Below are 72,089 nucleotides of genomic sequence, written 5' to 3'. Positions count from 1 at the left end.
GGATCAGGCATGCAGAGGCGTGCAGAGGCGATCTGGAGGCGTTGGAGCCTTTTCAGGAGTTTGGCTGAGGCTCCTGCGTAGAGGGCATTTCCGTAGTCCAGTCTGCTGCTGACGAGGGCCTGGGTGACCGTCCTTCTAGTTTCAGTGGGGATCCACTTGTAGATCCTGCGGAGGGTGTTGAGGCAGGAGGAGGAGACGGCGTTGACCTGCTTTGTCATGGAGAGGGTGGAGTCGAGGATGACCCCTAGGTTGCGTGCGTTGTCGTTGGGCATTGGAGCTGTTCCTAGTGCGGTCGGCCACCAGGAGTCATCCCAGGCTGAGGGGGTGGATCCGAGGATGAGGACCTCCGTCTTGTCCGAGTTCAGCTTCAGTCAGCCGTTTCTCATCCAGTCGACAACGGCCTTCATTCCCTCATGGAGGTTGGTTTTGGCGGTGTGGGGGTCTTTGGTGAGGGAGAGGATTAGCTGGGTGTCATCGGCGTCAGAGATGATGTTGAGGTCGTGCAGTCGGGCGACATGGGCGAGCGGTGCCATGTAGATGTTGAACAGCGTTGGGCTGAGGGATGAGCTCTGGGGTACGCCGCAAATGATCTTGGTGGCTTCAGAGCAGAAGGGAGGGAGGCGGACGCTCTGTGTTCTGCCGGAGAGGAAGGAGGTGGTCCAGTCCAGGGCCTTCTCTTGGATCCCGGCGTTGTGGAGGCGTGTTCGTATTGTGTGGTGGCACACCGTATCGAAGGCGGCTGACAGGTCCAGGAGGATGAGGGCCGCGGTTTCTCCGTTGTTCGGTGCTGTGGTTGCTGAGGAACCCGGAATGGGAAGGGTCCAGGATGCTGTTCTCCTTGAGGAATCTGGTCAGTTGTTTGTTGACGGACTTCTTGATGACCTTCGCCGGGAATGGGAGCAGGGAGATGGGTCGGAAGTTCTTGAGGTCCTTGGGGTCCGCCTTGGGTTTCTTGAGTAAGGCGTTGATCTCGGCGAGCTTCCAGCTCCCCCTGAAGGTAGCTGTCTCGAAGGAGATGTTGATGGCTTTACGGAGATTCAGTGCGATGGTGGTGCTGGCTTTGTTGAAGATGTGGTGAGGGCATGGGTCTGACGGGGATCCAGAGTGGATGGAGTTCATGATCTTGATGGTGTCCTCGTCATTGGTGTGGGTCCAGGAGATCAGGCGGTTGGTGCGGGTGGTGGTCGTGGGGGTGGAGGTCTCGGTGGTTGCCGGGGTGGTTGCGGTGTTGAAGCTGTCGTGGATGTCTGCGATCTTGCGGTGGAAGAAGGTGGCCAGCGAGTCGCACAGGTCTTGTGAGGGTGGAATGTCGTTGGTATTGGAGCTGGAATTGGAGAGTTCCTTCACGATGTTGAAGAGCTCTTTGGTATTGTGTGCATTGTTGTCTAGGCAGTCTTTGAAGGAGGTCCTTTTGGCGGATCTGATGAGGTGGTGGTGTCTGCGGGTAGCGGTCTTGTGGGCTGCGTAACTTTCCGGTGTTCGTTCACAGATCCAGTTCATCTCTAGCTATCTGCAGGAGTTGCTTGGAAGCCTGGAGGTCTTCGGAGAACCAGCTAGCTTTCTGTCTGGTGTGGCTGTTGTAGGCTTTCTAGAGCGGGGCAAGGGTGTTGGCGCAGTTATCAATCCACTGTCTTAGGTTGCAGGCTGAGGCGTCAGGGTCGGTCGGGTCTGTGGGAGGGCTTCGGGCGAGGGTGGTGGTTAGCTGTTCTTCAGTGACTTTGCTCCAGCGGCGGTGAGGCATCTGCTGGGTGCGGTGTTGTGTGGTGGGTTTCCGGAAGGTGAAGTGGATGAAACGGTGGTCGGTCCAGTGGAGTTCAGTGGTGTGGTTGAAGAAGACGTGGGAGCTTGCTGAGAAAATGGGGTCCGGCATGTGGCTGGCGGAGTGGGTGGGTGTTGTGATGAGTTGTCTGAGTCCAAGGTTGGTGAGGTTGTCGATCAGGGCGGAAGAGTTGGAGTCGTTGTTCTCGAGGTGGAAGTTCAGGTCCCCGAGAAGGATGTAGTCCGTGGAGGCGAGGGCGTGTGTGCTGACAAAGTCGGCGATGGAATCACTGAACTGTGGTTGGGGTCCGGGGGTTCTGTAGATGAGGGTTCCTCTGAGGGTGGTGTTGAGGTCGGTGTGGATCTGGAAGTGCAGGTGTTCGGCGGTGCTGAGGGTGTCATCGGTGTATGTCGAGATTTTGAGAGTGTTCCTGTGGACGATGGCGAGTCCTCCTCCTACTCCGTTGGTGCGGTCCTTGCGGGTGATCTTGTAGCCTTCTGGGATGGCTATTGCGGTGTGCGGTGCCGAGCAGGGGTTCAGCCAGGTCTCTGTCAGGAAGGCAACGTCTGGGGTGTTGGAGTCCAGTAGGTCCCAAAGTTCAATGGCGTGTTTGCGTGCGGAGCGGGTGTTGAGAAGGATGCATCTTAGGTAGTTGGGTTCTTTGGTAGGTAGGTTGGCGGGCTGGACACTGGTGAAGCTGCAGCTCCTTCAGGAGAAGGTTCCTTGGGTGCGCTTTGGGGCGGCCAGGCAGCAGGTGCGTGAACACCCGGCGTTGAGTGCGTGGAGGGTGCTGGAGTCTTAGCGGATGCAGGTGTCGTGGCGCTTGCGAGGGCCTTGGGTCCTGGCGCTGAGCACGGTCCAGGCGTGGACGGGCGCAGACAGGCTTGCCTCCCACTTCACGCGGCCTCCATATGCGGGGATGTGGGAGGAAGGAGCAGCTGGGAGGTAGGAGCGGGGCGGCGAATGGGAGTGCAGGGGGCGGGGCCGCAGGAATGTAGCGGTGGGAAAACAGGCGAGGAACAGCAATTAGGCACAAAAAAGAAAACAATTTAAGCACAAAAAAGAAAACAATTTAGGCACAGAAAGAAAACAAGTTAGGCACAGAAAGAAAACAAGTTAGGCACAGAAACAACAAGGTTTAAGCACAACAATGCGGGTACGGGCGGCGAGGCAGGCAAGGACAGGCAGAGCCGTGCAGCAGCGTGGGGAGCGACCTGCCTGCCTGCCTCCAGGAGTTTCATATAGCGTTTCATAGGGGTCGCAAATTGACTACCTAATATTAATGAGGTATGTCGCAATTTGCGAGCCTCTAGAAATTGCTAAAATCACCGGGATCGTGGCCTGCTGGAGTCAGCAGACCACCATGTCCGTGATTGCTTTTCAATAAAGTAATCTTTTTTTTTTTAAATGCAGCCCGTTTTCATTAAAGGAAAACGGGTTGCATTTAGAAAAAAACAATTAGTTCAGTTTTCAATTTTTAAGAGCAGGCAGTAGTCCATGAGACCACTGCCTGCTCTAAAAAAAAGTTTTGCATACAGTCACAAAGGAATGGGGTTCTTTGGGGACCCCTTCCCATTTGCAAATGGGTTACCACCAACTTCAAGTTGGTGGTAAAATGAGAATGTTTTTCGACCGCATTCATGATCACAAAACATTCATACATACCGTTATGACTTGATACAATGTATAAAATGTTTAAGGTGTCTCCCACCAGGTCACTGTGGACACTGTTTCAAGTTCTGTACCTCTGTGTCATAGCTGAATACATTCTGATGTCATAGCCTTGTTTTTCTTTCATTGAACTAAGTAGACTAACACGCCTGGAATCAATGATTTGTCGTTGAAAACTTCAAGACTGGAGACAGTGTCTGTAATGGCCTGGAGTGACGGGGCCACCCCAAAAATATTTTTCACCAGTGGAAATTTGAGATTTTTGAAAATGATGGGATACAATATTTTCTTGGGAGGGGTATTTGGATTTTGGGGATTATTCACTATGGGCCATATGTATCAAACCCCCAATTTGCGAATCTCAATTTGCGATTTTTAGCAAATCGCAAGTTGAGAATCGCAAACCGCGATGTATATAAAAAATCGCAATTAAATAGCGATTCCCTAAAAATCGCTATTTATTTGCGAGATGTGAAATAGCGATTCCTTATCTTAAAAAATCGCAAAATTGCGAAATTCGCAAATTAGACAATCAGAAACTCAGGTGCAGCATGATGACATCACAACCAGGAAGTGTGACTACCCATGCTGCACCAGAGTTTCTGAAGCACTGTGTGAGAGAAGGAGTGGAGGTGAGGGAACTCTGCAGTGCAAGAACCAATGGCAGACACTGGAGACATGGCCAGCCAAGAGAAACAGCAGCAGGGGGAAACAGGCAGGAAGAGAAAACATAAGTTTTCAGAAACTGAATTGGAGGTCCTGATACAGGAAATGGTGGTAAGCCACGAAATGCTCTTTGGGAAGAAGTCCCTGCGGGTGCTGGAGACACGCAAGCGGCGGATCTAGTCAGACATCCAGCGCAAAGTCAATGTAGTAGGTGTCACCCACAGGAGCGTGGAAGATCTAAGAAAGCGCTGGTATGACATGTGCCAGCGCTTCAAGGAGAAGATGGCTGCCAGGTTGGAGCAAGCAAAGAAGACTGGTGCCGGGCCCTCCACCGCCACTGACTCCACACCACTTGAGGAACTGGTTGAGGGGACCCTGCTACCAGAGACTGTGATGGGCGTGTCCGACCTGGACAGCTCTGACCCCGTGGCACCAAGACAAGGTAAGAAGCATGCCATCACCCCCCTGATACTCCCCAACTAGCCCCACACACCCAGTAGTGACCTATGGGCAGAATCAGACAAAAACTCCAGTGCAGGTACCCAAGCACACACAGCAATGCATTATGGGAGATGTAGTCACATGCACATTACAGTGGTGCATTTACACCCAACCAGTCCCTAACAGCATATGCGCATCAGGAAAGGCAAAATACAGATTGACAGTACCCATGTAAATCCAAACAGTGAAATGTAATGCATGACAAGTGCAAGTCTGGACAGAAAATTAATGTATGCATTTATGTCCACAGCACCATCAGAAACACAGGAACTAGCCAAAGGAGGAGAAGACGAATCCCAAAACCCAGAGGCCAGGGCAAGAGGAGGAAACAGAGGAGGAGGACAGCCCAGTAATCCCTCCAAGACGCCGCAGGCGTATTGTAGTGCCACCACTGCCCCCATTGGAGGATGAAGGCCAGGACACAGATGGCGATGTAGTACCAGTCCCAGCACAGCCAGAGCCACAACACCGTGCTGATCCTATCCCGCCAGTTCCAACAAGGCACGGGGCACATCCATCCACCAGTGGAGCAGCCCCACGAGAGGACACAGTCGCGGGCTGGAGGGCCAAATGTTGGTGGTACAGCGCCTGCAGGCAAAAAACATACGCACATTACAGTGGGAGGTCAGGGCTGGCTTCATGGGCATGACGGGTGCCCTCGAGGCACCCGTCATGCCCCTCGAGGCACTCTGTGCGGAACTGAGGGAAGGTCGTGCAGCTAGGCACAGGGAGATGCAGCGCCTTGACCTGTACACACGGGCAGTTAACCGGCTGGCCACAGCAACAAATGTGCTGTCAAGGCGAAGCATATGCATGCAGCGTGAGGTGGCACACAACAGCCAGGACATTGCAAGGGCCCTGGTACAGATCACATCTGCTGTGGATGAGCTGCGGGCAGCTCGCACTACAGGACCAGGAGTCCTCACTCCGACCGATGAGGACGCACAATCAGCCAGGAGTAGCATCACCCCCCGCCCACTCCTGGAGAGGCGCTGTAGTGGGCGTCACAGCAGGGCAACTGGGACATGTGAGGAGGGCACTGTGCACCCCCTGCCAGGTGCTACAGCACGACAGCGCCGCACTTGAGGTGTACTAAGTTGGACCAGGAGTTGGGTGCCTCGACACAGTTCACATGGACACTTGCTCCGGATTGTGCTATCGCACTGTGATAATAACATGTGCTGTGCATTTGACTATACATTGTTGGGAACACAGGCTGTGTGCCATCATTTCTCCTGAATCAAGGAAATAAAACACTGCCTCCCAACTGATATTTAGCATTCTGTCATATATTCTTACCTAGAAATAGTTGCGTGTAATCTCATTCCGCCTCTGGCGCCCAGCAGCTGCACCAACAACACCGGCTGGCATGCGTCCTGGCGCTGGCCCCTCATCATCAGATGAATCTGATTCACTGAGCTCCACTGGGGTGCCTTTCCTGGTGGCGATGTTGTGCAGCATGGCACATGCTACCACTATCTTGCAACAGGTCTGGGGGCTGTATTGTGGTGCCCCTCCACTCTTATGTAGGCATCTGAATCTGCTCTTGAGTATCCCGAAGGTGCTCTCAATGGTACTTCTGGTTGCTGTGTGGGCACTGTTGTGCCTCCGCTCCCCAGCGTTGGCAGGATTCAGGTAGGGAGTCAGAATGAAGTCACGGACCGCATACGCACTGTCACCTGTGGGGTGGGAGGAATATGGTTAAACACTGTCCTGACAATGCTATCCTTTACTTGTGTGTCCTTTGTACAAATGCATTTACCTAGTAGGTATCCCTCACCAAACTCCCCACTTGCGAGTCGACGGTGTATCCCACTGTGGCGGAAGATGAATGCGTCGTGCGTGCTGCCTGGGTATTTTGCGACTATGTCGGTGATAATGTGCTTGGCATTACACAACACCTGTATGTTCAGGGAATGGTAGGATTTGCGATTCCTGAACACATACTCGTTCTGGGAAGGGGGGGATGTTGCGACATGTGTCCCATCTATGCATCCAATGACGTGGCGAAATTGTGCTATTTGATAGAACTCCTGCTTGGTCTGGTCTAGTGCCTGTGGTGTGCTGGGGAAGTGGATGTGGTGATGCAGCCTCTGGAGCATGGCATCATCAAGGAACGTGTGGAAAAAGTGCTACAGTGCACTCTGTGAGACCCCTCCTGCTGAGGCTAGCACCCCTTGGAAGCTACCTGATGCCAAGAGATGCAGTGAGCACAGGACCTGTATGGTGTGTGTCCTCTGTGTGCGGTGTTCAAGGATAGGTTTGAGCTCCTCAATTAAATCAAAGATGCTCTCTTCATCCAGCCTGTAGTTTGTATGGGTCTCCTCTGCAGTGCGCTGGAACAGGGTTATGCGTGCACAAAAGATCCTCTCCTGGTGTCTCCTCCTCTGTGCAGCAGCTCTGATTCGCAGCCTCCTGGCTATCACATACAGTCCAGCCATTGTGGAAACATCTGTTGCATTGTGGGCCTCCTTAAATAGTTTGCACCTGCTCAGACTTGGTAGTAATTGAGATTCTCTAAATTGCGAATATGATGAAGTCGCTATTTGCGATTTTTTCATACATTTCATTGCGATTACCAAAAATGCAAATTTTCAAACTGCGATTTTGGCATTCGCAACAATATTCGCAGATTATCTGTTTCGCAGTGTGATTAATCGCTATTATAGCGATTCCTTATATTTGCGATGCGAGAATTTCTCATACATCACGTTCAGCAAAAATTTAGTCGCAAACGCTGTTTTTTTGCAATTCGCAGTGTTTGCGACTAAAATTTTGCTTCATACATATGGCCCCAACTGTCTTGTATCTATTACAATTAATGAGGGCTGGGGTGGTTCCTTTCACTGTGCAGTTATATTGTGCCCATGTGTATTGTCAGTATGTAAAATATGTTTTAATGACAGGTTCATGTTTGAAAGTTAGAGTTACAGCATTTTTATAATTGACGTTTTAGATAAACTGGGGAGGTTTTTGCCAACAGGAAGTGGATCAGTGCAATTAATGAACATTGGCCAAACAGCAAATTGGGGCTAATGAGGCGTTCGAAGCAGTGCGTTATGGGATCTGAAGGAATGAGTGTTGTGGATGTTAAGGTAATTGGTTGATTCGGAGGGTGGTAGTGAGCAGATTACTGCTTTGTGCAAGGAGAGATCATGTCGGTAAGGAGATTACACTAACAGATGATGAAGGAATGGGAGAAGGTTGACGTTGTTTTGTTCACGGGTATTGGTTATCTTGGAGTAGTGTTCAGTACGAGTCGATGGGGAAGGTCACTTGGGGTTCTAAATGTGAATGTGGAGGCAAAACACGAGAGGGTAATGAAGTTTGGGAGAGGCTTGTTTTGCACATTTTGCATAGCGTGTGGTCACGCATATATAGGGAAAATGTTTATCATAGGGTCAGTTTTAAAACAAGGCAAGCATTTCTTGATGTATTGTTTAACATCCTGAATGCACTGAGGTCTGAAAACACAATCTAATGTTGAAGTTCTAAACTTGTAGTAAACCCCTGACGAAGGGCTATGGAAAGCCCGAAGTGCATTGGGTATATAGAACCAACGACTGAGGATGATTTATGTATGCTTCGTGCTCCAGAAAAAGGCCTGGATGGGCATATCTGCTGCATTAGAAACTCTTCAATACATAAGTGCCTATAATGTGACATGATAAAATGAAATGAACCTATTTGTGAATTTACATAGACTCAAGACTGTAAGGCAGGGTACAAACCATTTTGTTTGTTTATGAAGCCCTCACCCACCAACCTAGTTGGTGGCATGCTTCATCATTGGGCCCACCCAGTGACACCGAGTGTGTCCTGGGTGTGCTTCAACGCCTGGATACAGCGGAACAGGTATGTATCTGAGTGTGCAGTGTAGTGACGTAAAGATGACGATTTAAAAGCTATGCAGGGATCCCAAAACCCGAGGGTAAATTATATTTTAATAACTGGGTCACTGCTAGCATTTAAAAGGCTGTTGGATGTTATAGGAATGTTAATTAGGGTTTCCTACATCCAAGTGTGGTCTACATGTTTCAGCCAGGCCTTTATGATTAAAACTGGCTTTCCTCAGGACCAAAGTGTGGAGGTGCAAATTACTTAGATTTAAGTGATTGTGTAATTTTGAGAAAAGTGTAGCACTCGCTAAGGTGCTTTACATGTGAGAGGGGGATACCCTCTTAGAGTATTACTGGACATACAAGTATGACAGGACACACATACAGGGGAGAGTCTCAGTATGGTTACATATTTACAAGACAGATTGATTGCCGATATCTATTGTGCTGTGTTGACGATAAATAAGCGGCAAATGGTGTAGCCATATTGGTGGTATGTCTAAGGTGAGAGTTATCATATGTACACGAAGTTTTGTTGTGGGCTAAGCATCGGAAGCGCATCAACACACAAAAAAACAGTGGAAAGTGCATGAAAGGAAGATTATCCTTGTTGCCAAACATGCCCCATGGAGTAGTCCGGCAGAGGAATGGACCCTGGGAAGATAAAGGGTCCTTAGGGGGTTAGGGACCTGTGGAAAAAGAGCCTACCCGGCTTGTAGCTGAAGCGCTTGGTTTACTCACGATACTTTCGGTCAGTGTCTGCGTTGAGCCTCCAGTCGTCTCTGCGGCCTCCGTTGGGCTGTCCTCGACCGTGTTTGTGCTTTAAATGCAGGCTGCATCATTCTGAACACCTGTGCGGGGAAGGACAGAGAAGACAGACTGTGCGAGGACACGCTGAGTCATGGCTGTACTGCACATGGGCGGGAGAGCAGTGTATCCTGTTTTGAGCATGCCCAGAAGAGTATCCTGCTGCGAGCATGCCCATGTGCGGGGGAGTAGTGTGCCCTGCTGTGAGCATGTGCGGTGCCGAATGTCGGCGCCTGCGCATTGGGATGGCTGGGTGAGCTGTACCCAGTGTACACAGATTAGTGTACAGTTGTAAAACAAAAGAGCGCTAACTGGGGAAAGAGAGAATTTAAAGAGCGCTGTGGGGTGCCAGGTGTGTTACAACTGGCCAATACAACAGGGGGACATTTAACACGGAGAGGAATCAAGAGTAAGAACTTCATGTTTTTAGTGAGCTCCAGGGTATGGAGTCATTCAGGCCCAGGCCCGGTTGCTGCATGGAGAGGCGATAGAATCATCTCTGTTCTTTGGTATGAAGGATCCGGTTATTGTCTGTTTGGTGAATGTCAAATTGTTCAATGACAGTCCAGGACATGTCATGGGGGGTGTGGTGTGCACTGAGGTAGTGATCTGTCAGTGTGCTGATGTTTTTGTCACACCTGATCGTGCTTCTGTGTTCAACCACTCTGGTCCTGATTTTGCGGGTCATCATGCCCACGTAACGGAGCCCACAGGGGCATGTTATAAGGTACACAAGGTTACTGGAGTTGCAGTTGGTGTGTTGGTGTTGTGTCCAGATTTTGCCAGGTTCAAGGTTGAGAGTTTTCATTGGGTGAGATGGCACACACTGCAGTTGTTGCATGGATAATGTCCAGTGACTTTGGGAAGGCCCCAACAGTTAAGGAACCTCGATGGGCAGTGTTTTTGCTCCTAGTGTGGCAGGACTGTATGTTCACCATTTCGAGCAGGAACACGTCATGTCAATGACCAACCCATACTCAAAAAATGTAAACACTTGGCACAGGTATATAGATGACATCTTCCTGATTTGGGAAGGAACACAGGATGTACTAAACGTCTTTCTCACTTGGCTTAATGAGTGTGACCCTTACCTACGATTGACGTGCACCTCCAGTGCCACCGAGCTGGCCTTCATGGATCTTAACATTCGAGCAGAACAAGGGACTCTGTGCACCACCACCCACTGCAAACTAACAGCTAGAAACTCACTGTTGCGATTTGACAGCTTCCACCCCAGACCATTAAGGGAAAATCTACCATTTGGGCAATTCCTGCGGATCCGCAGAAACTGCAGCCACCTAGAGGACTACAAAAGACAATCCCGCACCTTATCACCTTATCACACAAACTAGAGGAACGTGGATATCCCAATGCCATTATTGCCAAGACCAGCAAAAGGGTTCGCAAAATAAACAGAGAATCACTATTGGAAACAGTAACAAAAGTAACCCTGGGCGTAGTTCGCGAAGTAGCACTTTGCGAAGCTACGCAAAGTGCACTTCGCACTATGCGAGCTACGCGTAGCACTTCGCGAACTGTGTAGTACCTTGTTCGCACTGTGCCAAATGTCGTTTTCAATGATTGCACAATGCGGACAAGCAACCGGCACTGTGCAATCATTGAAAATGGCATCTTGCACACTGCAAGCTGTAGTTTTCTGCTGCTCGAGTAGATTTTTACTCGAGCAGCAGCTTTCTCAACGCGAACTGGTAGTTTCTCATCGCGAGCGGTCGCGAGCATACGCGACCACTCGCAATGAGAAACCTGACCTCCTCGCGTTGGGAATCTCGCCGGGAGGTTTATTTTCTATGGTCGCGATCGCCAACTTGATGTTGCTGATCGCGAACAAGGAAAAAGTCTCGCCGGGATGTCATTTTGCTTGCTCGCGGTCGCCAACTTGACGTTGAGGACCGCGAGCAAGCAAAAAATGACCGCAGCACTACGCAACACTATGCTACGCGTGTTCGCACTGTTCTACGTGCAATTCGCGTAGTGCGAAGTAGCGCGAACTTCGCAAACTACGCGAGCATTGCGTAGTGCTTTGCCCAGGCTTAAACAAAAGACCAAGATCCACCACCCATGACCTGTGTGACCACCTATAATACAGCGTCAAATCAAGTTTCCAGCATCATACGCAAACACTGGAAGATAATCAATTCAGGCACCAGAAAATGGGAAATCCCGCGCTTTGCATTCAAACGTGCCAACAACCTTAAAGACAAACTAGTGTCAACAAGACCACGTGCCAGTCCCAAATCTATGGACAACACAGTCCTTAACTGTTGGGGCCTTCCCAAAGTCACTGGATATTATCCATGCAACAACTGCAGTGTGTGCCATCTCATCAAACCAACGAAAACTCTCAACCTTGAACCTGGCAAAATCTGGACACAACACCAACACACCAACTGCAACTCCAGTAACCCTGTGTACCTCATAACATGCCCCTGTGGGCTCCGTTACGTGGGCATGACAACCCGCAAAATCAGGACCAGAGTGGTTGAACACAAAAGCACGATCAGGTGTGACAAAAACATCAGCAGACTGACAGATTACTACCTCAGTGCACACCACACCCCCAATGACATGTCCTGGACTGTCATTGAACAATTTGACATTCACCAAACAGACAATGACCGTATCCTTCATACCAAAGAACAGAGATGGATCTATCGCCTCTCCATGCAGCAACCGGGCCTGGGCCTGAATGACTCCATACCCTGGAGCTCACTAAAAACATGAATTTCCTACTCTTGATTCCCCTCCGTGTTAAATGTCCCCCTGTTGTATTGGCCAGTTATAACACACCTGGCACCCCACAGCGCTCTTTAAATTCTCTCTTTCCCCAGTTAGCGCTCTTTTGTTTTACAACTGTACACTAATCTGTATACACTGGGTACAGCTCACCCAGCCATCCCAATGCGCAGGCGCCGACAATCGGCACCGCACATGCTCACAGCAGAGCACACTACTTCCCCGCACATGGGCATGCTCGCAGCAGGATACTCTTCTGGGCATGCTCAAAACAGGATACACTGTTCTCCCGCCCATGTGCAGTACAGTCATGACTCAGCGTGTCCTCGCACAGTCTGTCTTCTCTGTCCTTCCCCGCACAGGTGTTCAGAATGATGCAGCCTGCATTTAAAGCACAAACACGGCCGAGGACAGCCCAACGGAGGCCGCAGAGACGACTAGAGGCTCAACGCAGACACTGACCGGAAGTATCGTGAGTAAACCAAGCGCTTCAGCTACAAGCCGGGTAAGCTCTTTTTCCACAGGTCCCTAACCCCCTAAGGACCCTTTATCTTCCCAGGGTCCATTCCTCTGCCGGACTACTCCATGGGGCATGTTTGGCAACAAGCCAACGTGAGGATAATCTTCCTTTCATGCACTTTCCACCGTTTTTTTGTGTGTTGATGCGCTTCCGATGCTTAGCCCACCACAAAACTTTGTGTACATATGATAACTCTCACCTTAGCCATACCACCAATATGGCTGCACCATTTGCCGCTTATTTATCGTCTACACAGCACAATAGATATCGGCAATCAATCTGTCTTGTGAATATGTAACCATACTGAGACTCTCCCGTATATGTGTGTCCTGGTAAACAGACATAATATCGAATTAAAAATATCGACAGGACAGAATATCGAGTTTTTAATATAGAATGGACAGAATATCGAATTGCCAAAATATAGTGGTGAAGAATATCGAAAATCAGGTAAGAAATATCGATTTAAATAATATCGAAGTAAGTAATATCGACAGTAATAATATAGTTGTTAAAAATATCAAAAAAAATCTAGTGTTTTAAGTGTTAGTATATATGTTAAAAGTATGTATTAATTTTGAAATGTATGTTTGAATATGTTTAAAGTAATGAATTTTATGTTATTTAATTTCAGTCTAATTTAATTCCGTAGCGGGTTGTGGGTTTATAGGGGAATAGGGTGGGAAGTAATTTAATTATTATGGGGTAATTATTAATTGGTATTGAAAATTAATTGGTTGTTGATTAATTATTAATTGTTAAATAATTTGTATTAATTGGTAATTAATTTGTATTAATTGTTTAAATGATAATTATGTTAATTGTAATAATTTATTATTTGTAGTGGGTTGTGGGTTTATAGGGGAATATGGTGGGAAGTAATTTAATTGTAAATAATTAATTATAGAAATAATTTTTGTATATTGATAATTAATTTGTTATTAATTAATTATTAATTGGTATTAATTGTATTTATTAATTGTTGGTATCGAAAATTAATTGGTTGTTAGTTAATTATTAATAGGTAATTAATAAAAAAAGATTTGTATTTATAATAAATTAATTATTAAATAGTGTGTAATTGGTAATTAATTGTAATACTTTTTTGGTATTGATAATTAATTTATCATTAATAAAATATTAAATTAATATTTTTCCTATTGCACTCACTGGAGTGGGAATAGTAATTTTTACCCCTACGCTATCCAACGCTTTCCCTACTATTGCACTCACTGGAGTGGGAATAATAATTTTTACCCCTACGCTATCCAACGCTTTCCCTACTGTTGCACTCTTTGGAGTGGGAATAGTCATTTTTACCCCTATGCTATCCAACGCTTTCCCTACTGTTGCACTCTTTGGAGTGGGAATAGTCATTTTTACCCCTACGCTATCCAACGCTTTCCCTACTATTGCACTCACTGGAATGGGAATAGTCATTTTTACCCCTACGCTATCCAACGCTTTCCCTACTATTGCACTCACTGGAGTGGGAATAATAATTTTTACCCCTACGCTATCCAACGCTTTCCCTACTGTTGCGCTCTTTGGAGTGGGAATAGTAATTGTTACCCCTAAGCTATCCAACGCTTTCCCTACAATTGCACTCACTGGAGTGGGAATAGTAAATTTTACCCTCCCGCTATCCAACGCTTTCCCTACTGTTGCACTCTCTGGAGTGGGAATAGTAATTTTTACCCCTACGCTATCCAACGCGTTCCCTACTGTTGCACTCTTTGGAGCGGGAATAGTAATTTTTACCCCTACGCTATCCAACGCTTTCCCTACTGTTTCACTCACTGGAGTGGGAATAGTAAATTTTACCCTCCCGCTATCCAATGCTTTCCCTACTGTTGCACTCTCGGGAGTGGGAATAGTAATTTTTACCCCTACGCTATCCAATGCTTTCCCTATTATTGCACTCTCTGGAGTGGGAATAGTAATTTTTACCCTCCCGCTATCCAACGCTTTCTCTACTGTTGCACTCTCTGGAGTGGGAATAGTAATTTTTACCCTCCCACTATCCAACGCTTTCCCTACTATTGCACTTACTGGAGTGGTAATAGTAAATTTAACCCGCCCGCTATCCTACGCAAAAAATATTGAATATTTTTAATTAATATTACTTTAATATATGTATTAATATTTTTTTTGACTTACATTAGTTATTTATTAATGTTAAAGTTATTTAAGTATTTTTAAGCATGTTTCAGTTAATTATATGTATTATTTCATTAAATTTACATTACTTTTAAGACATTTTAAAAATTCGATATTTTGACTAACTATATTTTTTACAATGATATTTTGGATTCGATATTTTTGTACTTACCTGTTTGGAGATAGGCATTCGATATTTTGGCATTCTATATTTTTCCTTCTATATTTTGGTAGTTCGATATTCTCCTTCTCGATATTTTGTCAGTGATCCGTGTGTCCTGTCATACTTGTTGTATGTCCATTAATGCTCTAAGAGGGAATCCCCCTCTCACATATAAAGCACCTTAGCGAGTGCTACACATTTCTCAAAATTACACAATCACTTAAATCTAAGTAATTTGCACCTACACACTTTGGTCCTGAGGAAAGCCAGTTTTAATCATAAAGGCCTGGCTGAAACATGTAGACCACCCCTGGATGTAGGAAACCCTAATTAACATTCCTATAACATCCAACAGCCTTTTTTAATGCTAGCAGTGACCCAGTTATTAAAATATAATTTACCCTCGGGTACTGGGATCCCTGCATAGCTTTTAAATCGTCACCTTCACGTCACTACACTGCACACTCAGATACATACCTGCTCCGCTGTATCCAGGCGTCGAAGCACACCCGGAACACACTCGGTGTCACTGGGTGGGCCCGATGATGAAGCATGCCACCAACTAGGTTGGTGGGTGAGGGCTTCATGAATGGTTTGTACCCTGCCTTACAGTCTTGAGTCTATGTAAATTCACAAATAGGCTAGTCCTTTTTGATCTCACATATAAACCCCGGGGATACGGACTAGCTACCTAGTCCTCTCTCTCTCCTTTGATAGTGATATAAAAAGAAATGAGCAACATGAAATTTATAGATTACATGGAATAAAATTGATGAAATGTGGACAAATTTGTGGTATCTTTGTTACGAATCAAGGATCAAGCTGTGCATCCGGTGCAGGAGTATCACTTCGCTCCAGTTTTGATGTGTTTACAAGCACGTGGTGGCAGGGTAGACCACGCTTCCGGGCAGCACACAAAAGGTTTAAACAAGGAATAAACTTCACAGAGAAATATTTAGAAGAAACTGGTGTGCACTTGGTCGCTCCCTTGTGTTAAGGGTAGAGTACAGTACAGCCCCACTTGCAATGAATAAGGTGTGATTGACCTTCACACAAAGGATCTAACACCTCCACATTGTTACTGCAGCAAGCTTGGTGCCAGGGCAAGGGAGACGTGAATTCCATGCACTTCAAAGAACCTTTCTAGATGCTTTTTCCGCCTTCTAGAGAAAGGGCACTAGGATATAAAAATTCGACCTTCAGACCCACTCTTCAGTCCACTCATGGATCTGCGAAAGGACTCTCAGAGGACTACCTGCTGCTGTGACCTACTATGCACTATGCAAGGCTGCTTTGCTGTACCTGGGAGGACTGCTTTGCTGACTGGAGCCTGCCTTGAACCTCAGAGCCCAGCCCTGCATCCCCAGCAGAACCCAGGACTACCCGAGTGACTCCCAGAGCTAGTTTGCTGGCCTCCTGTTCAGAGTCACAGGGACACAAAAGGCTACCACCATCTTGAATCTGCACTTGTACCCAGCATGAGTCCTGAACCATCAAGAGGTATCCCACTATTCCTGGACCCTTAGTTGTAGTGCTAGAGGTGCCCAGATGGCCAAATCCGAACACTTTGGACTAAGATATATTTTGGCCAAAAACTGCTCTGAGAACCAGGAGGAGACTGGGACCAACCTGCTCGACTATCTGCCCGTGGTGCATCGTTGGACAGATTGACTTTTTGGCTTCTCCTGCTATGTTCTTCTCCACAGCAGCAAATCCTTTTCAGTGGTTCTTTGCCAAAGGGGTATCTAGCACGATGGAACTGTCTTCGGCTGCATTCCAGTGCCTCATCCCGCTGGAGATTTTCAACTTCCATTTCAGTATGTAGAATGTGAGCTATGATGTTTCACAGCTTTGCACCCACCAAGTCTTGGTGTGGTTGATGCACAAACAGTTTTAGACAATAACCCTCTGTGGCATACTTCTTTTATGGATGATGTCCTTCTTGTTGGATATAGCCCGAAACACAAATTGAGCAACAAGCCCTATTCACCTCCAAAGCTTCTATGGCTTTGCATTGGGACAAGATAATTCTCAGAATGTACCCAACAGTCATCCCAAAGGAAATGGTTATTCTCCTGATATTTTCCCTCAAACTTATGCTTTCTAAGCTACTGATCATTGTGCAAACTGGATACAGGAACACGTCAACGCAAATACATTCTTGACCATGGATATCATGTCAAAAACTGGGGAATGATGTTAGGATCCATTTTTCTCCATAATTTCCTTTTAGTGAGCTCACCCAAACTATGTCCCCATCTGTGTTACTTACACAAGACTTTCTGTTGTTAAAATTCAGCTCAGGCTCAAAATACATAAACCTACAGGGAAATTTCATTATTAGACAGCTGCAAAGCGGAATGCCATGTGTGCATGCGCATAGAGTGGCATAGCGACCACTCTCCTCTCCTCTGCAAAGCTCTAACCACAGTCGTAGGGCATCACATGAATTACACCATTGCAGAATATTCCCTTTCCATCCAATTGGTCTCTAGAACAATCATTAGAGTCACTATTGATTGGAGAAGACCATAGCTCAGGAGAGACAGAAACTTGCCCAAGGAAAATGGTGCAGAAAGGACACTCACATCAATTTTCCTGGTAGAATGTTGCTGGGTGGGAAGTCATAATTCTCATTATCCTGATCAGCAAAGCCTACCTTGAGAATAGACATCGAGCAGTGTTCCTTCCTCCTTACATGTCAGCCTATAAGCCAGTTCGGTAGGGTATCACTCAGGGTCCATATTAATCTGACCCTGTTTAACATCTACACACGTCCTCAGTCCTGGCTGATTAGGTCCTTTGGTTTCACCTGCATGAATTATGTTGTAGAGACACAGCTTATTATTACATTGGACACATCATATCCTGGCCCCTCCCCCTCACCCCAGGCAATATCCATTGTTGTATGTCTTCCTTCACTTCTTGGTTAAGTCTCAACTCCTTAATGCTTCATTCTAACACGACAAGGGTACTTTGGCTCTCCCATTCTTCCCCTGCTAGATCTTTACCCTCATCTTTCTGGCCCTCCTCTTGGCTTGAATTCCACTGTCTGCTATAGCTGTGCCGAATTCAGGTTGTTTATTGAATGATACATTTTCTTTGAAGACCTAGGCTAACCATCATACCTCTTCAAACTTTATCGTGCTAAAGGTGCTCAGAAAAAAGGTTCCTTGGCTCCCCGCTCTCGCTTGCCACATTGTGGTTCAGGCCACTACGACTACTGTAACTCCTTATTTCTAAGAGCTTTTCATAAAGTTTGGAAGAAACTTGGTGGCCAAAATTGCTTTGGTCCTACTTAGTTCTTCCTCTGTCTCCGCTGCCCTTGACTCTTTACATTGGTTGCCAGTGGCTAAAAGAGCTTCTATCAAATCTCTGTTTATTGTACACTAGGCCCTTCACCAAGTTGGTCCAATCTCCTCGAATAACAAATTTAATTTCGATGTTCCCACTCATTTTCTTCATTCCCAGGGCTCTTTCCTCCTTTTCATTTCAAAAATTGAAAGCTCACACAGGTGGCAGGGCCTTTTCTTTGTCTGCTGCTAAATTGTGTAATTCCATGCCTCTCTCACTGCATAGAATGCTGACCCTGGCTGAAATCAGGAGAGCCTTAAGGACCTGGTTGTCTGTTCTTTGACGAGGCTTCTTCCAGTTCATCATTGATTCTTTTCCTGCTTGGTATTTGGACTGCTTTGCTCAGTTTTGGTATTTGAGCACTTTATAAAATGGAGGAACATCACATAACATAACCACGTATCTAAGCATAAAATATATAGAACCCCAGTTATAATAGGAAGAAGTTTTAATTAATAAGATCTGAAAAACAGGCCATTGTCAACTGTGCTTCACATAATATCTAAATGCATTTCATCTTCTAAGAATATTAAAGCAACACAATTTTATTTACAAATGTTGAAAGGAAGATATACCATACCACTATTTGTCAATTATGGATCTATTTTTGCTCATTTAGCCTCTTTCAAGCAATAACTTACCAGGTGGATAATATCCTGGTGTTGGACTTCGCCCTTTCTTCAGGGTCATCCCTAGACATGTTGCCTTCACCCTCCTATTTTTTTGCTCATCTCGTTTTTGAAAGCCTTAGGACTCTCTTCACTTTACCACTACTGACCAGTGCTAAAGTGCATGTGCTCACTCCTTAAACCATGGTAATATTGGCTTATTCCCAATTGGCATATTTAATTTACTTGTAAGAACCTAGCAATGTGGCACTACATGTGCCCAGGGCCTGAAACTTAAATGCTACCAATGGGCCTGCTGCACTGATTGTGCCACCCACTTAAGTAGCCCTTTAAACATGCTGCAGGCCTGGCATTGCAGCCTATGTATGCAGTTGTTAACTACCATTTCGACTTGGTAAAATAAACATGTTGCCAGGCCCAAGCATTCCTTTTTAAAATGTATAACTCACCCCTAGGGTAGGACCTGGACAGCCCAAAGGGCACGGTGGAATGTATTTAAAAGGCTAGGCATGTACTTTCAAACTCTTAAATTCATTTTTCACAACTGCAAGGCCTACCCCTCCCATAGACTTAAATTGGAATTACCTTATCACATTTAGGGGCATATTTACAACGAGGCGATAAAAAATTATCGCCTCTTTAGCGGCCGTTTTCGGCCGAAAAGCGGCGATAATTTTATCGCTATATTAGCAAGGTCACGCTAACGCGTGAAACCTTGCTTTAGCGTGGGGATTTCTAACGCCCAGCTTTGCATCTCTAATGAGATGCAAAGTGGGCGTTCCTGACCTGACATGATAGGAGAAATGTCGCTAAGCGACATTTCTTCTATCATCAAGCCCCACGCTATGAAGCACAGCGTCAGGAAAAGTAGCGATAACACCTGTTATCACTACTTTCCTAACACCTGCTTCAGGACTGACTTAGGAAGGTGGATATCATGGCTAAGTTTGTGAGTCCTTATCAACTAGCTAACATGCGATTATCGCTGGGTTTCCAGCGATAATCTCACGTTAGCCAGTTAGCGCTAGGATTTTTATAGCCAATGAGATAATAGCACGCTATCTCAGCGATAAAAATCAGCGCTAGCCGGCGATAATTATCCGAGCGCTAAGTGCACTCAGCGATAATTATCGCCGGTTGTTGTTGATATGCCCCTTAATGCTCTGTAATTTTAAAATGGGAGCAAGTAGCCAGTTCATTTTTGGTATCTTTGGAATTGTAATGAACAATCATAACTTACGGCGAAGTTGGATTTTAAATAACAATTATGGAAATGCCACTTTTAGAAAGTAAATTTTCACATTCGGGGTGAATTAACACCCCAACCAAACACACAGCTGAACTCGCCTGTGTAGGCCGTTAGCCTGTTTTCCAATTAATCCATGTATTCCATTGTAATCGAATCTTTAACCACTTTTAACCAACATTTCAATCCAACTTTTTTTCAACGTTTTGTCTCCACACATGGCATGGATTTTGCCAATTTACAAGTTTACAACCAGATACCGACTTTACGCCTTTAGGTGCAATTTTTACAAAAATCTTCAAAATGTAATATTTCCGGTTCTACTAATTGGATTTTTGTTGTTTTGGTCTTGTTTTATTTATTAAAAAATATATATTTTCATAAGCCTGTTGTAGGCTCCTTTTGTAGTGAGTTTTTACTGTCATACTCTTTGTAGTGTTGCACAAATTCTTTACACATTGCCTCTGAGTTAAGCCTGACTGCTCTGTGCCAAACTAACCGAGGGTTGAGCACAAGTTAATGTAGGTTTGCGCGTGACTTCACCCTGAGAAGAATTGTGGTTGCTGCTGAGAAAGGTTTCATTCCCCTTAACCAGTATCCCCAATTTCCTACACCTAGAAACCCAAAATTGCATTGCATGAGAGGATGAGCTGCCACTGCAGCTCTTTTTAACAGTGGCGGCTCCTCCACTATGGCAGAGGAGCATTGCCCCACTGCTTTTGAGCAGTGCAAAGCAAAGGAAATATAAAATGACAATAGCTTTGAGTTAATATCATTTTATGTTTCCTTTGCAGGCTGGTGGGTGGGCAGGGCTGCTCTGCTCTCGGAGCAGGGCAGGGAAGGAGTGGTTTGCGCACTCTTAAGTGCGCAATGACTGTTTGGTCGGTCTTTCTTAAGCCACCAAAAATAGTCATGCGCAGTTTCCCTTTTCTCCATGCAAATGCATTGCATGGAGAACATGTATGACATTGTTCTGCATTCTGTCCATCAATTGCTCTTTTTGCATTTGTCACCCCTAGTGGGACGGGTATGCCCAGACGTGGGTCCCATGCTCTCCATGTCACTGAAGTCAGGCTATCCTGGCTGATAAGGGGTGAAACCCCGAAACCAGTCCTAGGATGTTTGTTTCCAGTTCAGGGAGGACCTGACCTGGCAGTTTAGGCTGGACTATTCCCATTGGGCGCAGGGTCAAGACTGATTGGCATATGGCTGGGTTCAAGCCGGAATGGCATGGTTATCAAAACAAAGGATGTATTTAGGCCCAGATCTCTGTACTGTGGTGAATGTATGACATTGTTCTGCATTCTGTCCATCAATTGTTGTTTTTGAACATGCCCAGGTTCCCATTCCCTGTTTGAGCGTCGAACATGGATGCTCAAAACCAATCACAACACTGCATTGCAGTGTTGTAATTGGTCAGGGGAGCCTGGCTGTTGTTCCGGGCCTCCTGTTCCTCGAGTCTCAGACACCCCATGTCCCCTCCTCAGCCCCTCCCTCCTGCCCACCACCAACCACTGTTTAACAATGTCCCCTTCCCTGAACGGTGTACAGTGGCAACCTCGAGGTCCAACATACAAATACTACTGTCTATAATCAGATTCTGAAGAAGACAGCCAGGCGGCTCAAGCCTAATTGCCTCACCTTAGTGGTTAAATTATCCTTTCTTTATATGTCATGTATCCTGCTGCCCTCTCCTTTGCCTTTAGCTGGGGTTGAGCTTGCTGTACTATTCACTGCTCTTAACCATTTTTAAGAATTGAATGGTGAGAACTAGGGGGCATATTTATTAGGATTTCACGCAATGAGGAGCTGCAAGGGAAATTGCTGCACTGTGTGAAAAGGAGAGAGCAGAAATTCTCCATATTTACAAATACATGGAGCATTACTTCTCGCTCTTTGCGTTGGTGTACTATGTGCTGCCTAGCAGGCTCCCTTGCACCATAAATCAAGGGTGTCTGCATTGCGGAAAGGAATGTTTTTGTGCAGTTGCGGTACATAAACACTCCTTAGAGTCATGTTCCTCTTTCTATGAATGCTGCAGAATCAAACACACATAGAAAGAAAAAGTACAGAGGAGGATAAATATATTTCTCATTGTTACCCCTCTCTCAGGTAGGTGCACTATTTTGGCATAAGCCCAAGTTTGCAAGTCTTTGTAAATGTGAGTTGCATCAAAATACATGGGTGGATGCTTGGGAACACCTATGCTCCACCCACGTAAAGCCTACCTGATGCAAAGTAACGCAAGACAGTGCTATGTGCTGCCTTGCATTACATTGTATTTACTTAACCAAATTGGCTTTGTGTGGCTTAGTTAATGCCAAAAAGTATTGTGCGTCAGGCTGAACTACAAAAGTGATGCAACCGCGATGCAAAATCATATTGAATCTGGACCCAAATATTTAGAGTTGTGTTGACATTTGACATGAGTATGTATTCACAGAGATAGTTCATCTTCATCCTTGTAATGGTACATCCTTTTTATCTTTTCAATAGATTGACTCTATTTAGAGTCTGTCAGGAACTTCACAATAAAGCCTTGCTGTATAGGGGAGTACTTCAAATGGTTGTATCGCTTTGAATCCTGGTATGTCTCTCTACCCTTTAGAAGGAGAATGCAACGGTAACTGTTGAATTTCCAAATCTTGCCTTTTCCCCCTTCTATCTCCATTTGGACTTTCTCACCTACCCATGATACCTGGTTAGTAATCCAACATTTGCATGGGAAGAGAGAATGCAGCCATCACTGTGCTTCTGGCAGTTCCCAAACGTTTTCCTGTAATCCCATCTGCTTTGCTTTACATCGAGATCCGCAATGTAAAAGACTGGGAAAGGACTTCCAAATTTGTTCTCCTCATATTGAGGTGCACCTGGTGGAGAAAATACTTTTTTGAGATTATTCCTTCGGATAACTAGGAGTATCGGGGTGCTGTTGCCTCTAAAAGCTGGTCCTGCTATATTCTTCCTACTATGATGCTTGTCTAGGTGGTCCCACTCTGCTTCTGTCTCTCTATGCCTGCTCAGACTCTGAAGTAATAGTGCCGGGGAGCGTCATACTCATGGGGACCCAGAAATATTTTCCTTTTCCTTCCTGTAACAGCCACCAACCACCAACCACCAACCACCAACCACTGTGTGTGTGGGTCCAAACATGTTCCACAGTGTTCCTGCACATTCCAGAGCGTGATTATGGTGTCGACCTAAAGCTACTATCAGCATCTGAATGAATGTTGCTGGGCTGCAGAAGGATTCAGATGAGAGGAAGCTTCTGGTGAGCTGATAAGAAACCAGGACTGATAGTAGTGTTTCATTTAGGAGCAGGATCACTTTGGAACGCAAAATGTGGTTACATACAGGAAGCATACTACTACAACAGTCAATGAAAAGCCCTTGATGGACACTAAAATGTAACGCGCAATTCTCCACAATGAGTATCTTCACTGCAGTCATTCACTTAATTGTATATTTATTAGATACTGTCAGAGTGTTTGGGGCACCTTTTTATCATGTCAGGGTGCTGTCGAATATATAAGAGTTTGTACATTGTGGGGAGTGGAAACTAGTCCAGTTAGGGAAGTGATGGTCCATATTCAATATTCTTTATCCTCGACCGCATCTTTGAGTGTCTGCAGAGAAGTCCTGAATAGAGCCAGTTAAAAGACAAAGACACCTCCTTGAGTAACTTCACTATTATAGGAGTAAAAAGGGCAGCTAAACAATCAATGGTGATTAGAAAGGATCTAGCACAAAGAAAGAAATATGTCTATCCCAAGAACAATATAAAGTTCTGCTAGTGAGTTTAAGGTGGTGTGGGGCAATTCTGAGGTGGTGTGGTACTATTCTGAGGTGGTGTGGTATAATTCTGAGGTGGTGTGGAATAATTCTGACGAGGTGTGGTATAGGTCTGGGGTAGTGTGGTATAATTTTGAGATATAACGATATAAATCTGAGGTGGTTTGGTATAACTTTGAGGTAGTGTGGTATAATCCTGAGGTGGTGTGGTATAATTCTGAGGTGGTGTGGTATAATTCTGAGGTGGTGTGGTATAATCCTGAGGTGGTGTGGTGTAATCCTGAGGTGGTGTGGTATAATTCTGAGGAGGAGTGGTATAATCGTGAGGTGGTGTGGTACAGTTCTGAGGTGGTGTGGTATAATCCTTAGGTGGTGTGGTAAAATCCTGAGGTGGTGTGGTGCAATCATGAGGTGGTGTGGTATAATTCTGAGGTGGTGTGGTATAATTCTGAGGAGGTATGGTATAATTATGAGGAGGTGTGGTATAATCGTGAGGTGGTGTGGTACAATTCTGAGGTGGTGTGGTATAATCCTGAGGTGGTGTGGTGTAATCATGAGGTGGTGTGGTATAGTTCTGAGGAGGTGTGGTATAATTCTGAGGTGGTGTGGTATAATTCTGAGGTGGTGTGGTATAATTCTGAGGTGGTGTGGTATATTTCTGTGATCTATAATAGCATTGACTGCTGATACGTCCTGCAGCATCATTTCAATCAATCAATCAATCATGTCATTTATAAAGCACGCTACTTACCCGTGACGGTCTCAAGGCGCTGGGGGTGCTGCTACTGCTCGAAAAGCCAGGTCTTGAGGAGTCTTCTGAAGGTCAGCAGGTCTTGGGTCTGCCGTAGGTGGATGAGGAGGGTATTCCAGGTCTTGGTGGTGAGGTGGGAGAACGATCTGCCGCCGGAGGTCGCTCTTCGGATGCGGGAGACTGTGGCGAGGGCGAGGTAGGCGGAGCCGAGCTGGCGGGTGGGGGTGTAGAAGCTGAGTCATCTGTTGAGGTACGCTGGTCCGGTGTTGTGGAGTGCCTTGTGTACGTGGGTGAGGAGCTTGAAGATTATCCACTTGTTGACGGGGAGCCAGGGCAGGTCCCTCAGGTGGGGTGTGATGTGGCTGCGGCAAGGGATGTCGAGGATCAGGCGTGCTGAGGCGTTCTGGATGCGTTGAAGCCGTCTCAGGAGTTTGTCCGAGGCTCCTGCGTAGAGGGTGTTTCCGTAGTCCAACCTGCTGCTGACGAGGGCCTGGGTGATCGTTCTTCTTGTTTCAGTGGGGATCCACGTGTAGATCCTGCGGAGGTTGCGTGCGTGATCGGTGGGTGTTGGAGCAGTTCCCAGTGCGGTCGGCCACTAGGAATCGTCCCAGGCCGAAGGGGTGGATTCGAGGATGAGGACCTCCGTCTTGTCCAGTTCAGCTTCAGTCGGCTGTTCCTCATCCATTCGGCGATGGCCTTCATTCCTTCGTGGAGGTTGGTTTGGGCAGTGTGGGGGTCTTTGGTGAGGGAGAGGATCAGCTGGGTGTCATTGGCGTAGGAGATGATGTTGAGGTCGTGCAGTCGGTAGACGTGGGCGAGCGGTGCCATGTAGATGTTAAACAGCGTAGGGCTGAGGGATGAACCCTGGGGTACGCCACAGATGATCTTGGTGGCTTCGGAGCGGAAGGGGGGAAGGCGGACGCTCTGTGTTCTGTCGGAGAGGAAGGAGGTGGTCCAGTCCAGGGCCTTCTCTTGGATCCTGGTGTCGTGGAGGCGTGTTCGTAGTGTGCGGTGGCAGACCGTGTCGAAGGCAGCTGACAGGTCCAGGAGGATGAGGGCTGCTATTTCTCCGTTGTCCAGCAGGCCCTGATGTCATCTGTGGCGGCAATGAGGACAGTTTCGGTGCTGTGGTTGCTGCGGAACCTGGATGCTGTTCTCCTCAAGGTAGTGGGTCAGTTGTTTGTTGACGGTCTTCTCGATGACCTTCGCCGGGAACGGGAGCAGGGAGATGGGCCGGAAGTTCTTGGGGTCCTTGGGGTCCACCTTGGGTTTCTTGAGTAAGGCGTTGATCTCGGCATGCTTCCTGCTCTCCGGGAAGGTTGCTGTCTCGAAGGAGATGTTGATGACTTTCATCATTTGAATGCAATCATGAGAATTTGCTTGATGGTGCTGATAGTGTATCAGCAAGATAAAGACGCTCTCTGAGCATTGCTTCTGTAAACACTAGACTCAAATATTTATAGATTAGAACTGTAGCCAAGAAAAACTCATTACTCATTGCCCTTGGATATAGTCCAAATAAACATGCAGCATTCTCACATGTGCTGCTTTAAAGAAACTTCGAATATTTTTTGTATGCATTTAATTTAAATGAAAGCAGTGCACATAAAAAGATCTATGTGAGAAAACGGTATATTTTAATGTTGTAGTGACGGTCTTGTGAGTTAAGTATTGAATTGTATTGTAATTGTATTATAATTGCATTTATGTAGCGCTTACTACCCCTGACAAGGCCCTTAAGCGCTTTCATGGTCAGTAAAATGCTAATCCAAGACCCATGGTTAGAGGTTAATGTAGTATCTTTAGATTAGTGGGTTTAGTCTGGTGTTAGCATGTCAACCCTTCCATGCATTGCCCCAGTATGTTTGTGGTGGGGTTTTAGAGGTTTACAAGTGATTGCCGTGGGAGCTCATTGCTAGTTCATGCAAAACATTGGTGCAATGAATGGAGAGGGCAGAAAATAATAAGGTTATAGGTAGGCAGCAGGTAAGTGATAACCAGTATTGAAAGAAGAGGGGTTGTGGACTATGGATCGAGGTGCTGAAAAGTCAAGCATGTGATACAGGAGGTGAACTAGAGACCATGCAGCTGTGTGTATGGGTCGAGGAAGATAATGCAATATAAAGAGAACCCGATAAGGTGGGGGCAGGGCATGCAGAGAACTGTGTTTATTTGCTCTTTGTTGGTGCATGTCCTGTTTTTTTCAAAGCCAGCACGCCATCGTGTTCATAATGGTTAAAAGATGTATAGCCAGTTGTTAGCCGTTCTTCTATGGTTGTTGGTGGCGCTTGTTTTTGCTGGGAGTGAATTCCATAATTTAGTAGCCACTATAGAGAAACTCGTGCTGCCAGCTGTTTCCTTTTTGTAAGACGGAATGAAAAGCATTGGTACTAGTCTTGAAAGCAAGTTCCTGAGTTGGGAGTATTTGCTGATTTTCACCACAATATGAAATGATTATATGATTTAATCACAAGGAAAGAACAGGAAGTGCAATTACCCCCACTTTGAGAATAAGATGTACAAATAAAAATAATAATGAAGTAGTCATGTACAACACAAAAAAAATGTGAAGCTAACTTTAAAATATATATTTTTTTATTTCTTGGCATTTTATTAATTTAGCATAGATGAACACTGTGGTGTGCTCCGACAGTCTTGTATATTTTACAGCAGTTCCTCACACACAGGGTCCAATGATGAAGCTTGCTGCTCTGCCTATGTGGGTGAGGGTCCATGCATCCTGCAAAAATATACTTCTGGTGAGCTCGGTAAAACAGAAACTATCAGAAATACCTGATGATTGGCACTCTTCCCTCAATTTAGGTTATGAATCTAATCAGAACTTCATATCTTTAAATGTGTGTGGTTTAGAGCACACACTGGACCCCTCCCAATCGGCTTTAGAAGCAACCTCAGCACTAAGACTGCACTCCTCGCCACAACTGACAACATCCGCACTCTTCTCGACCGAGGTGAAACTCAGCCCTCATCCTCCTGGACCTCTCTGCTGCCTTCAGCATTGTCTCCCACCACACCCTCTCACAAGACTTCGCAACGCCGTCATCCACAGCAAAGTGCTAGAGTGGATCCACTCCTTCCTCACCAGCTGAACCCAGAGAGTCTGACTCCCACTGTTCTCTTCAAATCCTACAGAGATCAGCTGTGGTGTCCCCCAGGTCTCCTCCTTGAGCCCCACCCTCTTCAACATCTGCATGGCTCCACTCGCAGACACAGTCAGAAACCAAGGACTCAACATTGTCTGCTACGCCGATGGCACACAGCTGATTCTCTCCCTCATCGATGAACCTACAGCCGCTGAGAGCAACTTCCACGATGGGATGAAGGCAGTGGCTGCCTGAATGAAGGAACGCTGCCTCAAACTCAACTCTGACAAAACTGAAGTCCTCATCCTGGGCTCTACTCCCTCATCCTGGGGCGACTCCTCGTGGCCAGCAGCACTCGGAACCCCGCTCACCCACCGAACTTGCACGCATCCTGTGCATCATCCACGACTCTTCGCTCTCTATGAACCACCACATCTACGCTATATCATCCTCCTACTTCCTCACACTCTGCCTGCTGAGAAAGATCTTTAAATGGATCCCCACGGAGTCCAGGTGAATGGTCACCCAGGCGCTCATCAGCAGCACGCTCGACTACAGCAATGCCCTCTCCGCTAGCATGACCTAAAAACTCCTAAATAAATTGCAGCACATTCAGAACACCTCTTCAGGCTTATCCTGGACATCCCCCACCAAAGCCCCGTTTCTGGTCACTTGAGAGACCTCCACTGACTTCTGATCAACAAAAGAATAACCTTCAAGTTCCTCACACACACCTACAAAGCCCCACACAACACCGGCTCAGAATACCTCAACCACCATCTCTGCTTCTACACACTGACCTGAAATCTCTGCTCTGTCAATCTAGCCCTGACCACTATCCCACGAGTCTTCAAGACATCGGCTGGAGGAAGATCCTTCTCCTACCTTGCTGCGAAAATCTAGAACTCTCTACCTCTGCATCTCAGGCAATCACCGTCAATGCCTCAATTCAGGAAGACATCAATACCTGGTTCTGTGACTGAACTGCAGTCCCCCATCCTCCCCCCTCCCCTCCCACCCAGAGCTGTAGACCCTTACAGGTGATTAGTCGCACTGTATAAGAACCCTGATTGATTGTTTGATTAATTGAGTCTGGAAAGGACATATGATGGACCGATAGCAACCTCCCAGTTCCCTTTTTTGCCTTCCTGATCTTTGGGCAGTGAATAGAAATTGTGTAACTGGAAGTTGTAGTTTTACCTGTTAGTGGTTTACATGGAGCTGTGTCCAACTAAAAGCACTTTACTGTGATTTGTTCGCCAATTGCTTGGTGCTAAATTTGAGTTTGACTGATAAGATGATATTAAGCAACTGTCCACATGTTAGGATATATGCTGCCCCCTCCAAAGGGCTCACTTTCTGCTTTCAGGACATCTGCTCACACTCTAGATGAAGGAGAGGACTAGAAATAGAATCCTTCTTTGTTTTAACTTTTGGGAAAGAACTAAACTGTGAGGGGTGAGGAGAACCTCTGCTGCTATAGCTGAGGAACCCAGGATGTAGACTACGTGACATTGAGGGAATTTACTCTGTTAACCCAGAGACTTATGTTCATATTTACAAGGGGGTTGCATCACTGGAACATCACCTTTTTCGACGTTCCGGTGGAGCAATGCCCTGCACCATATTTAGAAAGCGGTGTTAAGCCACTTTGCTTGGTTAAAAGCTGCTTTGTAAATATGGCACACTTTCACACAGTTTTCTGCATAAAAGGGCAGTGCAAGTTGCTGTGGGTGTTCCACCCCAACACCCATTGCTTTTTGATGCTAACCCAGATTTACATGGATGTGTAAATTTGAGGCAGCGCTAAAATCTAACGTCATGCCAAAGCAGGCGTTAGATTGGTGCTACGAGGAGAAATTATTTTATTTCTCCTCATGTTTGTTTTTCTATATGTGCTGCACACATAGAAAGAGCAAATCACCTTTAAATATTGTTTATGTGCAGGAATGTGTCCCTTCCTGCAGATAAACAATAATTTCCTGCAACACAGACATCCTTGTACTATGGTGCAAGGGTGTTTGTGTTGCAGGAAATCATCCCTGCGACTCAGGCACCCTTGCACTTTGGCACAAGGGTGTCTGTGCTGGTGCTAGGCAGCTAATATTTGCACCAGTGCAAGGGAAAACACAGTGGTGCGCCGTATTCTTGTGAATACAGCACATCCCTGTGTTTATAAATGGTGCAGCACGGTGCTGCAAAATGTGGTGCGGCGCCATGCTGTGCCATTTCCTTGTGAATATACCCCTAAGTTCTTTGGGAGCATCTTGTCATGAGGAAGGCAAAGAGGTCCTTCCCGTCTCAGAACAGAAGCCTGCAAACTGCAGCTTAGCCCTAAGTGCTCATTCCCTCAAGTGCAGTCCCCGAAGTCAGTGTGCTTCAACCTGTGACTGGGAAGGGAGAACCCCCTGGACCCAAGCCTTGGTGTGCCTGTGCACTGCACCCTGCATTGTCCCCAAGCTTAAGTGACTAATGACTTGTGAGGCCCAGATACTGACCCCAGGGCTCTTATTCTGCAAAAGAGTACAGTACACTGTCTGCTGTCCCCATTCCTCTGTGACTGAGGTTCCTGCTGCCCATCTGCCATGCAACAGGCACGCATGCAGAGATTACCTGTCATCTAGTGTGATTGGTAATCACACACCCCCAATATGTCAGTGTACCGCATGCTCTCCCCTGTCTTCATCCCATGGTCTTGTTTCCCACCTACAGCACTGCCTGACACAGTGTGTGGTTAGCATTGCAGCTTCTACCTCTTTCTGTGACCCATGGTAGCCAAGAGCTGTGCTGCAAAGGGCCACTGGCACAGTTCCCCCATGTGCTGCCCACACGTTAGGTATATATAGAATGGTGAGTGCATAACGTGTATTTATAAAGCACATGTTCAACTGTAGGTCTCTTGGCACTGAACAACAGATGTTCATTGTTACCCAACTCAATGGTACTCATTTTATCGACCTCAGATGGATTTAAGGCTGAGTGGACCCGCCGGGATTTGAACCTGTGACCATGAAGTCGAACAAAGGCCCCTGCAGTGAATGCATTAGTCCACTGAGCCACCAGACCCGAATATGTAAACAAGGGGGCAAGCAGGGGCTGTGTTTGGCTCAGTTTGGGGATTAGCCAAGGATTGGAATCCTCTCTCCTGTGCATAATCATAAGGCTCCTTGTTGTTATAGAATCATTTGTGATCCCCAGTCATGGGTAAGAGTTAGTGCTGTAAACCCTCTTAAAGGTACCTGGCACATTACCTTAACAAAAAGGAAAGTCGTTTATCTATCATAAAAAGCAGCCTGACCTAGATGTTCTACACCACACAGCCACACAGAAGAGAAGGCTTTACCAGCTGTTCATCTTCGCTGTTGTCTGAAAGCAAAATGTTGAAGTGAAGGCGCTTGACATTTCAGTTACCTCGTTGTAATCCCTGGTTCCTGTGTTTCTGAGGAAAGTTGCAATCTTGGTACAAGAATTTCCTATCTGCCCTTGCGTTACACAATTCTGGAGAATTAGCCTGACAGTTGGGGTTAGTAATACAGTGAGCATAGTGTAGAGCAACGTGATGAATCTGAAAAGATGATTCAAGGATACCTAATGACATCCATTAACCTGCTTGGTAAAGTCAATGTAAGAGCCACATTTTTTTTTTTAAAGTGCTTTTTATACTGGACCCGAAGATATCAGGTATCAGAGCACTCTACATGAGCACCAGTTTCGTTACAGATGGACACATTCAATTTTTTGTTAGGCACGGGGAGATGAAGTGATTTGCCCAGAATCACAGGATGTTGAGCAGCATTGTCGAGACTCGAACCCGGTGCCCCAGTTTTGAGGTCCACCACTCTAGCTGTAAGGCTACATCCTCTCCCTAAATACCTACATACAATAGGGAATTGAAGCTGAGGTTTTAAATATGTCTGCCACAAAAAGCTCTACACTTCGGCATCCCGAAATCCCGAAAAATCTAGTGTGCTTGCTCACCACTTCGGGAGGCAGCAGCGCATTATGCAGCGCAGGTACCTTCATACTAAAACCTTTGAAATTTTATAAAAATAAGACCTGTGTTTGAACGTTCTCCTGACCTAAGCTTTAACGTTCACCTGACCTATGCTTGAACATTAGCCTGACCTACGCTTGAATGTTCTCCTGACCTATGCTTGAATGTTCTCCTGACCTGTGCATGAACGTTCTCCTGACCTAAGCTTTAACGTTCGCCTGACCTATGCTTGAACATTCTCCTGACCTACGCTTGAATGTTCTCCTGACCTATGCTTAAATGTTCTCCTGACCTTTGCTTGAACGTTCTCCTGACCTAAGCTTTAACGTTCGCCTGACCTACGCTTGAATGTTCTCCTGACCTATGCTTGAATGTTCTCCTGATCTACGCTTGAACGTTCTCCTGACCTATGCTTGAATGTTCTCCTGACCTACGCTTGAATGTTCTCCTGACCTATGCTTGAATGTTCTCTGGAACGTTCTCCTGACCGTCGCTTGAATGTTCTGACCTACGCTTGAACGTTCTCCTGATCTACGCTTGAACGTTCTCCGTTGCAACTCATAGAATCTAGAGCTTGTTACCATCGGAAACTCTCACCAGTCCATCAACTGGTACTTTGTACCAGGCGGTGAAAACAATTGTGATCACCAAATTCTTCCTCACTGAATCAGCCGCACTCACTGAGCACACCAAGACTGTACAGGTAGAGCAGTATCCCAATATCATGGAATATTTCAATGAAAGTCCTTGCGGTTGGGGGCTCCCATGCAGCGTGCACAATGTCAGTCCCAGCGTTACACCCAAGAACACGTCTTCGGATGAGTCGGTTGGCCTACCTCTGGTCTGATGTAGACCTGACGTGGACTTTGGAGGAGCTCACAGCATCCCAAAAGAGTCCACTCATATGTGCCTGTTTCTAACATACATATTTATACTACTGCCGAACTGGCAATTTTGCAATCTCTAGGCAATAATTTCCATTGCAGAGTCTTTGCAACATTACCCTTTAAAAAATTATGGCCTGCAAGTACGGCCATTTGTAGTCTCCTCGTATTTCTTTCAATTAGTTGACTTTTTATGTCATATTGAAACGAATACCTTGTAAAAAGCTCAGAATCATTGTAGCTATGAAAAATGTCTGTAAATATCGCAATTTGTATACTCTGTTATTTTCTAAACGATTCCTTGTACAGTGCTCTGATACCTTTGGTTCATGTTCGCGCTTTAGAAAACTCGTAAAAGAAAATAATATAAACACAATAAAAAAATAGGTATGATAAAATCAGAATCGGCATGAAATGAGATAAAGAAAGAGCGGAAAGAATGCTGGTAAATTTCCCATCTTTCATCATACATCCATGTTTTTGGCTCAAAGAAAGAGACACACAAGTGACACTGTATTTGCACTCGCTTTACTCAAGGGCTGAGAGTGAAACAGTGAATCCTTGTGAACCAGCTCAAGTCCTCTTTCCTTGACATTTACTTCACCATTGTTAAGTCTACTCTTCAGCACTCACGGAGGACTAATTTGAAGAAATTACACACGCTTAATTAAGAATCAGGTATCAGGTTTATTGAAGTGTCAGGACACAGTTATTAAAATTCTGCGTTTCGCATCGAGATAAAGGCAGAAAATATTTACAGAATCAATCGTCTTCCATAAAGTTTGTCAAGTTTATCACGCAGCACTTAAAAATTGAAAAAAAATACAAAATGATCAAAGTTCCACCAATCATGTCCCCAACAAACATTTCATACTATGCATTACAAAAGAATAGCTGTTTTTACTGCTCCCCCAAGACAGGGCCATGTAAAACTCACAATATAGCATAAATAAAAAAAGCAACGTGGTTAGGCAAAAATATCCATCATTCAGAAATCAATTTAATAGAACGATTGAATGTTTTGTGCACGGAAAATTGAAAGGCATCATTTTTTTGTTTCATTCCCAGGAGATATTATCGGCTCTCCACCCAGTTTATTCCATTCCATTCCTTTCTATAGTATATAATCATAATGCCCTGGAATGATAGAAGCCTGGGAGGGGGGCGAATGTATGGACAGAATTACCGAAGAAGAAAATGATGAGATATTAGGTAGATAGGAGATTTGAGAGTTAGTAAAATGAAGAGAAAGAGGGAGACAAAGATCACGAGAGAGCAAACGAGAGACAGATACAGAGACAGAGAGAGAAGTCAGAGTTGAGTGGGACAACCCCAGGAAACATAGGAATAGAGAGATGGGAAGGGATGGAAGCAAAGCAGTGTGTTGGAAAGGGGTTAACATCTGGGAGGTATGCTGCTGAGGTTAGAAATGAAGAGGACTTGCATGACCCATTTTATGAAATCAAAGCATAATCTCTGACATTGAAATAGTATATAAAAAAATGATCAAAAGTGGAATATAATCTTATTGTATCATGTCCTGTAACACATTAAATACATAGCTGTTCCATGATGAGTTAATAAGCACACTGAGAAAATCTATTTATGACTCCGGTTGTGGCGATAAAAATTCTTGCCTGGCTAATACATGTTTTGCTGTAAAAAATAATATATTTCGATTTTATTTGAATAAGACAGACTTGCTCATGGATGATCACATTAAAAACTCAGGACATATGCAATGCGCTATATGATTTAAGTTTGAACGATCTCAGTTTAAATACAGGAATGGGTGATTACTTATTATTTACATAGATTGGAAATAAATGCTAGACAAAGGTATGTTATGTGTTACATATTCAAAGGTTAGTAGATGAACATTCTAGTGACATACAAGTTGCAGCTGTGTAATACATGAGATACGTCATAATGATGCCAAGTAAATTCTGAAAAATGAAAAAAATGCCTAAAACTGATTATGAATATATAGTATTGAATGTACTTCACAACTATTCATTACAGGGGCTTAAATACAAGTCATATTCCATGATTCCAGATTTTAGTACCATGCTCTGTATTAAAATATTTGAAGTGATATCAATTTCAAGACTGAGTCTCCTGAATACGTCCTAAAACCTAAAACAGCTGTAGTGTTGAAACGTGGTGACCTTTAGCCTATATTGGGTAAATAGATTATTGGAAACAAATAGAAGGCTGAGTATCTCCATTCAGTAGATTTTACATTTCTTTATTTAGTACGCTATTAGACAAGTTTTACATAACAGCTGTGTATATTTTCTGTTGTGTTTCCCTTTAGCAGACCTACTAGAGAACATCATGGTGTGCAATACGTTCTACACCTTAGGTCAGAACTCAGTCATATGATTAAGCTGTGTGTTACCCACTGATTACGTGGAATTGATATACAGAAGTAACAGGGAAAATGACTTAAGGCCTGTACTTTTTTTGAAGCTTAATAAACAATGTTATTACAAAGGAATGTTTTTATACAATCATGAGTCACACAAGCCACAGATATTAGATTTATCACTAGAAGAACTAAGACCATGAGTGCAGCCAACAGGACCTTTTGCTGTTCAGGTGTAGCTAAGGCTGCTCCATGCTGATGCCGCGGTGAAAGAAGCGTGGATGTTGTGACTTCTCAATTCTTCCGACTTGGAGAGAGAAGCAAAACAGTCATTTCATTTTTTTTGCTTATAACTCACAGAAGGAAATAGGGAGGTGATATCTTCATTGTGCTTCCTGCCCAAATGGAAGAAGAGTAGGCCTGAGGATTACCAATGTTGGTGGTTCTGGGAGTGGTTTCAAGAGTTGTGGATACCTCATCCTTGGGAAGTCAAGCTTCCTCTGCCCTCCTATCTCAGTGAAAAGAGCATGAGTTCACTTGGGATCCTCCGTCTTCTCTTTCAGAACTTGAAGCTGCGTGCTCTTCAAATTCTCATCCTTCTATATACGAAAAAAGAAGCTGCGGGTCCATAAATCTCCCTTGGCCTAACTCCTAGATCAGAGCGTGAGCAGTGAAGACAACAATCAGCCCTCTTGCTGCCCCAATGAAGGGAGGAGAAAAGCTATCCAAGCCCCACATCTCTGGCATCAGTAAAGAAGCAGGGACGCCATAGGTTGGGCATTCTTCTGCCTCAAAGAAAGAACTTGCGGACATTATATATTCCAGACTGCCCTCGCTCAGGGAGTGAACAGCAGAGAATCTACAGCCTTTAAGTCTTCTCTTTCAAAGAAAGAGAAGAAGGATTGCCGTGAGCTTCCCATTCTTCTAGTGTAGAATTAAGAAAGGGAGCCAACAATATACCCTTTTTCTATCTCATAGAAAGAGAGGCACGAGGGACAGGGTCATTCCACTCACTTCACTCAACGGTGGAGAGTGAGACAGTAACATCTTCCATACCGAGTCCAACCCACTTTCCTTGATGCTTACTTTACCATTGTTAGTAAAAGCCTCTGCTCCGGCACTCACAAAGTAAATAAAACCTGTCAGTCTTTGGGGTCCTCATTTTAAGGAAACCAGAACTAACCAAAGATGTTTGACAGAGAAAATGTATTCATCTTCTGCGCTTGGCTATATTAAATGCTTTGCTTTGAGAATGTGATTACCGCATCTTTCTTACCACTATAAATGAGGTGCGTGTTTCAATATGTGGCTCCAGTTTACTTCTACATGGAATACTGGCGAGCGGCCCAACAAGCCATTGACTTGCTGGCACGATCCCATTGTTGGAAGAGTTGTAGTTACTCTACCTAAAAGGATCTTCGGGAAGTGCGGGTTCAGCCTCTTGAGCAGCTGCAAGAGTGGTGTATAGAACCATGCTGTCTCTTCCTATTCAGCCCCTTGCAATGGTCAACTCCATTAGCTCGACTTCCACCTCTCTTTGGTTAGTTTATGTGAGGTCAAAGTTTGCAATGAAACATGTCTCCAGGTTAACATGCCACTCATGCAGTGTTTCACAAACCCCACAACATGTCACATTGCATTCCTAATAGAAAAGTACGCTAGGCAAGGATGTTTATTGTGTAACGCGTCCTTCGAGTGCCAGGAAAGCCCGGCGCGTGTCTACAGTGGGTCGAGCTCCATGGACTTCCTCCTCGGCTGTTCCTTTTGCTCCTCCCACTCCTCCACGTGCTCGGATTCCAGAGTGCCTTTGCAAATGGAAAGCTTCTCGGACCAGCACAGGGACTGCGGGCACAGGATGTAGTTGTAAATGAAAGACGCCAGGACAGCACCGATCAAAGGGCCGATCCAGAAGACCTGCGGACACAAGGAAGAAAGGCATGTTTTATTTTACATTACTGCAGAAAGGTGAAAGCATTAATAAACAGAGTGGTATATTTAGAAAAAAATGTCGGAGCGTGGAGCAAAGGACACACAATTGATGGACGGAATGCAGAACAAATCAAAACATTCACCCCCAGTCAAGAGATCTGGGTTAAATCCATAATTCTTTTGCTCACCATGCCACACCAGTTTAGACCTGGTTATATGCAAATCAGTCTTGACCCTGTGCCAAAATCAGCTGCACAGCACTCCGAGGTTTTCCCTAGAGCTGGTGCAAAAACGCTGCCTAGCGCCAGCACAGGCACCCTGCTGCCATGTTGCAAGGGTGCCTGCGCTACAGGGGTGATTGTTTATGAGCAGGAAGGGACACCTTCCTGCACATAAACAATCATTAAAGGTGATTTGCTCTTTCTATGTGTGCTGAAGGATGCAACAAACATGGGGGCATATTAACAAGCCAGGCGATATAATTATCGCCGCTTTAGCTGCAGAAAACTGCCGCTAAAACGGCGATAATGGGCTTGATAATATGCTCTATGGAATTCCAATTGAAGCCCATGTTAGATGTCCTTCACATCTAACATGGGCTTCAATTGAAATTCCATAGAGCATATTATCAAGCCCATTATCGCCGTTTTAGCGGCAGTTTTCTGCCGCTAAAGTGGCGATAATTTTATCGCCTGGCTTGTTAATATGCCCCATGGAAAGAGCAAAAAACGAGAAATTCATGATTTCTGTTCGTATCGCGATCCTAACACCTGGTAATCCGTGGCGTTAGAATGGTGCTGTTTTTGGCGCTGCCTCAATCCTGTAAATCTCAGACAGCGTTAAAATGCAATGGGTTCTGTGTTGGAACGCCCACAGCAACACCCACTGCACTCCCATTTGCCACAGAGGATTGCGGTGGGAAGAGGGCATATTTATAAGGTGGCATTAAGCTACGGTAAGTGGCTTAGGGCCAACTTGTAAATATGTGAAATGGCGCTACGCCACTGAATCGTCAAAATAATGGATGCTCCGGTGGTATTGGGGCTTGTAAATATGCCCCAGAATCTCTCAAAAAGCAATAGTTCCCAGCCACATACATTGGGAAAGACAATAAATAACACGGCAGACTGTCCCTTCTGTTGTAGCAAAAGGCTCTCCTCAAAGACAGGAGAAATTGTTACAAATATATTTGAGATGAGGTCCCTGTTCTTCCTTCTCATACAATTTTATGTCAATGTTTGAGTTTTTGGGAAGGATGCCAGGTTAAACTGTCTACATCTCAGTTACAATCCATATGTATTTCCTCAGATCCTCTTAGCTTTTTTTATTAGAATGCAAAGCCTTCTCTAAATGTCACTGGTCTGAACATTCTCACTGTAGACCACAACGAAGCCGGCAGTAAACTGTAATGTGTAACCAGCCATAACTGATTCTCCCATTTTATAACCGTATTAAACAAACAAAAACACTATGATAACACAGCTGAAGTCAGTTGCGCCTCAGAACTTTCACCTAGGTGCCATTTTGTACCAAAAATACGCAGCTGCGGCCTGTGCAGGTAAGAGCGGTTGGGGGGTGTGGTACAGTGGAGTGGGGGGGGGTGGAGTATATCGACAGACGACGACAAAGGAAAATGTATTCTTTTTTTGATTTTCCCTCGTTATCGTCCACTGAAATCACGCCCCACCACCACCACCACCCGGCCCCACCGCTCTTACCTGCACGCGCCCGGACAGAAAATACGTTGTCGGAGAGACTAATTTAGGGGAAGATTTATGTTTGACTTGCGCCTCATTTACGCTGCCGTTGCGTCACTTTTGTGACGCAGCAGATGCGCAAATCCTGCGCCATGGTGCGGGGTATTTACAACGTGACGCATCTGGGAGATGCGTCACGTTGTAAAGCCCTGAGCCACATGTAGGCGTTCCAGGGCAGGTGGGGGCGTTCCGGCGCAGGAACGCCTCCTAAAAGTGGCTGAGTGAAATCTACAAGATTTCACTCAGTCACTTTTGAGCCCATGCTGCGTCAAAACCCTGCGCCTGCTTGAAGCAGGCGTAAGGATTGACGCAGCATTGTGAAGATAGGGCCCCCCAGAGCAATGCTGGAGCTGCGTCGCGCTTGCGACGCAACTCCAGCAATGCGCCACTTTTACAGCACAGATGCGTGTCGCATCTGTGCCGTTTTTGCCCCATGGTGCGCCGCATTATAAATGCGGCGCATCCATGGTGGCGGAGCTGGGGCGCAAAATAACTGCTGCATCCCTGCTGATATGCAGGGATGCGTCAGTTATTATAAATATGCCCCGAAGTGTTTACTTCCATGAATCCCACGCAACTCATCAGAAAAAAAATTACTCAGCGATCAAAGGGAAAGGTTTTATGAGTGAACATCTGCGCCAAAATGTTCGCTTTACACATATTTTTGCATTATTAGTAGCTGTATTTTTAAGCTCATTAATCAATAAATGCATCTGTTATTTTTTAAATTAACTTCTACATGTCATACTCATTTTCAAAGTCATTTTTCAAATGCACAGCCTGCTTCATGCCTTCCCGTGCAAGGCCCAGTGCACAGTGCCTTTGCACGCCCCTGTAACCTTATTTTTGCCACACTGAGGGAGTGCTCCGGAGAAGCCACTGTGTGACGTGCTACTGTAAAATGCTCCCCAAGCTAGCTCAAGGGGAAAACCTGTAACTTCCCAAAATATTGAAATGAAAAACATATACACACATTGATCTCTGTGCTCATATGTAGAAATGCTACAGCAGACAGGTAGCCAACATGGCATTTTTGCATGCATTGATTTCTCTTTAGGTTTTGTGATTTAGGCATTCAGTGGTATTGTTGTATGATGTTAATCATCCTTCATGTTTGCAATGCAGTGTCTATGATCTGAACTATACGCATCACAAAGGGAAATCCTGACACGTCTTTTGGATTGGCTTACATGTGTATGTCCATGCATGGGGAGGACCATTTGTTATTTGAATAATGAATAATACTTCTGCTAAAACAGAAAGGTACAGGCACAATAGTTAAAAGCACTGAACGCATGGGAGCCAGACCACAGAATCATGAGTTTGTAATATAACAGTTCAGTATAAATTAACAAATGGTTGTTCATCCTGGTGACTGACACAGCAAAGTGGAAGTGGAGAGGTAATTTTGGAAAAAGATTGTTTGCAGTCAAAGGTGAGGGTTATACATGGTGGCTTTGACGTTGATTTGTTGGTCTGGTGTAAGAAGTTGCTGTGGTGGTCTAGAGTCAGTGGAATGCTATTCAGGCATTGGGGATTATTTTGCAATGAAGGAAGTGAGTAGAATAAGTAACATGATTTACACAAACTGAGATCCAGTCACCTGTAGGGTATGTAACTCCGTGAAGCTAGGAGGCCAGTGGGTCCGAAGACCTTCTAAATCATTCAACCCGCTCGTTCATTATCAAAAATTCAGAATTCTCCAAGTTGGTTGTTGTTTCTATGCCGACAGTGAGTTGTTAGCAGCGTGCAGAGGAGAATTTTAAGATGTGCTCCCTCATAATATCTAAATTCCTTTAATAATTCTCCAAGCTTTAAGGAGGTACTTACGCTACAAATGACTGGATCCACTTTATAGGGAAGATTCCCTTGAGACGCTTTGTGTGTTTTGTTGAGTGGTCAACAATATTTTTGTTATTTTTGCTCCAAACTCTTACTGTCCTGATGATGACCCAATAAATTGTAAGGATTGAAACCCTATTGACGCATCATTGGCAAATTAATGAAGAAACATTGGTTGTGATAGATGTCTTCTTACGCGGACTGCTTAAATGAATTCAAGACCCTTTGCCTGTATGTCTTTGTTTAGTGTGATATGGTGAGTGCAAATTGTTGATTTGTATATTGTATTGTGATATTATTTCTTTGGCAAATTAATATCTAATAATTTTAATTGCTTTGAATTTTCTTGTGGGCACTAGTTTATTTGTAGTGTAATATTTGTGATACATATGTACATTTTCTCCTGGCACCGCTGTTGCTTCTATATGGTTTGGTGGCCCTTGAATCTGGGTCAGTAGGGCTGCCCATGTTGTGGCTAACCCTCATACCAACATGGGCACCCAGTGCAGAGCAGGATACGCCATAACCTGCACCACTGGCAGTCAATAACATCAGACAAATGGGTTTTAAAGATAGTCCAAAGGGGCTACTCTATCCTCTTTATGAACACCCCTCAACCCATGCCAGGCACTTACGACCGGCTCATGGAGGAGCATATCTCCTTGCCCCATCAGGAAATGATGACTTTCTTGGCCAAGGGAGCCATCGAGAGGGTGCCGGAATCAGAAGTAGATTGTGGTTGCAATTCTTACTACTTTCTGGCGCTCATGAAGGATGAAGGTCTTCGTCTATTCTAGACCTGCACCATCTCAACTTCTTCCTGAATAAAGAGGAGTTCAAAATACTCACATTGGCTCAAGTACTGTATGCCCTGGGCCCTGAAATGGGATGGTAGTGTTGCACTCTCAGGACACATACTTCATATTCCTGTCCTACCTGCCCACAGGTTTTTCCTGCAGTTTACAGTAGGCATAGATTTCCTACCCACCTTTCCATCCTCCCAGCTCTGTGACCTGATTACATTGTAAGGGTCACCCTTCCAAGGGCCTTAGAATTGCACACCAGTTATCAGTATTCCTTGTGTCTCTGTGTTTTTGGCGTGGAAGTTGCGAAAAGAAACTAATGTCATTGCGCTGAGGTGGGCCCTATAAAGATGCTGCACACACTACTTCTGGCACGGACACCTTGGACGGCACTGACGCAGAGCTGAACAATGCCACCTACTGGCGTGCTGGAGTACTGCTAAAAGACTTGCAGATGCAGTCTGTTGCCTGGGGGATAGTCTAAGATAAGGAATCTGCGGCTAGATAGAGTCTCTACCAGATAAGGAGTTACGAAAGGTAAGTAACTCGTTCTTCACAATTCATGTGGATACATTTCATGATCAATGTTTGTAGTTTTAAAAAAATGCAGTGCCACTATAACACTGCAGTGTGAGCCTTGAGCCAGTGAGATTCTGAGAGTGTGTGATCTGGATAATTCAACGGCTAGTTATTTATTCTAAGGACTGACACTGACCAAATGTGTGCTTGCGTCTGCGCAATTTCCATCTTATTTATGAAGCTTGCTGCTTCCCTGTGTGGAGGCCACATGTTCGCAATGTCACAATCTGCTAAAGGATGCAAAGTTCGTCTTTCTGATCTCAGGTGTGAGTGAAGGGCACCCAAGCTCCTCCACTGAGGAAATAAGATAAGTTTGGCTCATATTAATAGCATTGGCAAATTCCATCATACTGACTCTATGGAATATGTGCCATAGTCTGTTGTCCTTGGACTGCCCACATTACCATCGAGTGGCTGTGGACTCTGGTCTTAGACCCTTCACACAAATGACCTGCTATTTGTGCACTATTATATACATACAGATCAATTCAGCATCTCCCAATAAGCTATATTTTTGTTTAAGTTGTACCGCAATTTGTAACCATACATCAAACAAAAATATGAATGGAGTCTATCAAGAAGAGCTCTTATCTAACAAGTGTCTTACTAGATAGTCTTAGTAAATGCAATATGGAGCACTCCCTTCTTTGTTTCCAAATTACTGTTTTCTGATACTCCTTCAAAAAACATGAGTTGTACTTGCTTGCAGAACAGATAGCACCTGTTTAACTGTGTTTTTCCGTGACTTAAGATAGTCTAAAAACTGTCCTAAGCTAGGGAAAATGGCCTGATTAACCTGTCTTTCCCTGGCGTAAGGTAGTCATAAGATGTTTAAACCAGGAGAGACTCCTTTGTAAATTAGGATCATCATTTTTTTAAAGACAGTCTTAAGACAGTGTAAAGAATGGGAAATCAGGATCATTGCTCTTTACCCAGCATTCCTAAATACCTTATAAAGTAAGGGCCGGCTTCCCACTCCCAAAACCCGAACTGAACCTTTGTAATGTTGCCCATTACATTCTTGATCGAATGCAAGGCTTCCACGTGCAGCATTAAATCTTGGCATTGTACATTGGTTCATGAAACCCCTTTTGTCTGCTTATGCAAGTGGATTCAGGTGCATAAAATAAAGAATGCATCCTCTACTGGTTTTTCAAGAAACGCTCAGAATATTGTGATGAATTAAAAGTTAAATCAGTTGTGCTGCTATAGGATCACGTTATTTGTAATATAAACTTGTATAGTAGATGTTACGTGTTGTCAAGCAAGAAGTTGTCTATTGTATCTTTTTCCTCCACCTTGATTCAGGAGTGAAAACCCCTTGATAAATCAAGGGGGGTAGGGGAGGGCAGTTGTAGATTTTCATGGGCAATTTAGCTTCTCTATTGCTGTTGTAGTTGATGCTCCCCTTCAGCCTCCTTATACATGTCTATCTTGCCTCTCTTCTGCGGTGGTCTTTTGAATCCCTCCTTCCACAGTTGATCTACTATTTCCAATTTTCGATTCACTGCACCCAATCTCTTCTTATATTGACTTAAGTCAAAACAATTCTAGCAGTATACCTTAGGCTTTGTGATTTTTGTTCTCACTGTGGATATTTATGAATCTGACTGAGAAATGCTCAAATTCTGATGCATTATGAACCAGGGGAATTGATTTCCGGCAGATATAGATTTACAAACTGGAAATTACTTTTGTTTTTTCAAACATATTTTTTTTTAGTACTTACCATATTTGTTTTCTATAATAAGCAGAATGAATTTAAGAATAAATAAATTCAGGTTTGTCATGGATTGCTTAATATTTTAAGACTCAAATTGTATACCTCAGAAATTGATCACTTTTTGTCTGTAATAGTTTTAAATTAATTTACAGGTTTGTGACAAACCACTAGAGGTAACTTGTATTGATGCAATTTTCTTAGTATAGCTTATACTCATAACTTGAATTCTGACATGTAATCTGTAAGTACTGTTCTGCAAGTGAGGTGTTTATATGATCATTGAGGGATGCAAATCCTTCTGTGTAATTGATGACAATTTTGTCAAGTTCATGTAGGTGTCATCATAATGGGCCTCTTAGAATTTTTCATGCAAACCTTTGCAGCTATGAAGCTTTCTTGGAACTTTGTAATGATACATTATAAAGAATACAATAATACACATCATCTGCACCATCTCCTATTGTAATTCTCTAAAGAGAAGAAATCTGAAGGCTTACCCAATGCATATAAAATTCACCCACTATTATTGCTGGGCCGAAGGATCTAGCAGGATTCATTGAACAGCCAGTGAAGTATATCTGAAAAAAAAAGGAGAAACATGTCAATGCATTTAGGAAACATATTGCATTAAAAAATATATGTAGAATATACTTATTTAAAGAGACTTTCAGCCAGCTTTCTTTCTCTATTGGTCTGTTTGTGTGTCATTCACGTTTTGCTTCCACTCGCTACAGCATACCGCAAGGGGCAGGGAGTCAGCCCATTAGGCCACTGGATAACTTCACTTTGAGTGACTGCATTTTCTCTTTCACAAGGAACACATCCACACACAAGCTAGTTCCATTTGTGCCAATGTTTTTGTTTCTAATTTATTACTTTGATGTTCCCTTTGTGTTGAGAGTCTGATGTGACAGCACGACACAATATACGAGTGAACCAGGTGATGACACAGGGAACATTGCACACTTTATAAGTTCCTGTCTCTGCTAATGCTGTTGTAAATTATTTTGGAGCGTCCTTTATCCTACTTCTGGTATTTCACAGCATAACAGATTGTGCCATTTTAAACTGTTCTGTATTAAATTGTTGAAAGCTTCAATATTATAGATGTGAATTCATAAGCAGACAATTCTTCAGAACATGTTTATTCTGGGCTCAATTTCACCAATGGTCCTCTAAGAAAACCAGCTTTTCTTGTGTTATATTTACAGCACGTTTCACATTATTTTTAAAAATGTCCTTCCTTCATTCTTTTTTCTTTCTTTTCATTGTTTTCTTTCTTATTCCTTCATTCCTTTCTTGTTTCTTTCTTTTTTCCTTTTTCTTTCTTTTTTCTATCATTCTCTTTCCTTCTCTCTTTTCTTTCTTTCATTCCTTCTTTCCATTTGTCTCTTGTTATTTCTTTGTTTCTCTTTCTGTCTTTTTCATTCCTTCATTCCTTCGGTCCCTATTCTCTCATTACTTATTTTCTTGCATCGCTCTTTTCCTTCTTTACTTGCTTTCTTTCTCTCTTACCTTTCTTTCCCTCTTTACTTCTTTCCTGATGTCATTCCTTTTTTTCTTCGTTCCTGCTTTCATTCCCTTTTTCTTTCTTTTTTGCTTTCATTCCTTCCTTTCCTTCCTTCTCTCTGACATCTTTTGTTTTGTTCCTTTTTCCTTGCTTTCTTTCTTTTTCTCTCTTTTTTTTCTTTCTTACTCTTTCTTTCTCTTTCTTTTCTGCTTTTATTCTTGCTTTTATCCCTTCTTTCTTTCTTCCTTCCTTTCTTTCTTTCTTTCTTTCTTTCTTTCTTTCTTTCTTTCTTTCATTTTCCTTTCTTTCCTGCTTTCTTTCCTTTTTCCTTTCTATCTTTATTTTCTTCTTTCCTTCTTTCTCTCTCAAAAGGAAGAGGCTGGCAGCCAATGGCACAGGAATTGGCTTTTTAGGTCTGTGATAGACAAGACCTTCTGATTGTACTAAATGATGCGTACAACTTAGTTACTTATAAGGGTTTTCAGCCACACTTCATGCATTTGTCTGTGGTTGTGTCATTCACATATTTCTCCAAACCACTCGAGCATGCGTCAAGGGTCAACATGTCATCCCACTTCAGCCATTGACTGACTTCACTATAAGTTACGGCATGCTTTCTTTTCACAAGGCGCACATCCTCACACAAAGTAGTTCCCTTCAGTGCCAGGGAGTACAATGCATTGTGTACTTTTTTGAGACCCAAAAACATTATTGCCGTTAGATGTTTTTTTTTTCGTTTGACAAAACCTGGCAGTTTTACAAACAATAAAGTTTTACAAAAGCCATGACAAAACAAAACAAGATTGCTTAATGTGCACTATGTTACCGCACTCAAGGCAAGGATGAGTGCTTGTGTTACACCGGCACATGCTAATACAAGCTACACTAAACGAGCAGTGGTACACCACAGACTCCAGGTTTGACGTCATGAAAGGCTGGGTTTTCTAGTGCCTCACCAATTTGCGCTCATCTACAATATATATCATAAAACACTCTTATAGATTGAACTTCTAGGATTGAAAAACTTCCACGTATCACACATTGTTGCACTATGTGCTGCAGCACTTGTACACATTCCCTGCATCCTCAAAAGCAAAATTGGAGGTCGCTAATTCTCCTACACCGCACCCAAGATATGGAACAACCTCCCTCAATACCATCAGAGACTCCTCCTCACTTCTTGACTTCCTCAAGAAGGTGAAGACCTGGCTCTTCATGTAAGCACCATGGGACCACACACCTACACACCTGCCCTTGCACCCGGATACCCACTCCGGTGAGGAGTGCACTATACAAATCAATATGACATAATAAGGGGACTATAAAAGAAATGCTATGAGCTACATACGAAAGGTGTTTTTTAGGCCATCCTTCTGTTTCTGTCTTGAATGACTGGATGTGTTCCACAAAGAGCAGTTCAAATAATTCTCTAGATTACCACATGCATCTGGGAACTACAGCCGATAAGAGGTGTTAGATGTCATATGCCTAGAGCTGGACTGTCTACCATCTCTGTGTTGAACAGTTGTCCATGTTCCTACTCCTTTCACAGTACATTCTGTTGGTGGGGGATAGGCAGTGGGACACTGGTCAGCTGTCTGTGACAGGAATAGTCAGAATACCTTGGACGCCCACTCTTCTGTGACATATGTGGACAAGAATGCTCTTACCTACTGTACTCCCCGCTTCTGTAGAATTGAGGTCTATCGAACGAGGAGCAATATGTTTGTACTTCACCTAGGATGGAGAACCTCCATTCTAAACAAGTCCAGGAAGTGTTTCCTGCTATCAGACTGCCAATGTGCTATGTACATACATGAAGTGAGTTTTATTCATGTGGAAACTGATACATACCCCCAACAAGTGTCCAAGAGCAACAGAGAGGCCAATGGATATGGACGGTGATCCCACATTGTCCGTTCTGCGGCTGTCCGTTGAGGCATATATGCAGAGAATAAGCTGGAGCGTGAGGAAGAGCTCCACGGTGACGGCCTGGCCAGCAGTCGCATTGTTTTTCAGCTGCAAAAATTGTTTAGAAATAACTTTTAATTTTGATATCATGCAAACAATGTTTAGAATTGACACATGATTTCTACATTTCTAAACATAACATTCCTTTTTTAGTCTACCTAACAAGGTTTTTCTGTTAGCAATATGGCTTTTTCTGGGTACACGTTATAATTATGTAGGTGAGGGTATACCCATGGATTGATTGCTTTTATTAAATGCAACATTTTTGACTTTAAGAGACACTCTTGTAGTGCGACCTCTTTGTTCCACATGTTTTGGTATCATGTAGGAGATCTGAAAAACCTTTACCACTTCCGAAGGCATCGTGAGATTGATTTATTCACCAAAGTCCTTTAATGAACATCAAACGTGATGTCTCATGGCTACTTTAGGACTCGTTTTTTTGTTTTTTGTTTAAATACTTTATTTCGGTCGATGACCATAAAAGCGGCATAAAATAAGAAACATGTTGTATATTAAACAAATGAATAAAAATTAAAAGCTAAAATTCCCGCGAGAGGGAGCCACAGTGTTAATATTTTTTAATTGGATCAAATCTATACAAAAAAGTTGGTTTTACGGTTTAAAACACAATTTTAAAAGCAGAACTGCATAACATTAATATTTTGCTAGAAATGTATGCTTTCTTGGCAGATTATATTCATATACTTTAGGGATCCGTTTATGCTCTGAGGAGCAAATAGCTTCTGGTTGCCAATCAGGGTATTCGCATCAGTCATTCCACCTTGGAGGACCTTAGAGGCTCATTAAAGTGTATCACATTGTACCACTAACGGTGATGAGAGGAGTGAGAAAGCTTTAGGGGATTTTCTTCTACTACTAAAGAGTCCTTCCTTGGTTTGCCCTCACTCCATTTGTGAGGTGTCTGGGTTATTGATTAACGAGCGGTGGAGAAGATTTGAAATACTCCTCGTGGTGAAGACACTCCATTGCACGGCAGAGAAGGAATCTGGTTTTAGGCTGACGGGCAGTGGCAGTGGCAGAGGCAGTCCACGTTCATTTGAGGTTATTTTTAGCCTGTCCATATAGGACACCTGTAGAGCCTGGGGACATTCGCGGGCACTGGATGACACGAGTCAAGCTCTTCCCCTCAAATACCCAGGGACTCTTTTCAGAATATCAACCGTTATAAGACCTGGGAGGTGAGCTTGGCTAGGAATACATCCATGTAACCAATCCAGGGGCATATCAACAAGGCCCAGATTTGAAATTATCGCCGCTTTAGCGTCCGTTTTCGGATGAAAAGCGGCAATAATTTTAACGCCCTATTAGCAAGGACACGCTAACGCGTGAATCCATGCTTCTTCGCCCATTTCCTTTGCTCCTGGCATCGCTAATGAGATGCGAGGTAGGCGTGCCGTCTGAAATACTGTGAAAATCATCGCTAACACAGCTTCTCCGTATTTACAAGGGTATCGCTAACTTGACTAGTGACTTAAAAATTAGCGCTAACCAGGTTCTTCGCAGGTTTCCTACACCTGCTTTTTTTCCTACTATGCCATATCTATCATGGGAGGTGGATTATTATCCTGAGTCCACATGTCCCTATTTACAATATTGTTCCCTAAAGCTGTTCCCTATCGCTGGAATTCCAGTGATATTGTCGCTTATCACCGCTATTGGCCGGATTTCTATCGCCTCGGCGATGCGCCTTGTTAATTGTGCGCTGACCGGGCGATAGAATCCGGCGATAGACGGCGTTAGGATTTGTCACGCTAAAAGCGGTCAGCGAGAAATATCGCTGCCGCTTGTTGATATGCCTCTAAGCCATCAGACTCTTGTTTTCAATCCTGCTTAGGATACTAAGGTACGCTACAGCCAGCGATAAGAGCTTTTAGTGGAGATCTTCAAATTAATGTACATGTAGACCTTATTAAAATAGATTTATGTTTTCTAGCTTTGCTGCATCATTTATTTGCTGTTATTGTCGTTTTTGTTGCAAATAAATGTGAAGCTTACTTTACAGATGATACACAGAGGTGTAGTTCACAGTCAGCAACCTCATCACTTTACTCTCCAAGACAATTAGGAGACATCTCATGGTATGCTAACATATGGCCTTCCTCAAGGTTGACGCGGGATTCTGCTAGGTGGCCAGTAAAGTGGTTCACTCAGGACAGGGGTATTTAAAACAACTAATGTTAGATATGTCCTTTGATATTGTATACTCATGGCATTCTTCAGACAATTTAAACAGTCACTGACATGTCAAGCGCCATCAAGAACCATGTGGCAAAATGATCGTCGAATGCTCAAAAGCATCCTTCTCCCTACAAAAAGTAAAGACAAAGCAATCAATGAGGCACGTTTCAGGACCCAGTCCAATGAGAAAACGTGATTCTGCCCTGCCCCGCCCCCCGTCTGCCTTTTATTCTTCTCAAGATGGAAGGATGTCGTCATTACAATCAGAATGAGAAAGGGAAAGAAATTATGAATGAATTCGCAGCGCACATCGCCGAGCCACACTCTCAAATCGTAGAAAATACAGCAGCCTCTGTGAAAGGAAGTTGTAAAGTACATCAACTTTTAAAAGCAAAAATTAAAAAAAAAAATTCCATCTACCGACCTTGTGTGGAAGAGGTCAGGGGCATCGCTGCCCATTCTGCTATCAAAATCAAACACATTAGAATAACAACACTTAATAACCGGGGTTCAAAGGGTTAAAGCATGTTTTTCAATGTTAAGTGCTGTCATCAGGTGTTAGATGAACAGCAAGGTTTTAAGAAAAGGGCCTGCCCCCTTTGAAGATCACTTGAGAGAGAGAAGGGTGTCCACATAGAGCAATGCTTGTGCAGTTGAGGGGCCTGAGCACACTGGCAAATGCAAGCCAATAGCATCCCGCTTAGAGTAACTGACCTATCAGCTTCCGTCGTGTTCTCTATACACAAATCATTTTTAGGTCTCGCCTGACCCAGCGCATGCGCTGGTCTGGCGAGACTTATTGAGGGGGCTCCAAAAAGTGCTACCAGGCCAGCCTAGAGCTACAGTGCATGTGGGCGGGCGCGCGCGCCGCGTTTTACCGCGATTACTATCACTTTCACGGCCGCTTTGATGTTTGATCGCGATCACTTTCGCGGCCGCACGGCCGCTTGGCATAGCCAATAGGTTTCGCTTTTTGGACCTTATAAGTATTTAATTATGCAACTGTTGCATGGCTAAACACTTATAAGGTCCCAAAGGCGAGACCTATTGGCTATGCCAATGCTTATTTGCATTGCTTCTGAGTCCACTGGGTTTTTCTGGGGATTATATATATTTAACTTTTACTGCACGCAGGCGCGCAACACCCATTGGGCTCACCGGGCTTCAGCCCCCCCCGTCATGTGCGTCAGCCCGGCTGAGACAGCCTCGCGGGCTGGCGTCCGTCTGATTGCAGCCGCACCCGAGTACTTAATAGGTCTTTAAAAGACCATTTACTCGTTAATGAGGCTTTTGTTGTGTGTTCACCCCTTCTTACAGCCACTCTGCCTATGGCTGGAAGACTTAGCCCCCCCGAAATCTTTTTCAGCCCCCCCCGAAATCTTTTTCAGCCCCCCCCGAAATTTTGCTCTAGTTGCCCGCCTGACTGCACGTGTCAAGCTTTTAGAACACACAAAACACAGTTCTCAAGGTTTCAAACATCGAGTTTCTTTCTTATTTTTTGTTGAAGAGTTTAAGATTGAAACTTGATGAGATGCATTTTCTAATTGTAATGATTTGTTGCTAAACTAAGCACATTTGCACTTTTATTGAAAGTATACCAAAGTACTTGTTAAACACTAGTGCGGTATAATTGTTCCTGCATGTTTATTACAGCCTTTTATGGATTACTGGATGTATAGGTAAAAAACGTACCAATGTAAGGAAGATCTACTTTTAAATAGGAAGGGTTTTGAAAGACCGAGGAATTGCACTCTGAATAGTCAGGGTTTGCTGTTAAATTTAGCACTGTTGCACTTTATTGAAAGTATACCGGGCAACCTCCTTTATGCACATCTGCACTTTGTGGACATACTATGGATTTTATGTACTGAAGACATGATATTATGAATGTGTTGTGTCCTATATATCTGCTTAATAAAACATTTTTTTTAAAGTGCTTCGAGTTCCTTCAAAGAATCAAGGGAATTTTCGCTGATGCTTGACGGGGGACATTATAAACCAGCTACTGCCCGTAAAGTAAAAAAACAGAAGAATCATACAGCCAAATTTGTTTTGCCCAAGCTTCATTTTCACCTTTCAGCTAAATGACAGGGGGAGTCAATTACTTCAGAACTAAAGCCATGAAGGGGGCTTTCAGAAGAGCCTGGTGACAAACGCTCATGAGGTCGAAGGAACAGTACCATGCAGATAGAATTTGAGAAGCAGCGTACTAAAGAACTACTTCACATCCTTAGGGAAGCAGAAAATCCCATTAAACCTCAAAATGTAAGTGGAACCTAGGCTTTGGGAATCCTGAACAAAATCCAAGCATCTATCAAGGAGAAATGTCATCGAAAAATGTCCCAGAGCCAAACGCAAGCTTCTTCTGAGCCTGGTCAGATAGCACGAATTCCATTATGTTCTAGTGAACCACTTGGAAAACCATAGACCCCGGAGGGCTTTACCTCCTCGCATTTCTGCAACAGAAATATTCTTCATAAAAGAAGAAGTTGCAAGGATGATCATATGCCGTCTAAAACATTATATTTTTGAAAATTATGATATTTCTGTTCCTAGTGATACAGAAATGCTAATTAGCGCATTTGGACAAAGCAAGATGCACAGGACACTGAAATAAGGTTTTATTCTTCCTTTGTTGAAGAAGCCCTCTTTGGACATAAGGGTTCCCTATTAACCAGTAGTTTAAGAACTGTCCCTGTCAAAGATGGTAGAAAAGGTAGGGAGTGTCCTCGGAAAGGAAAGGGATGGTGTGGTTATCGGGCGAGAGGAAAGTATGGGAGAGATTGTCAGTCGACTTTAATGTATTGAGACGTGGAATAGGCTTTGATACATTTGAAAGACCATCTTATTTTAGAAACAAATTGGGGTACAGCTTCACCAGCTGTGGGGATATTTGACTTATTGAAAATGTCTGATACCATTGAGGTTGCTTTACTATTAGAAAGGTTGAAACTGATGCTGGGGGTATCAGGGCACTCCGTGAGGTGATTTGCCTCTTTAGTTCAAGAGATGCCGCACAAGGTGTGAGTGGAAATCATTGCAGCGCTGGTGGCATTTGTGACAGCTCCTACTACCAGGTCAATTCAAGATTTTAGATACATATTAAAAGGAACAAAGAACCTTGTGGGGGACAGGTGTTTCTGGCTCACTCTTTGATGTAATCCCTATTGAATGGACATTGTAATCCCTTAGAGAGAGCAGACACTGAATGGACCTTGTAATCCTCAGAAAGAGCAGATATTGAATGGATCTTTAATCCCTCAGAGAGAGCAGATATTGAATGGATCTTTAATCCCTCAGAGAGAGCAGATATTGAAGGGATCTTTAATCCCTCAGAGAGAGCAGATATTGAATGGGACTTGTATTCCCTCAGAGAGAAGAGAAATTGAATGGACCTTGTAATCCCTCAGAGAAACGAGAAATGGAATGGACCTTGTAATCCCTCAGAGAGAAGAGAAATGGAATGGACCTTGTAATCCCTCAGATCAAAGAAAAATGGAATGGACCTTGTAGTCCCTCAGAGCGAAGAGAAATTGAATTGATTTTGTAATCCCTCAGAGAGAAGAGAAATGGAATGGATTTTGTAATCCCTCAGAGAGAAGAGACATAGAATGGACCTTGTAATCCCTCAGAGAAAGGAGAAATGGAATGGACCTTGAAATCCCTCAGAGAGATCAGACATTGAATGGACCTTGTATTCCCTCGGAGAGAAAGAAATGGAATGGATTGTGTAATCCCTCAGAGAAAGCAAATATTGACTGGATTTTGTAATCCCTCAGAGAGAAGAGAAATTGAAGGTACCTTGTAATCCCTCAGAGAGAGCCGACATTGAATGGACCTTGAAATCCCTCAGAGAGAGCCGACATTGAATGGACCCTCTACCTGATCTCCTGTCACCCACAAGGATAATCCTATGAGGCAGCAGTGAAAATCTTAAGTAGTAGGGGCACAATTCTCCCTTCTGCCCTGAGTGCTTCCACTCCTGATGAGGCAATGGATTGAATAGATTTAAAAAGTAGAGGTAAGTGTCAATGGAAGAGACCGTCGTTATACGGCATCATGAGTCACATCCTGCTGATGAAAGTTATTTAATGTGTAATCCGTACATGTGCTCTGTTAAATGTTTCAACATTTCTGAAATGATTAGTCTCGCAAAGCAAATCTGTTATTGAAAATATGCACTTATTCAATCCTAGTCTGTCCCAAAAACAGTTACATTTTTGAGCTGATATCGGTTTATGTGCGACATGTCACAGCCAGCATGGCACACTGCCTCCACGCTGATTTTTCATGGCTTGCGCTTCAGGGTACATTCTAGCTGCGTTCAGTGCCTTAGTGTTGGGTATGTAATGATCCTTATTTCTCATCAGGAGATAGTCCAGTCACCTCAATAATCGAGGAATCCAATGATATTTTTCAATATAGAGGATCTTAAATGTTAAAGATTAAAAAGAGGGAACAGATTGAAAGCTCAAGTCCTTTTTGGTGCCTTGAAAGCAGTGTGGGGTTTGAACTACAATGAGCACCGAAGATGCTTCTCATCCCAACTGGCCCATGATCCTTGTACCGGCTGCATTTATTCCCTGTTCCACTATGTTCGGAGTGTCTCAATCTCTCAATCTTTACACCACTCTCTGCTGAAGCGTAGTTGTTGGAAATGTATACTGTTCTTGTCCTCATATCTTCCTGGAAGCACTCAATTCGCATCTCAGACCTCTTCTCTTTCCTCTTCCGCACCCTCTTTTCGCTCTGTTCTGCCCTAACTTCCTTGCATCTCCTGGACTTCAGCAATCCCCCCACATACAATACACACACTCAACTATGCACTGTGTTTTCCTTAACGTTCGCCTTGTCAATAGTGTGATGGCTGTGTACCTCCTTCACACATATTCACATGCAATCACAATTTCAATCGTCACACTTGATCACTGTTCTGGGCGCTCTGCTGAGAGGCCAAGGATTGGATGAGGATATATTCTAAACCCCTTTATGATCCATTGACAGGCACTGTGAGAAATTCACTCACAGTTGTCAATCACTGCCCGCCCCCAGCTTGAACTCACACAACTACAGCGTTAGGAACTCTTTTCAGACCATGCTCTATGCGTGAATAATATGATGCATGAAAAAAACTACAGAAATAACCCCTCCTGGCAAAAGTAAATACTTTTTAGGGAACTGAAGGGTAAGTAAATAGTGAAATCTGAAACATGAGCAATATAGCTGTTCACAAGTTGAGAGGGTAGTGTCTGTGCTGGATGCGGCTGCCACCTGTGGTGTGGCACAATGAGGGCTCAGTACATTTACAGGTGGGGCGCTGGCCCCAACAGCCATTTCTGTTTATAGGAGTGAGCGTCGAAAGGTGCTTTATAGACAAGAAAAACAATCTATGCGCTAGCAACCCGATGTACTGCCGATATGAAGGGTACACCGCTGGCGCGTGCTGTTACCACAAAGCTGTGTGTGCTCTGAGCTCAGCAAGGGTTCAATGTTAGATGCTACAAACTGAGGGACAGGTTTACAAGCCCCTTGCGCCACTTTTGCGTCACTTTTAACATGGGAAAAGTGACGCAAAAGTGGAGCAAGGGGCGTGTAAATCTGCCCCTGAGTACATTTTGCCAACAGTTAAACTGCTCAAAACTGCTTTGGGGAAACACTATAACGGAACTTACTTCATTAACTCCAAAATCTCCTCGCGCCCTGTCTGGAGTGAGGCCGTACAGCACCCCCGCCCCGGCCACCGCTCCCAGCATCTGGGCACAGATGTAGCAGACAGCCCGCAGCAGGGAGATCTGGGAGCCGACCAGGAAGGCGACGGTCACGGCGGGGTTGAGATGCGCTCCACTGATGTGGCCCATGGCCTGCACCATCGTGCCGATGCCAAGGCCAAAGGTCAGCGCGACGTGCAGGACCGTCGGGGGGTCCAGCTGCCACTTGAGGGCGGAGCCCACGCCAAAGAAAACGAATATGGCCGTGCCCACGAGCTCTGCGATGAACGCCCGGGTGAAGGCCCCGGAGCAGATCTCCCTCATTGTGAGCGCTGGACAGAGAGTAACAGAGAGGCTGGAAATATTATATAGTGTGTTCTCGACTCGTTCTCTAACACCTGGAAAGTGCTCATCGCTGACACATGACAAGTTCATTTATACAATGTGCATAGGAAGCGATTAGGAAAAGGGGTGGCGCCTGGAGGCAGCTACCTCCTTCCTTTCCCCATGTCTAACAAAACTTTCCGGCATGATGGAACGCGTGCCTCTCTCCCTCATTACGAATCAAAAAGCTCTCGGTACGTTTTTATTGGCTGCTTGTGAAACGGATTGATTTAAGCAGAGACAGGGAAGTGATTCTATCTGCTGGCCCAAGCTGTGCTCACTTCCTGAGCTTTCCCATTGTGGATGACAGGGCTCTGCTATTTAGGTCGCAGCCTACCAGACAGTGCATCAGAAAACATTTTGGGGGCATTCAGAAAGCTTCCCTGGGAAGGCGTTCTGCCCTTTGCTTGCCATTGGCTGTGTGGTTTGTAACTCACATTTGCTTGCTTTCTATTTGCTGCCTTTATTTGCGTTAGGCTGCCCACCTTGAGTTCGTCCCTTCCCTTGCCCAAAACTTGATTACTGTATACTTCAGAGATTTCACATCCTGTAAATAGGCCTTTAAATCTTGTTCTTATCTTGTCACATTTGCTGTACCTTTAAACACATAGGTCAAATGTGGGGCTACATCTTCAGAGGGAGCTTAGTGTTTACTTTTCTCTTTGTGCCTTCAAAGTGAGAGAGTTTATAGGGAAGCAAGTGGAATGCAGATTACTGTTTCCCATGGAGCCCGCTTGTGCCCCTCCTATGCTCCAGTTTACACGGCTGTAACATAACCCTTAAAGCAGGCCTGCAGGGAGGAGGTGTATTCACCTTCTGTGGAACAATTATTCATGTTGACGTTCTTTGATCAAAGCACTGTTGGCTTTTGCTTAATGTGACCCTCTACTGAATGTCTAATGATCTTTCGTTTACAGTCATCGGGTCCGAGTACCAAACTCTTTTAACAATAACACGCATTGGCAAGCTGAAAGGTGTAGCTTACACAACTACACTTAATGAGCAATAGCCTCAGTATGTGCAACACGTGCAGTAACAATGTGCCATAAAAACTTCGACAACACATTTTGATACTTTCCAGAAAACTGCAAAAAAGACCCTGGAAACCAAATGCATTATTTAAATTACAGCCTTAAACATCCTGCCTATGTCAAAATATAGTTTTTATACTATTTGATGGATGCGTGTGTTGTCAACAATGAAATAGGTGAATATGTTCCACTGAAACAACAATGGCCTATTACCCGGGCTGGCTTTAGCACTGCTTGTGCCTAGTGCGACACTCTATGCCACTTCACTCTATGCCTCTCTAGTCTACTCTGCACCACTCTACTCTATGCTAGTGCACTCTACCCCACTCTACTTTGCACCTTTGCACTGTTCACCACTGCACTATGCACCAGTCCAATCTAGGCCACTCCACTGTACTCTGCACCACTCCACTCTATGCCTCTTCACTTTATGTCACTCTACTCTACTTTACACCACTGCACTCTATGCCACTCTAGTATACAGTACTCTATGCAACTATCTTTTTGCGCCACTGCTCTATGTTACTGCATTCTACCCAGCACCACTCCACTCTACTCACTTCACTCTACTCTGAAACAATCTACTCTATGCCACTGCACTCTGTGCCACTGCAAGCTCCACCACTACTCCACCATGTGCCACTCTACATCACTGCACTCAACACTGCAACACTCTACTCTGCACCACTCGACTCTAAGCCACTGCTTTCTACACAACTCTACTATAATCACTGCACTCTACACCAACACACTCAACATCACTTCACCCAAAACCAATGTACTCTACACCAACTACTGTGCACCACTGCACTTTACACCACTCTACTCTACTCTGTAACACTCTACGCCACTGCACGCTATGCCATTCTATTTTACCCTTTGCCACTCTACTGTGTGCCACTCTACTCTGCACAACTGCACACTATCCCACTGCACTCTACGCCACTCTATTCTGCAAGGCTGCACTCTTGGCCACTGAACTCAAAACCACTCTACTCCGCACCACTGCACTCTACAACACTATGCAAGACTCCACTCTCCATCACTGAACTCAACATCACTCCACTCTGCACCACTTCATTCTATGCCACTCTTCACCATTGCACTCAATGCCACTGCACTCTACCATTCAGTTCTACTCTGAACTACTGAACTCTACACCACTTCTCTTTGCACCACTCTATTCTCCACCATTCTACTCTGCACCTCTTCACGCTGTGCCACTGCACCCTACGCCACTGCACTGTATTCTGCACCACTCAACTCTACACCACTCTACTGCACTCTACACTGCTACACTCCCCATCACTCCACGCCATTCTAAACTATTTTGCACCACTACAATCCACACCACTCTACTCTACACCGCTGCACTCTACGCCACACTACTCTACACCTCTGCACTCTACCCTGCACCTCTCCACTCTACCTTGAACCACTCCATGCCACTTTACTCTATTCTGAAACAATCTAAACTATGCCATTGCACTCTATGCCACTGCACTTTACTCTGCACCACTCTACTGTATTCAACTGCACTCTATTGCACTCTACTCTACTTCACTGCACTCTACACTGCTGTCCTTTACATCACTTTACTCTAGGCCACTCTATGACACTCTACGACACTCCACTCTATGATACTCCACTCCACTATACCTCACTCTATGACGCATTACTCCATTTAGCTCTATTCCACTCTACAACACTCTGCTCCATTCTATGTCATGTTACAACACTACTCCACTTTATGATGCTCTGTGAAACTCCCTCTATGCCACTTCATGCAACTTTACTCCAATCTGATCTATGACACACTACTCAACTCCATTTCACTCAAATCTACTCTACGCCACTCAACTCGACAACACTCTACTCTACTCTATACCATTCCACTCCACGACATCATTCCACTCTATGCCACACCACTCTATGGCTATCTAATGTTATCTATGCCACTACTCTACAACTCTCTACTCCACTCTATGCAACACTTTCTACTCTACTCCACTGTGTTCTACACCACTTCACAACACTCTATGCAACTCCACTACAATCTATCTACTCCACTCCACTCAACTCTACTCCACCCTATGTCCTTCCACTGTACGATTCTCTACTCTCTCCATGGCACTTCACTTTACTCCACTACAATCAAAGCTACACCAATCTATGCCACTACATGACACTCTGCTCCATGCCACCAGGAGCAGCCGATGCAGGTAAGAGCGGTGAGGCAGGGTGGGAGGAGAGTCCACAGACGACGACGAGGGAAACTTAAATACATTTAAAAAAAACACTTACCTTGCGCTCACTGCATCCCTCGTCACTGTCTATTGACTCACTCCCACCCTACCCCCTGCCCCACCGCTCTTACCTGGACACCATTCTCCTTTACCCAACTAACTTTTAACCATGCTGAACAGCAGCCATTCACTGGTGTGCAACATGGCTAAAACATATTGGCAAAGCCAATAGATCTTGCTTAGGTGAGACCTATTGGCTTTACAATGCTTGTTTTGATTGTTCCCATTCTTTGATTAGAAACATCCCAAAGTGTCTGAGTGGGGTCCCAGGGAAGAAAGAATCGTGATCATTAAAATTGACGTTTTGTAAAAACTTGATGTTGGCTCTTCTAGCTAAATGAAATGGAAGGCCAATTATTGAGAATGTTTAGAGGGAGTATGTGTTTAGCTTTGATCAAAGTGTCCAGACTTAGACTACTGAAACAGAAAGAGTAATAAACACTTATAATTACAAAACAGAAAAAACAATGTAGACATTTTAAATAAGGGATTTTGGGATTTTAATGTTGACGTATAAAAACTAAACACATCGAATTTAACCACTCATGGTTATTTAACACACTGGAACTACAATACACCCACCGGTGAGCTTGGGCAAAAAAGAAGCACAGATGTGATATTTATTATGGTTCAGGTGGTACTGATATCATACCTGGCCAATTTCAGTATTTTTTTCTTTTTTTATCTTTTTTTTAGGGTTATTTTATTGCATATGTAGTGGTAAATACTGTGGATCGGAATCCACTGGATATCAGAGTGCCGTAGAGTGAGGTAAGAGTTTGCAGTTTGCAACATTTAAATATTTAAAAATGAAATTATTCATCTCATGTTTATGCCTCACATTACACACGCACTAACATTTTGACATAGATCTTTAAAGTATCATAAAAAAGCAGATCATTAGCTTGAAGCTCGATAAGAATGGAATGCGGCAAGGCATGTTGACGTAACATGATGCAAGATAGGCTTGATCTGAGAGTGTATCCTGGCCAGTGGTGGCTGCCGCAATACTAAAGTGCGGGGAGGGGCGGGATTAAGAGGGATAATAATTTTTTCAAAACTTACCTGACAGTGCGCCTCAGTCCTCTTCTCCTGCTCTTATCCCAGCATGCCCTGGGACACAAGCTCCCCTCCCAATCCCGTTGTTGTTCTTATGCTGTACTTAGCATGGGAGCAGTGCCAGGATTGGTCTGAGTGTCATGGGTTGCTGCTTAGACAGTGTCTAGGAGCCTGTGATGTTTACCCAACCTGGCTGTGCAACACAACTGGGTTAGGGAAACCGAAGTGCCCGTGTGTGTGGTCAACCAAACAGACATGCGCACTTACAGTGCGCCTACCAATCCTCCGTGCTATGCCCGGCCCTGCCCCTCCTTCCACTGATGGCATCGACTCAGTCAGTCAGTGGTCATTTTATTTTTCGCTTGGCTGCTGACTGACTGACCAGTAGAGTGACACTCCTTCGCCTTTGCGGAGGAGCCGCCCCTGATCCTGGCATGAAGAACAAGCATTGGCATAGCCAATAGGTCTCGCCTTTAGGACCTTATAAGTGTTTAGCCATGAAACAGTTGCATAACTAAATACTTATAAGGTCCCAAAAGCGAGACCTATTGGCTATGCCAAGCGGCCGCGAAAGTGAAAGTGATCGCAACATCAAAGCGGCCGTGCGCACCCGCGCACATGCACTGTAGCTCTAGGCTGGCCTGGTAGCACTTTTTGGAGCCCTTTCCAAAAGTCTCGCCAGACCAGCGCATGCGCTAGGTCAGGCGAGACCTAAAAATGCAATTTGGGCGGTTTGCGAGACAATAGTCATCACAGAGAGCATCATTAACATCTTTCAGTGTATTGCCAGTGAGTGGACAATGTGTTTAGGAGATGTAAAGTTGAAACAGCAGCGCTTTTGGCTCCTCTTCAGTTTGCCTGGAATGACGTCAGCACACCTTGCTGATGGTGTATGTGATGTTGAATTATCCTGGTTGAATAATGAAAGGAGGATGTCGGCATATGAGAGAAGCAAGTTTTAGATTCCCATTTTAGCCTAATTATAGCCATGCTGGCAGTGCCTTATTAGCTTACATTAGCATGAGTCACTTGAGAACTAGAATGACACGAGTAAAGTCAAGAGGAGTTCTTCCGCATTGCTTTGTCTGCGGCCTGCGGGGAAATCCATTCCTTACTTAGAAATCTTCCACGAAAGTCGGGAAATTTTCAGTTCTGTTGCTCACAATCATTTGTCTTTTTTTCAAATCAACATGCAGAGCTGCATACATCCACTTGGACGCGGCTCGGAAAAGGTATTCATTTATGGGAACACAATATTTTTTATTTGCTCTTGTAAAAGATAGCTCATACATCTGATTACCCTCTTGTGTCCTGGCGAATGTCCTTTTCTAGGAGTGGCTTGGCACTGCAGCTGGTGCTTACCTGATGTACGGGATTTGATTGGGCCAAAGTTGTGTGGTTCCGCTAGAAAGAGTGCTTGTAGTGCACTATTTGGTTTATGGCAAAGTTTATACTCAATACAGCAGGAGTGGCTTGGTTGGGGTGGCATGCCAATGATCATGAATATAATCCTGATCTTTTGAGTATGAAATGCTATGATAAAGGCAGTAGGCCTTTTGAGTTTATGCTGAAAAGCATCTCTTAAACTTGATAGGCATTTATGGGTGGAATGTTATTACTGTATATTAAAGTCTACAGTCAGGAATTTTGTTATAAGGAATCTCACAGATTGACACAGTAGGCAAAAGCTTTTGTGTTGATTACCCTCTCTGAGAAGCCAGTGGTACAGAAGCTTTGCTCTGGGGACTCCTTTTTAGGCTTTTTCATGAGAGCTGGTATTTTGCTAAGCCAACTTTAATGTTGTATGCCTTCTTAATTTTAAGACTGTGTGTCTAATGGTTGCTTTGTGGAAACCTTTACGCTTAAAAAGCAGGCCTGAGTTGGTTGTGGTAAGAAGCAGTAGGCCTGGGGTCCTATAATGTAAAGGGCGCACTGTCCCTGTGTGCGCCCGGCGGACCTTAAAACAGGTGCACTGGGCCCAAACAGGGAAAGTGCGCCCTATTACATGGAACGCACTGCCCCCAGGGCTGCTGCTGGGAACTCACGCTGCCCTGTGGGCAGAGCATTCGCGTGAAAAACAGATCGGCTGCTTTGAAGCCGCTCCATGTTTTCGTGGTGCAGGCAGCAACCCGCCTTCACTTTTAAAGGGGATTAGACATTTCCTTGCAGGATGCAGGGAATGAGTGGGAGGTGGTCCATGGGACCCCCTTTCTCCCCTCCAGCGGGCTGCTCTCAGGAGGCGCACTGACAGTGCACCTCCTGACAGCTTCTTTGCCTCTGCACCCATGTCTGTAATACGGCGCGGGTGCAGAGGCAAAGTGATTCCCTCATTTGCATAGGACAACCCCCATGCAAATGAGGGAACATCCCCTGAAGATAGCGCTGGCACTTTATGTGTGCCAGCGCTATCGGTATTATAGAAGAGGCTGCACAAGCATCTGTGGCCCCTTCTGTAATACCAAAGTGAACAGGAGATGGGCAAAGCAGACGCAAACTCCTGTTGCACCCCAAGGGCATAATACGGCCCCTGATTGGCACAATGGGAAACATTATGTGTGATGCCATGGATGTGATCTGTGTATTATGAACAGTCATGACAAAGGCAGCAAGCCTAGCTTGTTTATTATGAAAAAACATTTGTTAAAATCATTGGACCTTTAACATTGGATTGTTACCATTTCGTGTTACAGCCTATAGACAGGTATTTTGTTTCATGTAATCTCCGAGAATACTGTAGTATGCGAGGATTTGGCATTGGCCCCCCACTCAGACAAACCCTAGTGGTTTTCACTGTGATGATAATTGTTAGTCCCTTTTGAGAGGGTTGTATATTGTTATATAAACTGTATGTTTCTATATTTTTGCAATTTATAACTATGCATGAGAGTTGCCAGTTTAAATGCACGGCAATATGACTGTGTTGGTTAAGGTGTAAGCAAATGGTAACAGCCAGGCCTTATCATTCAGTGGTAAAAAGTCATGTCAGGTTCCATAGGTTTGATCTGTTTATTATGAAACATTATGACACAATCAGTTAGAGGGTAATCATCAGCTGCACGTGAATTATCTTGTATAATTATTATTATTACTTTATTTCGGCCAATTTGGCCATAAAAGTCACATACATACATAGAAAATCAAGCTGTAAACATGGCAGCAATTTAAGAAAATGGTACATGGAGAAAGAATAGCTTTTACAATTCATTTCATTTCAATTTTAAAAATATATAAAAATATTAAAAATGTAAGAGTTATGTAAACATATACACCTTTCCAACTCAGAGTACCTGTCCTTGTTTCTTACGGGTTATGTAGGCAGAGTATAGGAATTTACTTATGCTAAATACAATGTACTGGGTTGAGTTACTTTTCATGATCCTAAAAGCTATTGCGCAGGACCTAGTTCCCAAGAGGTTGCACATTGGTTTTAGCCATTTCTTTCTAGCATTCATGTAGGCGCTACAAACAAAAAACATGTGAACCTCATTCTCAGAACAGACGTTGGAACACATAGGGCAACACCCCGTTTTAACATTCAATTCTCCCAGTCTTTTTTGTGCCCATCTTTCGGTGTTGTAATTAAGCATAAGTATCCCGTATCTGAACTTTAAGTAAAGGGTTTTTGCAATGGGTGGCTCTATCTCGTCCAGGAATGGTTCAAAACGGAACTCATCCTTAAATGACAGAAAGACCTGGACTGCGGAGCCAACACTACTTCCATCCACTAAATTTCCGCTCATGTGGATCCAAAAAGCTCGCTTAACTATTAGTTTGGAAGAGGTGGACATTTTGTCGGGAGTCTCCCACATTGAATATAAGCCCAGGAGTGTAAACCATTTTTTAATATGCACTAGCCATTGGATGGAATTAAAGGAATCAAGAGTCATCAATTCATGTAGACCATTTCTATATTCTATCAGTTCCGGGGTGGACCAGAGCCTAACCCAGAATATTAATGGTCTTAGGATAGCTAGGTGGTCTGTTCTCCTAAAGTTCAGGTCAAGTTGGAGAGGTAAAAGAGGTGTACTATTAGGGACCCTTACAGAAGCACGCATGAATTTGTTGTCCAGATTTTGAAAACTATTCTTGGCCCATGTACCCCATATCTCTGCTCCATATAGCACAGCAGATTGTATTTTAAATTTAAAAAGTTCTAAAACCGGAGTTACACTTTTGCTCGTGCTAGTATTCATTTTGCATAAAATTGGCTTGACATTTTGAGCATATGTTATCTTGCTTTTCTCGATTTGGGCTTTCCAACTTAGTTTGGAATCGAGCACAACACCCAAATAGGAAAAGTTTTCCACAATACCTAATTTTTGGCTATTCAGGGTCAAGAACCCTCTATCTGGCATACTGGGATTTAATGACATGCATTTTGTTTTGTCAGCATTAATTTCCAAGCCCTTTGTCTGGCAATAGCAACTAAATGAATTAAGGAGTGCCTGGAGGCCCTTTTTTGTTTGAGATATAAGTATTGTGTCATCTGCGAAGAGCAACGCAGGCACCCTTTCACCATTGAGCTGCGGCGAATCATTAACACAAACATTCAAATATTCGGGGACATCATTAATAAACAGAGAGAACAAGGTAGGGGCCAGGACACATCCCTGGCGAACCCCGCGTTCAATAGGAATATTGCGTGTCAACTCGCCATTAGGGCCCCACCTGATATTTGCAAAGTTGTCGGCATGCAGCTCAACTATTTGGGCTAGGAGGCATCCCGGTAGACCTATTTCTCTTAAAGTTTTCCAAAGTAGACTGCGTGGGACAAGATCGAATGCAGCCCTCAGGTCAACGAAGGCAACATACAGGTGACCTTTTTTAATGTGCACATACTTCCAAATCAAACAACAAAATCGAAAAATTTGGTCAATAGTGCTGGTCCTACTCCTAAAAACCAGCTTGGAATTTGGAAATTATGTTCGAATCTTCCAGCCAGTCATTAATCCTGAATAGCAAGTGTTTAGCATATAATTTTTGGAGCGTGTCCATCAGACTAATGGGTCTGTAGTTAGAGGGTATCAGTCTATCCCCCTTTTTAAATATTAACACAACCTCCGCTGCACGCCAACTATCAGGAAAGTTGCAGTTTGATGATAAAGCATTAAACAGGCGGTTCACATATGGGGCCCAGACGTCAACTTCGTGTTTGTAAAGATCCCCCGGTATTTTATCCGGGCCAGGGGCTTTGGTGTTTTTAAGTTCGTTGATCGCCCTTACTGTCTCATCCAGTGTAAAGTTGAGGGGTTCAATAAGGGGGGATTCAATAAGGGGGGGGCACCATAAGCTCCCTTTACTGTCGCCATCGTATTGTTTATAAAGATTTGTAAAGTGAGTTACCCAGGTCATCTCATCCAGGAATACATCTTTCACAGCTCTCCCAGCGTGCCCCCCATTAGCCACCAGCCTCCAGAAGCCAACATTATCATTAACTTTTGCAGCAGCTAACATTCCAGCCCAAATTAATTCCTCCCATAGTTTTTTGGATGTTTTTAGTATACGTTTGTATTCCACCCTTGCTAGTTTAACTTCTTCTTTTGCCTTGTTTTTAATGGCAAGCAATAAGTTTCTTTTAGCAATCCTGCACGAGTGGTCATACCATAACTTTTCTTGTATAATAAAATAAGAGTCACTACTTGATATATGCAGGCAGAGGAATCCTTCTGGAAATGAGTTGACATTCTATGCTGCGTTGAATAATTTGTACTCAGCTATTGATTATATGTTGATGCCTACAGACGTACAATCTTGCACACACCTTCCACATACATAGTCTGACCACTCTCCTGTGCTAATGAAACGGAGTATACCTGATAAGCGCCCTTCCTGTATCTTGTGGATTTTTCCATCTGAGTCTTTACTCAATTCGATCTTTAGATATGAAAATTACTACCGCTATCAGAGAATACGTTGATCCTAATTTCTATATCATTGAACACTGGATTCAAGCAAGCATGGCTGATGACGGCTGAAATGCCAGAAACCGGTCCTAGGAAGCTTGTTTCCGGTCCAGGGAAGGCATGGCTTGGCAGTTTGGGCTGGACTGTTCCCATGATGCACAGGGTCAGACTGATTTGCATATGGCCATGTCTGAACTGGGGTGGCAGAGTGGGCTAAACAACGGTGATGGATCAAACCCAGATCTGTTGACTGGGTGTGAGTGTTTGATTGGTTCTGATGCTCCGTCCATCACCACCCCTTTTTGTATCGCTTTGTTCGCCATAGGTTGGCAGGGTATGCTCAGACGTGAGTCCCTTGCTCACTTTGCCACTGGATTCAAGCAAGCCTGGCTGATGACTGCTGAAATGCCAGAAACCGGTCCTAGGAAGCTTGTTTCCGGTCCAGGGAAGGCATGGCTTGGCAGTTCGGGCTGGACTGTTCCCATGAGGCACAGGGTCAGACTGATTTGCATATGGCCATGTCTGAACTGGGGTGGCAGAGTGGGCTAAAGAACGGTGATGGATCAAACCCAGATCTGTTGACTGGGTGTGAGTGTTTGATTGGTTCTGATGCTCCGTCCATCACCACCCCCCTTTTGTATCGCTAGCGTGAGGAATTAACCATGGCCTAGTTTGAGATTAAAATTAGAAAGAGCTTATTTGCTCCACTCCACTTACCCCAGAGTAAGTAAAAATGCCATTAGACATATGCCCAATGGTCATATCCTTGGCACGAATGGCTTACAACTACCTTTTATAGTGAATATGTTGAGGTGTTCATCCCCCACATCATGACACTGTTTGAGCCCATAGTGGCAAATGGTCGCCTCCCATCTACCATGCATGGTGAGTTCTAGATAAGATGGTGAATCTATGTTGCTGGTAGCAGCCCCTTGCCCCATTGAACATGGATACCAAAATGTTTGCAAAGAAACAGGCTAATCACATTTGTCCCTTTATGTCAGGTTCGTTATTACTGAAACAGCTGCGCTTTATTCCAGGAAGACTGATTGCTCACACCTCGTAAACTTTTTTGTGCAATTTCGTAATTGAATCACTACACCCACACAAGTGTGGTTTTCTTAGATGCTGAGAAGGCTTTTGATTCGGTTAAATGGCACTTCATGTTTACTGCATTGGGAAAGATGGGGGTTCTGGACATGTTCCTTGAACTGGTTCGACTACTGTACACTGAACCCACGCTTGTATTTGAGTAAACGACTGTATCACTGATCTCATAAGATTATGCATGTGGACTCGGCAAGGCTGTCCACTCTCCCCTTTGCTGTACACTATCATTGCAGTGTCTCTTGCGTGTGCAATTAGACAGCATCATGCACATAGAGGACTTAAATTTCCAGGTTACAGGCTGATACTCTCAACCTACACATATGAGCTTCTATTTTTAATTAGATACCCTGCAATTATTTTTTCCCCTGTCCTCCATGAGTTTTTTGGATTTGGTGGCCTGTCAGGCCTAGTGACTAACTGGGACAAATCTCCTCATTTTCCATTAAATGCATCCCCTTGGCAATGTTCCTTGGAATTTCCTTTGAAACTGGTCCATTCCCTTGCCCCCTTGCCATCAGGTTCTACAGGTATAATTAATAAAATAATTAGAGAGTGTCTTTGAATAAGTTATCAGACAATATCAATAGATGTATAAGACTCCTGCTGTTCCATGCTAGCAGAATTGGTCACTATGCCTCAGCTATGTTACTTATTGTTAAACGTACCAATTGCCTTGACCCAAGCATTTCCCTGCAGCTTACAACAACTGATAATTCTCGTTTCCTGGGCAGGCAAAAACCCAGAGTTAAACAGTCTACTTTGGTACTACCATATGGACTGGGAAGACTGGCGGCTCCAAATCTAGAACTTCATTTTTTATATTGCCCAGCATCTGTTCCCACATTATTGGATACATGGCATGTCCCACCTCCCACACTTATGGATGGAGAAATATGCTGCTTTGCCTACATCCATTGAAGGGAAGCTCTTTGGGCTACCTATTGGAAGACTTTATTGCATTGACCCAGTAGGGAACACTGTGCGTGCCTGGCACTGATTGCGACTGCTCTGTCGGGTTTCTCTTTTATACTCCCGGAAATCTTGCAGTAGTCAACGTGGGCCCTAGAGTGGTAACAAAATGTAATGCTATGCAAAAATGAAGTAAAATGGATCGTTGTACTGAGGTCGGTAGATCATGGAGGTATATCACTTAATAGATTAATGCATCCCTTAAAGAATGACTTTAATCTATCAAAGATAGTTTTATTCTGTTAGCATAAAAACCATAAAAGCGTCGCAATATATACACTTATAGACTTAACTTTAGATCCGTGTCATATGTTTCCACCGTTATGGATGTTATATTGAACCAAATGAGACATTTGTGATTTTTTATTTGTTCCAACCTGTTTACATGGCTTTTAGATAATACATTCTCTACAGTGTCTGTTTAATGTAAGAGTAGTCACTCATAGAACAGAATAGTCAGTTGTTCCATCAGGTGTCTTATATGTAATTTGCAATAATATTAGGAACCAAACCAAGATATACTCTGTATATTAACTTGTAATAAAAACAGTGAAATTATATGGCCCATATTCATGTAAACACACTGTATTATGCATATGTGATTAATGTACACGGCCAAATGCAATTGTATCTACTTGTATTGTAGTTATAATTATTCTAAAAAAACATTATAATGTGTCCAGACTCTGTTAAGGTGCACTACTCTTGCCCGTGTGATACAACCTGAACTCTCAAAAAATATTTAGTACATTATTATCATGTTTAGACCATTTTTTTTTAACAAAAGGCTGTCTACCAATCACTTAGATGTAAACCAACATATTCAGAAAAAAACAAAAAGGACAATAATAAACAAATTTGCTTGCCACTTTCCATGTGTCTTCTATATTCCGTTTGGTATCGCTTTGTTCGCCCTAAGTTGGCAGGGTATGCCCAGACGTGGGTCCCTTGCTCACTTTGCCACTGGGTTCAAGATAGCCTGACTGATGAGGGTTATGAACCCGAAACCGGTCCCAGGATGCTTGTTTCTGGTCCAGGGAAGACATGGCTTGGTAGTTCGGGCTGGACTGTTCCCATGAGGCACAGGGTCAGACTGATTTGCATATGGCCATGTCTGAACTGGGGTGGTGGAGTGAGCTAAAGAATGATGATGGATTAAACCCAGATCAGTTGACTGGGGGTGAGTGTTTGATTTGCTCAAGCGCTCCGCCCATCATCCCCTTTGGTATCTTCTATATTTAATACAATTCTTTACAATGCATTCAAAGACAGCAAAATTCCATATGAAGTCTTGCTTTACCGTGTTCCCAATGCATTTTGGGAATCCCTTCTTCAGGGGCACTCTGTGATGACAAATGATACATATTTTAAAGTACTAACAAACACAAACGTATCAACAAAAAATGTTGACTTTTTAAGGTTCAAGCCCTTCACCATGTCATTTAAAGCCATAGGTTCATGCTGTGGATCAAATGTGTAGACCTCCGTAGTGAAAAGTGCAAAAAATGGTTAGGAAATGATTGCTAACGTTCACCTCATTGACATCCGACCCGCCATGCTTCCTGCCTGACCTCCAATGTGACTATAAAGCATACATATGCCACTAGTGTATTGTTTTAAGCATGCAACAACTCTCCCGGTGAATGTATGCACCAACCACTCTAGATACATACCTGTCCTGGGTTTACCTCAAGCTCAGAGAGAATCTGTGAATCTATAAAAGAAATTTGAGTCATGGTTTATGAAATCCCCAAGCGGCAGTCTACTTCCTTAAAATTTATAGTATGGGTGACGTAAATTAAAACGCCCAACACTTGCTGCAACTGATGTGTTCAATGAAGACTTGCTGTGAACTGCTGATAAAGTCCCATACACGCGATAACTCTGTTTCAATAAAAACAGCATATGCTTTTACTACCAAAGTGAGAGCATAATAATGTCACTTATTAGTCATAAGACCTTGGATTTGTTTGAATTACTCGTATGAAAAGATTTGGAAAAACTTCAAGCTTCAGGACGTGTTCGCAGGAGTCTCACCACCAAAGAATTCCGGACATTGAGGAGATTAGCAGAAGATGTTAACATAACATTTCAACTGGCAGATAAGGGAGGGGTCCTGGTAGTTATGAACACCTTATACTACGAGAATAAAGTCAGGGAACATGTATTCAATAAAGAAACATACATTTCCTTACCATCAGACCCTACAATTGAGTTTCAGAGAACATTGTACAACATCTTTAAAAAATCCCATGAATCCGATTGGATTGATGACAACACTAAAAGTTTTCTGATTTCAGATTTCCCACAATGTCCACACATTTATATGCTACCCAAGATGCATAAGGATTAAGCCTGGGCAAAGCACTACGCTACGCTCGCGTAGTTTGCGAAGTTTGTGCTACTTCGCACTACGCGAATTGCACGTAGCAGTACAAACACGCATAGCGTAGCACAGCGTAGTGCACCGGTCATTTTTTGCTTGCTCGCGGTCCTCAACGTCAAGTTGGCTACCGCGAGCAAGCAAAATGACATCCCGGCGAGACTTTTTCCTCATTCGCGATCAGCAACATCAAGTTGCCGATTGCGAGCGTGGAAAATAAACCTCCCGGCGAGCTTCTTAACACGGGGAGGTCAGGTTTCTCATTGCGAGTGGTCGCCTATGCTCGCGACTGCTCGCGATGAGAAACTACCAGTCCGCGTTGAGAAAGCTGCCGCTCGAGTAGAAATCTACTTGAGTGGCAGAAAACGACCGCTTGCACTGTGCAAGATGCAGTTTGCACTGATTGCACATTGCGGACAAGCATCCGGCACTGTGCAATCAGTGCAAACAGCATCTTGCACAGTGCACTACGCAGTTTGCGAAGCTATGCGTAGCTCGCGTAGTGCGAAGTGCACTTCGCGTAGCTACGCGTAGCGCTACTTCGCAAACTACGCCCAGGGTTAATAAGGATCCTGTGGATCCCCCTTCCAGACCCATAATGGCAGGATGTAGTTCTATACATGAGTCGGATGGCAGATACCTTGATTATTTTCTGCAACCTCTAGTTCAATCACGGTCCTCCTTCGTTCAAGATACAACAGATTGTTTGAACAAATTAACGACCATCCAAGAAGTCATTGATGCAGACACATGGTTATGTACTATTAATGTAGTAGCATTATATACATCCATCCCTTATACTGAGGGTTTGGATGCTGTTGAATGGATGTTATTGAAGAGTGATTACGAAGAATCCCTCAACATCTTTTTACTGGAGCTTTTACACTTCAGTTTATATCACAGTTACTTTTCTGGCACAATACATGCTTTCTTCAGTGCACAGGCACATCTATGGGTTTTCCCAGCATATGCAAATATTTTTATGGCCAAGTATGAGGATACACATATCTTTCAAAACAAAGAGTGGCAAGACAAACTAGTATCGTACATGAGGTACATAGATGATTTTCTAATAGTGTGGAAAGGTTGCAAACAGGAATTAGTACATCTCATCGAGAAACTCAATTAACAGAATCTCAGCATTAAATTCACATGCCATATGAGTCAGGAATTCATCAATTTTCTGGATGTCCTAATAGAAACAAGGGATGGGCACCTAAATACAAAGGTGTACAAGAAAAAAACAGACAGGAACAATGCTCTGCACTTTCAAAGTTTTCATCCACCTGTACTTAAACATCACCTACCTCTTTCTTAGTTCATAAGGATGAAACGCATAATGTCTGACCATGAGGTATGTCAAAATACCATAGATGAAGCATCGCAACAATACAGGCAACGAGGATATCCACAGACAATTCTGGATACAGCACGTAAGAAGGAGGAACACAAGCAAACGATCAGATTTACTAAAAAGAACGATGAAACACACTGAGAAAAGAGACGTTTTTGGTATGAAATTCTCGACGGAGATTCCAGTAATCAAACGCAGCATTTTGAAAAGATGGGAGCTCATTAAATAAGAGACCGATTTTCAGAATGTCTTTTTCGCAAAACCTATATTCTCTCACTCACGGTCTAAAAACCTAAAAGAACTCTTAAAAAAAGACCGACATCAACAAAAAAAACACAAACAGCACGCATGCGAACGTGCTACATCTGTAGTCATTGTGGCAATGTAATTGTCAGCAATACATTTACTCAACCACAGTCTGGTAACAAAATCAAATTGTTTCACACTGTAGATTGTAATACAGAGATGGTAGTGTATGCCAACAAATGTTCATGTGGTCTTGTCTATTTGGGCAGAACATCAAGAAAGGTGAAGATATGACTTACAGAGCATAAAAGTATGATCAGAAGAGCCAACCTAAAGTCATGTCTAGCAGCAAATTGGG

The 72,089-nt window shown here is 44.1% G+C and overlaps 1 protein-coding gene across 1 annotated transcript; it reads right to left on the bottom strand.

Annotated features, from left to right (window-relative positions):
• Positions 1-35,299: 35,299 nt before the first annotated feature.
• Positions 35,300-55,391, bottom strand: LOC146833211 (aquaporin-5-like). The gene is made up of 4 exons (XM_085600866.1): positions 54,951-55,391; positions 46,960-47,124; positions 44,093-44,173; positions 35,300-36,876 (listed from the first exon to the last, which is right to left on the bottom strand). The coding sequence occupies exons 1-4, from the start codon at positions 55,308-55,310 to the stop codon at positions 36,682-36,684; spliced, it is 801 nt and encodes a 266-aa protein (XP_085456992.1). The 5' UTR covers positions 55,311-55,391; the 3' UTR covers positions 35,300-36,681.
• Between the last annotated feature and the right edge of the window lie 16,698 nt (positions 55,392-72,089).

The sequence above is a fragment of the Triturus cristatus genome, chromosome 4_2 (assembly GCF_964204655.1).
Source record: "Triturus cristatus chromosome 4_2, aTriCri1.1, whole genome shotgun sequence".
Lineage (NCBI taxonomy): Eukaryota > Metazoa > Chordata > Amphibia > Caudata > Salamandridae > Triturus > Triturus cristatus.
This window is presented reverse-complemented; position numbering and strand designations above follow the sequence as displayed.

Coding starts and splice junctions, on each gene's coding strand:
- LOC146833211 (XM_085600866.1), bottom strand. CDS start 55,310: ATGAGGGAGATCTGCTCCGGGGCCTTCACCCGGGCGTTCATCGCAGAG. Junction 47,125..54,950: donor GAGATTTTGGAGTTAATGAA/GTAAGTTCCGTT, acceptor CAATTTTTGCAG/CTGAAAAACAATGCGACTGC. Junction 44,174..46,959: donor CTCTTGGACACTTGTTGGGG/GTATGTATCAGT, acceptor TTTTTTTTTCAG/ATATACTTCACTGGCTGTTC.